General features: G+C 48.1%; 2 protein-coding genes, 1 long non-coding RNA gene and 1 pseudogene across 3 annotated transcripts; 2 read left to right on the top strand and 2 right to left on the bottom strand.

Annotated features, from left to right (window-relative positions):
- Positions 1–8,906: 8,906 nt before the first annotated feature.
- On the bottom strand, positions 8,907–12,557 carry LOC123190705 (uncharacterized). The gene is made up of 2 exons (XR_006496507.1): positions 12,367–12,557; positions 8,907–10,582 (listed from the first exon to the last, which is right to left on the bottom strand). It is a non-coding gene; the product is annotated as an uncharacterized lncRNA (long non-coding RNA).
- A 1,256-nt stretch (positions 12,558–13,813) lies between these two features.
- Positions 13,814–15,344, top strand: LOC123186308 (UDP-glycosyltransferase 87A2-like). The gene is made up of 2 exons (XM_044598091.1): positions 13,814–14,318; positions 14,415–15,344. The coding sequence occupies exons 1-2, from the start codon at positions 13,814–13,816 to the stop codon at positions 15,281–15,283; spliced, it is 1,374 nt and encodes a 457-aa protein (XP_044454026.1). The 3' UTR covers positions 15,284–15,344.
- Positions 15,345–15,353: 9 nt separating this feature from the next.
- On the bottom strand, positions 15,354–16,702 carry LOC123186309 (LEAF RUST 10 DISEASE-RESISTANCE LOCUS RECEPTOR-LIKE PROTEIN KINASE-like 2.2). Its single transcript, XM_044598092.1, has 3 exons — positions 16,663–16,702; positions 16,182–16,579; positions 15,354–16,106 (listed from the first exon to the last, which is right to left on the bottom strand). Exons 1-3 carry the CDS (start codon positions 16,700–16,702, stop codon positions 15,354–15,356), a joined length of 1,191 nt encoding a protein of 396 aa, XP_044454027.1.
- A 19,818-nt stretch (positions 16,703–36,520) lies between these two features.
- Positions 36,521–44,988, top strand: LOC123191946 (flavonoid 3',5'-hydroxylase 2-like; annotated as a pseudogene).
- Positions 44,989–60,948: the final 15,960 nt, after the last annotated feature.

The following is a 60,948-nucleotide window of genomic DNA, read 5'->3' as shown; positions in this document are numbered from 1 at the left end:
AGTCGAGCACTCGCCTAAGTTCTCTCACTAAGAGGCTTAACGGCAGTCCAGCACTCACCTAAGTTTGAAAAAATCCTACCGAGTGGAGAGCAATCCTCCCACTCGGGGGCTTAGCTGCAGTCGAGCACTCGCCTAAGTTCTCTCACTAAGAGGCTTAACGGCAGTCCAGCACTCGCTTAAGTTTGAAAAAATCCTATCGAGTGGAGAGCAATCCTCCCACTCGGGGGCTTAGCTGCAGTCGAGTACTCGCCTAAGTTCTCTCACTAAGAGGCTTAACGGTAGTCCAGCACTCGCCTAAGTTTGAAAAAATCCTACCGAGTAGGGAGCAATCCTCCCACTCGGGGGCTTAGCTGTAGTCGAGCACTCGCCTAAGTTCTCTCACTAAGAGACTTAATGGCAGTCCAGCACTCGCCTAAGTTTGAAGAAATCCTACCAAGTGGAGAGCAATCCTCCCACTCGGGGGCTTAGCTGCAGTCCAGTACTCGCCTAAGTTTGAGACCCATCCCTATCTGCAAGGGCGACGAGGTGCAGTGAGCAAAGTCCATCTGGAGGCACACACAAGCACATTCGGAGATAAACCAAATTCAAATAAATCCTAAAAGGTTCCAAGCAGCGAATCAAAAGTACTTGGGCACCAAGCCTGAAGGATTTTAACGGTTACAGAAACCACTCGACATTCCGAGGCAAATTTAAAGCGTATCCAAGTTTCATAAGATTGTTCACTCGGCCGGAGGAGGGCTGGCAGGCTCCACAAATGAGTCCAGACCGATCCCATCAGCGATCCGAGTGGCGGCAGCAATGAAAGTCTCCATGAAGGACTGGAAGTCGTGCTTTTTGGTGTTAGCAACTTTGATCGCAGCTAGCTTGTCTTCACGAGCCTCCTTGCAATGGACTCGCACCAAGGACAGCACCACATCAGCACCACACCGGGCGGAGGATTTCTTCCATTCTTGCACTCGGTCAGGGATCTCGTTCAGACGAGTCATCAGAGATTCCAGATCATTCTGAAGCATCGCCCCCGGCTAAAGCGTCGAGTCGATTCGAGAGACAACCTCCTTCAGGCGTGCGAGGTAACTTGTGGCGCTGGCGATACGGGACTCCAGTCAGAGCACGTTCATCACAGTTTCGTCGCAGACTGGGGAGGCGATAGGGTCCAAACACATCTCGACCCTTCCAGTTTCTTCGCCGAAGTCTTGGCAGAGTTCTGCAGCCAAAAGTCAGTCCATCAACTGAGCAAGACCCAATTGCAAGCATCAAAGCAGTCAGATTAAAAGAAATACCTTCCAGTAGGAGATAAAGCTTCTTGGCGAGGGTCCTCAGATAAGCTTCTGTGTCGTTCCTCTTGTGGATCGCAGACTCCAACTTTTGGTTCAGGACGACCTTGTCCTTCTTCAGGATGGTCACTTTGCTGTTAGCTTCATTAAGAAAAGATTTCAGTCTATTCACCTCTCCTTCAAGCGTTCCGACTGAAGCAAGCTTCTTGTCTGCGAGAGCGGTTTTGTCTTGGGCTGCTTTTTGCGCGGCGGCGAGGTTCGAGTCCTTCTTGTCCAGAGCCAACTTCATTTTCTCTGCAAAGAAGTAATCAAATCAAAGAAGAGATCAAAGAGATATATTGAAATTCAGTCGGCAATCAGTTACCTTCCATACCAGCGGCCTCGTCTTGAGCTTTTTTCAGATTTTGCTAAGCCAATTCCAAGTCTAAGTTGAGTTGCCTCTGCTTCTCTTCGAGTTCGGCAAACTTGGAGATAAGAGTACAAGACTTCTGCATGAGGCAAGAGACAGATCAATCGATAGGTTCAAAGGCAGTTCATTTCCGAGTGAATAAAACCTAAAGAAGTGGGCAACAAGCTGTTCAGACCCCAGTCGAGTGCCAGCAGTCGACCGCGGTCTCGGGGACTACACCCAGTGGGTGCACTTGGCGTGCCCCCACCGGTTCTGATCCGACTTGACCAGCACGCCGGAGTCGAGTGCAAAAAAAAAAGAAGAGAGAAAGAACAATTGCGCCGTCAAGAAAGAAGAACTCAGACCATAGTTGACTACCAGCAGTCGACCGTGGTCTCGGGGACTACACCCAGTGGGTGCACTTAGCGTGCCCCCACTAGTTTTGGTCCCACTCGCCCAGACCGAGTGGAAGAGCGAAACTACCAAAAACGACAGCGACACCCAGTGGGTGCTCTAACTCAACGCGAACAACAAGAGATTGTGCAGAAGAAGATTTTGCGAGAACAAAAACAGTCGAAAAGTCTACTCACCTGGACATTGGCCCGAAGGGCGGCACTAGCGTCGTAGGAAGCCTGACTGCTCTCGTGCACTATCTTCACCCGCTCCATCATCATATTAGCCTGTCGGATGGCTTCCGCAGCCGCTTCCGGCTAGTTGTCTGGGACGGGGTAGCTGGTGAAAAAGTGTGCAGACGACCCAGGTGCGGCTTCTTGAAGCTCTGTGGTGTGGAGTTGGATAGTTGAAGGAACCACAGGCGCGGTCGACCACGTGGGATGCCCAGTCGGCAAGGGTGCAGCGAACGTCACAGTGGCCCTGCCCGCGTCTTCAGCTTGACAGACGGGAGGCATTGCAGTTGGTTCTTGCTAAGCCACCCTGCCAGTTGTTACCTTCTTGCTCTTCCTAGGCTTAGGAGCCACATCTTCGTCATCGTCCGGAAGATCAATGATGTTGGGTGGAGCTACAAGACAGAACATTCGACCCCAAGTGAACCACTTGACCCTAAAAGGATCAAGAATCGAAATCATAAGAGTTTATACCTGGGTTGGAGGTTACCGCATCCTCCATTTCCTCATCCCGGTACTGGTATGAAGAGGTCCCTGACGTAGCAGCACTGCAAAGGCCTGCATTCGATCGGTTACACCCAGTTAATCAAATCCACATAAAGGACAAGTCAGATGGTTACCCGGAGATACTAGGAACAGTCACTTTGATTCGGGGCAAAGCTTTGGGCGGTTTGGAAGAGATGGCTTTCGGCACTTTCGGCGCTGGAAGCGGCGCGACCTTGGATTGCTTTGGAGCCTTCTCAGTCGGCATCGGGGAAGACGTCTTAGGGCGCTTCGAGGACTGCCCGATCGGCGTAGCCGCCAAGTCGGGAGCGCGTGCCGGGTCATGAGTGTGCTTGGACCTCCTCTCCCTGCGAAGAGGCGAGTCGACTTCTTCCTCATCAGTCGATTCATCGCTCTCCTCGTCCTCTTCGGCTTCCGAATGCTCTTCGCCGCTCTCGCCCCCGCTCCCTTCTTCCTCAACGCCTGGGTCCTGCACTCCGTTGGGCATCGAGTACATTTCGATGAGGGCCTGAAAGGATAACAATCAAAGGAAATTCAATCGACCACAAACAAAAAATCACATGGTGAATCGGAAAGATACTTGATAAAACAGAAATATACCTGCTCCAGCTGGTGCGAGTTGTCGAATGGAATCACCCTCCTGGACCCCCGAGGGTTGTCTTTGTTGCCGGTGATTCCCCTCAACCAGTTCTCCAAGATATCCTCGCTGACCTCCTCCGGGTGGATCCGAGTGGTATCCTCGAGCCCAGAGTACATCCACATTGGATGATCGCGCGCCTGAAGAGGTTGGATGCGTCGACCAAGAAAGACCTCCAGCAGATCCATCCCGGTCACTCCGTCGCGGACAAGCTGGATGACCCGTTCAACCAACACCTTGACCTGCGCCTTCTCTTCTGGAACTACCTTCAGGGGAGCAGGCTTCTCCACTCGAGCCAAGGAAAAAGGAGGAAGTCCAGTCGACTGGCCAGGGGTCGGCTGATCCTTGCAGTAGAACCAAGTCGACTGCCAGCCCCGGACCGAGTCAGGAAGGATCATGGCTGGGAAGGTACTCTTGCTCCTCATCTGGATCCCCATACCACCGCACATCTAGATCACCCGCGTCCTCTCGTCACTCGACTTGGCCTTTTTGACTGACTGGGAGCGGCAAGTGAAGATGTGTTTGAAATGCCCCCAGTGCGGTCGACAGCCCAAGAAGTTTTCGCACATGGACACGAAAGCGGCCAGATAGACTATGGTGTTCGGAGTGAAATGGTGGAGCTGAGCCCCAAAGAAGTTCAAAAAAACCCAGAAGAAAGGGTGGGGTGTCAGTGAGAATCCGCGATCTACGTGAGTGGCGAGGAGGACACACTCGCCCTCTCTAGGCTGCGGCTCGGTTTCGTCCCCCGGGAGCCGAGCCGACTTGTGAGGGATCAATCCCCCCTCCACCAGGTCGTCGAGGTCGTCCTGCGTGATTGCCGAGCGGATCCAGTCGCCCTGGATCCAGCCCGCCGGCAGGCCGGACCTCGACGAGGATCCGCCCCGGCTGGTCCGCTTGCCCTTCGCCTTCGCGATCGCCTTCTTCGCACGTTCCAGCACCGTCGTCTTCTCCTTCCCCATGGTGGCGGATCGAGCTCGAGCAGAGGTCCGGCGATGAGGCGGAAGCGAGAGTGGCGGAGGGATCGGGAGAAAGAGAACAGAGAATGGGAGCGTGCGGAGCAGAGGCCTGGCCCGAGACCTTTTATAAGGCCTTTCTCCGAGTGGCTGGCCGGTGGACCCAAGCGATCTAAACAAATCCCGCAACAGTCGCACGCGCAGTACGTGGCGAAAAAGGTGGCGCGGGGATCGAGGAGACTTGCCTAATCCGTCCCGATAACCTCGGTTCCGCCCGTCTGGCGCACTTCCCAAAATTTGAATCCCGCGAGATCCGCGGAGAGCAGAACAACCTGTCAGACTAAATACAAACACCCTCTACATCATTCGGAATTCTACCATGAAAGTTCACTCAACAACAACCAAGAATGGACCAAGGCGATTGAGAAAGGAGTCGACGTCGTCACCTCAACTCATTGTTCCAGGACAAGGCATATTCATAGCACAAAGAGTGGGTCGGAAGTGTTCTCAACCCCTTCCTCACTCAAACCCTGATCCATTCGGGGGCTAATGATGAAGCTATTTACCTAGGGTAGGGTCGCGGACCTATCCAGCATACCCTCCCCAAGGACATCTCTGCAAAGAATTAGAAGCAGTCAAAGAGAAACCGTCATCCACTCGACCGTGGAGATGCACTCACTCGACCACCTTGAAGACACCCGACCACCAGAAGATGAAGAACCCTCCACTCTGCAACGGTCAGGATTTAAACCATGGCATTATGAGCATTTATGACTCTTTACTGTAGACGTTACCAGTAACGCCTTTCCTTTATGAGCATTGAACCCTGTGTAACGGAGGGGAGCTGGGGTCCTGGCGCACTCTATATAAGCCACCCCCCTCCTCTGTGACAAGGGTTCACATCTTTTTGTAAACTCACACATACATATAATCCAGTCGACCGCCTCAAGGCACCGAGACGTAGGGCTGTTACTTCCTCCGAGAAGGGCCTGAACTCGTAAAACTCGCGTGTACAACTCCTTCATAGCTAGGATCTTGCCTCCTCATACTTACCCCCCATTCTACTGTCAGTCTCAGATCCACGACAGCCGCCGCTGGCGACTGTTAGTCGTCGTGATGCCTTTGGCCACTACCGCCATTCACCACCGCTGCAGAAGGAGTGGGAATGGGCGCCGCCGTCGCCACACCCGGCCACGACCAACAGGAGCCTTGCCGCAGCCACGTCGCATAGGCTTTGCCTGGCGGCGCCTTCGGCAGCGGTGGAGGGAGGGGAGGGGTGATGGGAGAGGGCCTCAAGTGTCGGCAGGAGGAGCCCCGGTGCGGGGCGGTGCCGCCACACGAGGGAGGAGTGGAGTCGATGGAGGGTTGATGTATGGCTCTTTTAGCACAACCTATTCCTTAGGGCATCTCCAACGTGGGCCCTCAAACCGCCCGCAACCGTCCCAAATTCGTTGTCCGGACGCGTTTTGTCATCTAACATGGGTTTGTATCCGTCCGCTTGCCGGTCTGAATGTCTTTTTTTCCCGGAAACCCAAAACAAAGACACACGGGGGGACACACATGATTCCAACAACCTTGGCCCACCCAAAACCCTTTCCCTCTCCCTTGCCCTTTGCCCCTCGAAACGGCCAGTGCCGCTCCAACGCTAGTGCCACATTCAAGCCAGCCCAGAGCAGATGTGACCTCTCACTAGAGCCGACATTGAAGCGGCACACCCGCCGAGAGCGTCGCACGTTGCACGCGCCTTTGCTTCACATTGAAATGCCATTCGTCTTCCCGCCTACCTCAATTAAACCAACGTGTCTGCCGAGAAACCAACTCCGGTGTCCTGAGCGCCACACGTCTATCCGCATGTCGGCAGACATCAAAAGACCCCGCGTCTTGGCGCTTGGCATCTGCCCGCTATTTAAACATGGCCAGGCATCGTGCAACAACCGCACCACACCTCCGCTCTCCATCTTCTCTTTGCAGCACACAAGCCATAGCCTCAAGCTCCTAAGCCCTATGGGACAGCCTCTCCGGCAAGCAGAAGAAGGAACTCCGCGGCATTGCAACCGGTTGGGTGGCCGGGAGACAGTCGTGTACAGGCTAGCTTGCCTAAAAGCTCTACGGAGCCAGCGCCACCACACTTGTCGGTCCACGGTGGCATCAGCATGGGCCATCCTCACCCGTTTAGGTTGTCCTACGCTGCCGCCCGCCAAATCTTCCACGAGCGATGACGACACCGTGTCCGGCAGGTGAAGAAAGAAACCATGTTCGCGGAGATTGACGTGGCAGCGAAGGAATTTGACTGGGGCACCGATGACGACGTTGCCAACTCCGCGTCGGCCGCGCCCCGCCGCCCAACGACAAAGTCGGTACGTCCACAACCATGCCGGTAGAGAGGAAAAGTAGACCATAGGAGGCTGCCGCCGCTTGGGTCCCAGGAAGGCCACCGCAACCATCTTGCTGGGTTACACAACCTTTGAATTGTGCGCTTTGCGGGTGCGTAGGCCACCGCGACCGTCTCCCCCCCCCTCCCCCCAAATCCAACCGTAGATCCAGTCTTCGCAGGCGGAGGCTATTTTTTTCCCTCCCACTGAAGCATTTAGCTCGAGACTCACAGTGGTCCGGTGAGGTTGCTGCTGAACATGGGGAAGACATGTCGTGGAAATGGGCACCACCGCGGCCGGTGATAGACTAGATTAGAATAGTCTAGCCTAGCCCGTTGTAGTTTAGTTGAAATATGTTCGAAGCGTAAATGCCCTCGTCCGGTCTATATGAAAATCGTTCAGTTTGCATGAATTTCATCTAGTTTGTTGAAATCCTCTTTGAAATGTATGCGGGCAGAGTTGGATGGCCGGCTCTCGTATCAGTGTCTACGGACTGAACCTCACCTATCGGTCGGATATGGTGTCCGGTTTGAGGCCAGCGTTGGATATGCCTTCAGCGTTGGATATGGTGTCCGGTTCTCCCGTGTACGACGTGCTATTTGGAGATAACTACTCCGTACGTGCAAACAGTTTGTCGGTTGGAACGCGTCCATTACCCTATAGCCCAACGGTGGAAGGTTACTGTTTAGTGAAGCCTACTCGCGACCTCTCCAGCTTCGGTGTGCGTACGTTGCTGATAACACTTGGCTGGGCCACACGTCATCCCCTAATTACTCCTAGTTAGCTAGGCACTATCTCCCTCTTTAGATGAAGGCCGTCATACTTGGCTGGGTCATCCCCATGGCACGAAAATTATTCCTTTTAACCTTGCCAATTGAGGCGTGGATGTGTAATTATCCTCAAATGAAAGAAAAAACCGTGGGTAACACGAGCGCGATGGGCGCGGGCTTTTCCTTTTCCTTTGCTGCATCTGATTACATTTTGATTCCTCTGCTGCCATTGGCTAGGTCTGCACTCTGCACCAGCACGGGTGGCGACAGCCACTAGTTAACCATGGCTAATGACAGGTGCTACAAAATGGGTCTGCGGTTGGTGAGTTTAGTGTTCCGACTGGTCTTTATCTTTTCTATCTCCATTCTGGTGATCTTGAGATGCACAAAGGATCACTTGCTCCCTCTCATCCATATTAATTGTCGTTGATGAACATTTTCTCGACCAAATAATCTCATCCTTATAGATAAAAGAAAATCATATTATCACATTGTTGTATGTTATTCTCTCCCTGGAAATAAAAGTGACTCGTATTGGGACATGGAGTATCTGAGGTCGAGCTCAAATGAGCACCGATGAGCACTGAAATCAAAAAATGAATTTTTTATGGTAAACTTTGACAAATGTTATAAGTGCTTGCAAATTTTCATTACGAGAGCACATTCATCATGCATGGAAGACGTGACAAAAAACAAAACTGATACTCCAAAAATGCTACTTCCGGAAGTATTTTGGAGCCCTGATTTTTTTTCTCACACTTTCCACGAATATGATCTTATGATAAAAAGTACCAACACTTAGAACGTTTGTTAAAGTTTTATCACAATTTTTTTACATTTTTATTTTATTTTTATTCTTCTATTTATCTGAGCACATTTGAAGAAGAGTACTTTCGCTCGTATTATCATTCGTTTGGATATATGCATGAAAGTCCACTGTGTCTACAATAACAACTCTTCCACCCATCAATGCCTAGCTACCCACCCCATGGCGGCTAAGGTTCCAACAATTAATAATTTAGGGACTGTCTATTTGACATTTGACTGATTTCCAATTGGATATCATTCAAATTTCCTGACCAATGTCCTGTTGACACATGTATGTCCAATTACCACCTATCTTTGTATGTTTGTATTTCCAAAAAACGGGTCGGGCTAAAATTGTGGCCCGGTTCTCAACTAACCGAAACAGAAACTCAACTACGTGGCTAACAAGAACTCCCTAGCACGTACCCCGGATCACAGAACACCTGACAACTAAAAGAAGAAGAAAATGCAGCAAACAGCTGGCCTTGAACTAAAACCGGGGGAATTACAGTGCAAAACTAGAGGGCAAATAGGGGAGATTGCAGTATAAGTATCACTCAAATTACAGTGCAAAAAACCAGTCAAAATTATAATTAAACTCTTGGGTATATACAGAGGAAATTACAGAGCAAACAGGGGGGGGGGGGGGGGTTACAATGCAAGTAAAACTAATGCAAATAGGGCACATTACAGTGTAAACTAATGCAAATTACACTAAAAACATAAGAAATTACAGTGCAAACCTGACATAAATTACAGAGTAATCAAGGCATACAATCAAGAAAGCACAGGAATTACAGTGAAAATGGGAGATTACAGTGCAAAAAGCACATGAATTACAAAGCAATTATACAGTTTACTTTAGGGAAATTACACTGGCATATTATAGTGAAAATACCATGCATATTACATTGTACATTGAGGGAAATTACAGTGTAAATACTATATTTCTGTCAAAAAAAGTGTAAATACTATAGGGAAATCACAGTGTAAATACCATGCATATTACAGTGTGCATTCAGTGTGCATTCAGGGAAATTACAGTGTAAATACTATATGGAAATTACAGTGTACATAGAGGGAAATTAGAGTGTAATTGCCATGGATATTACAGTGCACATTGAGGGAAATTACAGCGTAATTACCATGGATTACGGAGTACATTGAGGGAAATTACAGTGTACTTACTTACAGACTACTTTCGGTGAAATTACAATGAAAAGTACAGAATGACTACACTATAATTGCCATGGTTACTGCAGAGTACAGTGCAAAACTGAGGAAAATTATAGAGTAAAGCTACTATAGTCAAAAGGCATGAATTACAAAGCAAAGCTAGACAATTATAGTGCACGCCTAGGTCTAAACAATTATAACCCCCAAATTAGCACTGCTACCTAAAACCTGACCCTACCAGATGGTAGCTGCAACTGCAGGGGATGTGCAAGAAGACTCAACACAGAGACACGCCTATCTCGGGAAAAAACACAAACTCTAACCCTACCAGAGGACCAACACATCAATCGAAAAAATTTATAAATGAGTAACCAAACCACGGTTACAACGAGAGGATCAAAACGAGAACACCCAAAACCTAGCAGCGCGAGCACACGGGATCCACAAATATTAACAACTGACGTGAGCATATGGGATCCACATGAAACTACACGAGCCACGAAGCAGAACCAACCGCTAAATACTCAAACAGCAACAAAATCTCCAACACAAACCCACAAACACACTAGTACAAACAATCCCCAGACCTAGATCTGGAAGTTACACGACCACAACCATGGCAAATCGCACGCGAGAAGATAGAGAGACAAGAAGAACTAACCAGGAAGGCAGGGAATCGAAGAGGAAACAAGCTCCAGTAGAGAGGGATCTCGGAAACGCCAGGAACCCGATGGAATCGCCTCGACTCCTCCGCCGCTCGAGCACCTCCTCTGCCCCTCTGCCCTTTCGAAATAGTACGTACCACCCAAATGAAATGAGGAAAGTGTCAAAAGGAAGAAAAGGAAAAGGAAACGACACACACGGGGGAGACAGTAATGGGCAGATCATAAATAAGTGTTGACACCTGTATATCCCAATACCATCAACAATTTTATGTTTGCATTTCTAAAAAAACAGATCGGGCAGCTAAAAATCTGACCCAGTTCTAACTTAACCAAAACAAAACCATGCAACTATCACAAAACCCTCTTGAACCTGTCGCCCACGCTCCTTTTCCCTTTCCTGGACCACAAAGCACCTGACAAAGAAAAAGAACAAAATCAGGAAACAACTGGCGATTCCCAGGACCCTCGTTCAACTTGCATCCCAATCATAATACAGTGCAAAATGAAAGCTGAAAATTACAGGGCAAAACCGAAGGGAATAAATTGTAACTCTGGGGTAGAATTACAGTGTGAGAATCAAACAAATTATAGTGTGAGAATTAGACGAATTACAGTGTAAAAATCAGTCATAACACAGTGAAACTCTGAGGCAAACAAAGAAAAATCACAGGAATTACAGTGTAAAAAGCGCAGAAATTTACAGTGTACAATTCAGAGCTAAATTACAATGTAATTTTGAGAGATATTATAGCATAAATCTGGAGTATATTACAATGTAATTCAGTGATATATTACACTGCAAGTCTTGGGAATATTACAAATAAATTAAGAGGTATTACATTGTAATTCAAAGAGTTAATCCACTATAATTCAAGCAAAAGCTGAAAAGAATAAGTACAGAAAATACAAGCAAACTCAGATGAAGTCATGAATACAGAGACGAACCTATTAGCATAAAAGAACACAAGTCCTATCAGAAGAAGGCATGCATAAAAACAATTCAAACCAGAGCTTGTTACAGTGCTAGTACACACGGGGCGGTGAAGGAATGAATAATCACACTAGGGAATTCCAATGAAAATAACCTAGGAACTACACAGAATAATCACACTAGTCAGAGATAAAATCCACTGTAATTATTCAAGCAAATCTGAACAAGAATGAAGCTCAAATATCAAGAAATACAGAGGCTAAACATGGAAATTACACTGAAATTCTAGGAAAAATTACACTGTAATTCTGGGGGAAGATTACACTGCCCTTACATAATGAAGCATGAGGGTTACACTGTAATTCTGGTAAAAGTTACACTGTAAATACAAAAGTGAAGCACCGGGATTATACCAAAAAGATTCTAGGCTAAATTACACTGCAATTTTAGGGTAAACTACACCGCAATTACAAAAAAGAAACATGGACATTACACTGAAATTGTGGGCTAAATTACCCTGTAATTCTGAGGGTATAATACACTATAATTATGGGCTAAATTACACTGTAATTCATGTGCTTACACTCTAATACATCAGCACTACAGAGCTAGCACACAAAAATTCAGTGAGATGATCTAACATTGACAAAATAATGAAAACTACAATGCTAATACACAGGGGAACACCTACACGGCTAGAACACATGGGGATTAAAGTGAAATAAAACCATGGAAATGCAGCAGAACAACATACTAACCATGGAAAGCAAAGCTAACTCACTAAATACGATGCACTGAGAAGACCCTAAACAAGGGAAACTAACACCTACATCTAACCTACCAAAAGCCATACATCTACAACAAAAACTCAAGAGGGTTCAGGAACAACAAGAGCAAAAAGACCAATACAGAGACCACCTACTAGCGCAAATCACCAACCCTAACCACAAAAACACCCATCTCATGACCTAGATCTAAACCAACCTACAAAATCGAGCCACCCACCAGCGCCTACACCAATTGACTAGTACTAATAGAAGAAATCATACATCACAGGCGAGTACAGGGGGAGAAATGCCGGACTACTCATGCCACGAATCAGAACCAACCGCTAAAACTACAAAGAGCAAAAAAAAACACAAACAAAACGGCAGCAACATACACCTACGATGAATCCTAACAAAAGACTCACCCAGATCTGGAAGCTACACAGGTATAAACAAGCAAAAATCAGATGGGGGAGGGAGAAAGACGAGAATAACCAACCGCGGCAACCGTGGATCGAAGAGAAAGGGAGGGGAAATCAAGCTCGAGCGGTGGGGAAACTCGGAATCGACATGAACAGACAAAATCGCGTCCTCTACTCCGCTGCACGAGCGCCTGTTCCTCCTTCTCGCTCTCTGCTCCCAGATGAAAAGGGGAAACTACACCGCGCCCGACAAAGAAAACCTGGCGGTGCCAGGCCGGCGCGGCAGTAACGGGCTGGGACAAAAACAAAACCGCGCCCGACAAAGAAAACCAATCCGAAAAACAGATGTGCTAGCGCGAATCTCCGCGCGAGAACGGATGGACAAAGATTTGAGTGAAAATGAATTGAAAAACACTCGACTATAAAATAGCAAATCCGATAATTTATACTCCAGCTTCATTTGATCAGCCAATTATCGATGATTAATTTTAGGACGCCGATATCCACCACACGTGTGGCATAATAGGCATTCGCCAACACACCGTGTGTGGCATGAGCAAGGGGCAGCCCACACGGACTGTGTGTGGGCGCACAGTAAAATTGCTCACACGTGTGGGCGCAGCTACTTCGTGCCACACACCCAACAAGTACTACTCATCCCCACCCCGCACGTATGGCATGAAGCAAAAATGGCCACACGTCCTGGCGCAGCTACATTAGGTACCCACGGGATGATGATTTAGTTGCCATCCGGGATGACAGATGTAGTTATTCGGGATGGCAAATATGGTTGTAAAAGCATGACAATTCTCTCTGTTTTGGTTAACTATAGTTGCCATGTCTAATTTATGGTAGTTGCCGCATGCAATCAAACCATAGTTGTCGTGTGTGAGTAACTACTTGCTACATATGGTCAAACAATAGTTGCCATGTGTGTTTACCTAGTTGCCACGTGTGGTTAATCACAGTTGCCATGTATGTTTATCTGATTGCCACGTACGCGCAACTGCAGTTGCCGTCTAGCAAACGAATCATAGTTGCCATGTGTGTTTACCTAGTTGCCATGTACGCGCAACTGCAGTTGCCATCCAACACGTACGACTGTCGTGTGGGTGAAAAACAGTTCGCCCACACAAGCGTGGTCTAGGTGGTGGCTGTGTGGGCAGAAACTAGTTCGCCAACACAGCGCAGCTGGCAACCACGTGCTGTGGGGCGTGTGGGCGACCTCTCCAACGCCCACACACCGGCCTTGTCCTACGTGGCATGCGAAAACTGCCTCGGTGTGTCAAGATTCGTGCAAACTTAACTGGACGGTGATCCAGACGTGTGGGCGAGTTGCAATGTTGCCACACGTGTGGGCGTTAATATTTTCGTAATTTTATGGTGCAACAACAAACTTACTGCAGAGTACGTAGTACTTTATGGCCCAACAGCGTATACTCCAAGAAAAGCCATCCAAATTGAACGCACGGGACAGTGATCGTGCACCTACAAAACAAAGAGACGCGCCCAGATCAAATAATCATGGCGGATGCCGCTCTCGCCGATCACCCACCATGCCACGTCGTGGCACTGCCGTATCCCGGCCGCGGCCACGTCAACGCGATGCTGAGCCTGTGCCGCCTGCTCGCCGCACGCGGCGTCGCCACCACGGTCATCCTCACCGAGGAGTGGGTTGGTCTGGTTGGCGCAGCAGAGCCGCCCCTACCGGCGCGCGTCCGCTTGACCGCCATCCCCAACGTCATCCCCTCGGAGCACGGCCGCGCCGCCGACTACCCTGGCTTCTCCGACGCCGTTAACACCAGGATGGAGGCCCCCGTGGAGCGGCTCCTCGAGCTCGAGGGGATGCTGCAATCACCGGAGATGGCGGCCGTCGTGGTCGTGGCCGACTTGTTGTTGCAGTGGGTGGTGCCCATGGCGTTGAGAAGGGGCGTGAAGGCCTGCACGTTCTGCCCCTTCTCCGCCACCAACTTCGCCGCCATGTACCACTTCGAGCGCCTCATGGCGGGCAGCAGCTTGGCCGTCGAGGGTGAGAGCGCCAACTCACACAACTTTCCCCTATTATTACTAGTGATGAAGTGATGATCTATTTGGTGTGATTTCGTGTTGCTCAATTGTACTGCAGATCCGATGTGGGATCAGCCCATCCCTGGTCATGCTTGCTTAACAATGCGCGAGGTTCAGCCGATCTTGTCCGGCGAGGCCAGTCGAGGGCGATTCAAGGCGAGAATTCGCAGTGCCCGGGCAGGTCAGTGCGTGCTCTTCTCCTCGTTTTACGAGCTCGAAGCCGGCGTCATGGACTCGCTCGTCTCCGACCCTTCGTCGCCCCGCGTGTACTCGATTGGCCCCTGCATCCCTTACACCACACTTGAAGAAGAACCGCGAGACGAGCACTCCTACTGGGCTTGGCTGGACACGCAGCCTGCAGGCTCCGTGCTGTACGTGTCGCTGGGAAGCTTCCACTCGCTGCCACCCTCCCAGCTCGCCGAGCTCGCCATGGGGCTCGCCGCGAGCAACGTCAAGTTCCTGTGGGCGCTCCACGACCAAGCGCGCTCTCAGGTGCAGCCGCTGCTGGACGGCAACGGCAACGACAACGGGGTGCTCGTGCCGTGGTGCGACCAGCTCAAGGTGCTGTGCCATCCTTCCGTTGGGGGTTTCCTGACGCACTGCGGCATGAACTCCGTGCTGGAGGCGGTGTTTGCCGGCGTTCCGATGCTCACCCTTCCCATAGGCATGGACCAGCCGACCAACAGCCGCCTGGTCGTCGACGTGTGGAAGATTGGGTACAGTCTTAAAGAGAGGATGCAGCCGGACGGCATCCTCACGAGGAAGGCGATTGCCCGGGCCGTCGAGACGCTGATGAGCTCCTCTGATCTGCCACAGAGCGATGGGGTGAGGAGCAGAGCGCTTATGTGGAGGGACGCCTCTCGCAGTGCCATCCAAGAGGGTGGATCTTCGTCCACTGACCTCAACTCTTTCTTAAGCTGTATATGATTTAACTTAAGCTGTAGTACAATGGAGTATATTTTTCCATACAGTTGTTGTTCACATAAACGTAACGAAGCTACCTGCCGGTGAAAGCTGAAGAACCGTGGGATTCCGTGGTGGTGTCATCGGACAGCGTCGCGCCGGCGCTGTATGCCGCGAGGTGCGCGAACGGGTTGCCCGGCGTGGCGATCTGCTCCTCCCCCTCCAGCATCCGCACGACGTTGCCCATGGATGGCCTGTCCTCCGGCCGGTACTGCACGCACCACAGCGCCACCTTGCACATCCTCGCCGCCTTCTCCGTGGCGTCCATGTCCCCGGCGGCCATCGCGCGTGCCAGCACATCGTCCATCTCGCCGGCCTCGAACCGGTGCCACACCCACCGCGGGTACCACTCCTGGCTCTCGCGGCTGTGCAGCCCGAGCTCCAGGTTCCGCCGCCGCCCCAGCATCTCGAACAGCAGCATCCCGTAGCTGTACACGTCGCACTTGTGCGTGACCGGCAGCGGCATCCACAGCTCCGGCGCCGCGTACCCGGGCGTGCCCCGCGCGCCCGTGATGGTCAGGTGGGTGTCCTCCCTGTCGCACAGCTTGGCGAGCCCGAAGTCGGACACCTTGGGCGCCATGTCGGCGCCGAGCAGCACGTTCTCCGGCTTGATGTCGTAGTGGATGATCCGGTGCTGGCACTCCTCGTGCAGGTACCGCACCGCCTTGGCCGTCCCGACGGCGATCTCGTGGAGCTTCTCGAACCCGATGGCGCGGCCCTCCGGCGCCGGCGTGCCGAACAGGTGCCGGTCCAGCGAGCCATTCTCCATGTACTCGTACACGAGCGCCTTCACGGCGGCGTCGAAGCAGAAGCCGTAGAGGCGGACGAGGTTGATGTGGTAGGTCCTCCCGATGGTGCCCACCTCCGCCATGAACTGCTCCTCCGCGCGCCTCCCGAGCGTGCTGTTCAGCACCTTCACGGCCACGGGCGCGCCGTTGGGGAACCTGCCCCTGTACACGACGCCGAAGCCGCCGGAGCCGAGCTTGTGCGCGAAGCCCTGGGTGAAGCTCCGCAGGATGGGCCGCTCGTTCTGGACGCCCTCGATGAAAAAGCTCATGTTCCCCATCTCAACCTCGGCGGCTTCGTCCACGACCCTCGGCGTGTGCCCCTCGTCACGGTAGGCGATGGATGGGTGCCGGCGATCACCCATGCCTTCGTGCTGCATCTGCAAATACCTTTCCATGTTGTATTTGGCCCTTGCGCATTGGTATATCGCAACTATGGCGACCACTATTATTATGCCAGCCGTGATCACTGAAACTGCAAAATGTTAACCAAAACTTTCAGGGTTCGGCAATTTGGGAATCGAAAGTTCAACCACATATGCATGCCATCATACTTACTGATTGCTAAGGCTAGAGTAGCACCACTGCTGAGCGCCATGTTTGATCACTCGACCAGGGTAGAGTAATTAACTTCAACGCAAGACAGGAAAGAATGATGGTTGGAGCTGATCAAATGTCCGGGGACGAATTCCAAACTGCTTTCCTCTTACATATACCGTTCCTGTTCCATTGGGCATTTTTATTGGTCTCCCATTGTCAACCGCATGGATGATCTTGAAAGTGTGGAGCCAGTACCCAATAGTAACTCCTGCAGGGATTAAACAATCGTCTATGCCCATTTCGTTCTATATGGTTTGGTCAAAGAATTTGGATCAGTCTAGGTGGTGAGAACGACGATTACTAACCCGTTGGCTACCTCTTATGATAAGGGCGACTGCATTAGTTTTAATTTGTTAGCGAGGGTGAAAGCTAATACCTCCCCCATATCCCTCTTCTCCGGTTATCCCTTCTCCAAAACACACAGCTTTCCCGGTGTCCATGTCGACGTCAGGTTGTGTTTTTGGGCCTAGTTTCTCTTATAAGCCAGGACACTCGCCATTTTATGTTTTTCTGTATCTTATTAATAAAACTAGATGATACCTCACGCGTTGCTGTGTGAATTTTATAGAGAAGAATTGATGCAAACTAAAACCACTCAAGTAAAATATATATTCCTTCTTAACCATGTATTATGAAAATACATGTATAGGATCATCAACGGTACTAATGACATTGATCTGGATTACAATTGTACGTGATAAATATAATTATAACTTATTCTTAATTTGAGCCACAATATTACTAATTTTATGTAGATGGTGGTGTCATACATGCTGTTAAAAAATCAACATTATTAATAAGGTTGTACTTGTGTAATAAGGTTAGCCGAGATGAGCAGACTTTTGGCTCATTTTATTTGGATAAGAGAATTGATAGTACTTATACATTTTTATTGTGATTATCCTCTCGACCTTGTTTCTTGTTCATTCTAACATTGTTGTTTATGTCATCTCACAAACTAAGATGAATTTTTTTGGCTGTAAGATCTAGCTCTTTTCCACCGTGGCATGTAAATATTGCATTGGTGATTTATTCAATGGTTAATTGGAAATATTGTTACCAGTTCATACCTCTCTCTGTTGGTAGTTTCATCTTCTCCGAATTCAATGCTTCTTTTAGCCGAAGTATAAAGAGTACTTGTGAACAAAAATCAGCATTTGAATTCATGTTGAGTCGATCTAAACTAGTCGACATATATAGATAGTTACAAACTTAATACCTATTCTATTTTTTCTTTGTGTCAACAATTATGGGTTGGTGAGAGGGGGGGGGGGGGTATAGCATTGTTAGAGCCCGCTAGTCTTTGGATCATTGGGCTGCAGCAAAAGTTTGGTCAGAGGTGTTTAGATACAACCTTTAACTTCTATTTTTCTTGTAGATCGCAAACTTCTGGTTTCTTATTGCTGTAGATCAATAGGTAATTAGTTCTTTGCTTGGAGATGGCTGGAAGTATTTCATGGCTCAAGTTAGCTTTTTTCTAGTAAATTATAGTTGAAATTGGGCCAAGAATATACTTTCTGAGTGAATAGAAATTTCCTAACCTTTTTTCAGGGCAACATCTGTTCATTGTCCATTGAGAATCCAAATATAGCATTCAGTCTTCCTGTGGAAGGGTATGTATCTTGAAGATCATACTCTAGCCAGCGCCAAACAACCTCATTTTGTGTAATATAGCGACATTCTAGATCATTTATCTATTTGATTGATTATTTCACATGATATATCATATGTTCCAGCATTAGACTGCTTAAGATCTGGCACAATCAAATCCTTTTTATCATATACTTACGAAGATATTTGTACAAACCATTGTGATTGACCTTCTCTGTATTTGAGCTTGGTGACATAAACTTAAACCCGAGTAGGTGTCATGTAGGTGGGGTATGACGTATGGGAATAAAGAGGACTTGATACTTAATGCTATGGTTGGGTTTCACGACCTTAATGATCTTCAGTAGTTGCGGATGCTTGCTAGAGTTCCAATCATAAGTGCATATGATCCAAGCAGAGAAAGTATGTTAGCTCATGCCTCTCCCTCATATAAAATTAGAAGAATGATTACCGGTACTTATTATCGATTGCCTAGGGACAAATAACTTTCTTGTTGACATAAACACTTTTACTAAACACCTAACTTTTATTATCTTGCAAAGTATTTCTAGTTTTGTTCTTGCAAAGTAGTTCTAGCATCACTCCTACAAACTATTTTCATACTTGTTTCCGGTAAAGCAAACGTCAAGTGTGCGTACAGTTGTATCGGTGGTCGATAGAACTTGAGGAAATATTTGTTCTTCCTTTAGCTCCTCGTTGGGTTTGACACTCTTATTTATCGAAGAAGGCTACAAACGACCCCCTATACTTGTGGGTTATCATAATGCACATCACTATAAGCCTTGCAAGCAATGTGACTAATGAGTTAGTTGCGGGATGATGCATTACGGAACGAGTAAAAAGACTTGCCGGTAACGAGCTTGAACTAGGTATGAGGATACCGACAATCAAATCTCGGGCAAGTAACATACCGATGACAAAGGGAATAACGTATGTTGTTATTAGTTTTTTTTAAAATGTATGTTGTTATTGCGGTTTCACCGATAAAGATCTTCGTAGAATATGTAGGAATCAATATGAGCATCCAGGTTCCACTATTGGTTATTGACCGGAAATGTGTCTCGATCATGTCTACATAGTTCTCGAACCCGTAGGGTCCGCACGCTTAACATTCGATGACGATTTGTATTATGAGTTATGTGTTTTGGTGACCGAAGTTTGTTCGGAGTCCAGGATGAGATCACGGACATGACGAGGAGTCTCGAAATGGTCAAGAGGTAAAGATTCATATATTGGAAGGTACTATTCGGACATCGGAATGGTCTCGAGTGGTTCGGGTATTTTACCGGAGTACCGGGGGTTACCGAAACCCCCCGGGGGAAGTATTGGGCCTCATGGGCCATGGGAGAGGGGACAAGCCACAAGGGGCGCCCCCCCATGGGAGTCCGAATTGGACTAGGGGAGGGGGCGGCGCACCCCTTTCCCTCTCCCTCTCCTTCTTTTCCCCCCTCCGGTGAGAAAGGAAAGGGGGGGAATCCTACTAGGAGTGGAGTCCTAGTAGGACTCCCTCCATGGCGCCCCCATCCTGGTCGGCCGCCTCCTCCTCCCCTCCTTTATATACGGGGCAGGGGGCACCCCATAGCACATCAATTATTCTCTTAGCCGTGTGCGGTGCCCCCTCCACAGTTTACTCCTCTGGTCATATATAGCGTCGTAGTGCTTAGGCGAAGCCCTGCGCGGATCACATCACCATCACCGTCACCACGCCGTCGTGCTGACGGAACTCTCCCTCGACCCTCTGTTGGATCAAGAGTTCGAGGGACGTCATCGAGCTGAACGTGTGCTGAACTCGGAGGTGTCGTACGTTCGGTACTAGATCGGTTGGATCGTGAAGACGTTCGACTATATCAACCGCGTTAACCTAACGCTTTTGCTTTCGGTCTATGAGGATATGTGGACACACTCTCCCCCTCTCGTTACTATGCATTTTCTAGATAGATCTTGCATGATCGTAGGAATTTTTTTAAAATTGCATGCTACGTTTCCCAACAAGTTGTTCCCTTTTTTAAAAAAAAGAAATGGATGAGGATGAGATAGAGAGAGGGGGCGGAGGAGGAGGAACTCACTGAATATGTCAAATACCAATTCAACTATTCTAGAAAAAACAAATCCAACTCAACTTTAGGTTGGTAGAGGGATGAAATTTGGGTGGTATGAGAAGTTCAGATGAAGGGTTATATATCTGGTTCTAAAATGAAAGGACGGAGATCGATCCATCGATGAGTTGTCGGTTATCAATGGCTCCCGTTACGTGGTGGTCAAACAAGGCGTATTGTCTGCTATTTTAGATAAAAGACACTTTTATATATGCGTTGTTTATTCCAGAATTGTGAGCTTTACCGTTGCGAGCTACTAGTAGTTGGAATTTGGAACTGGCCAAGTCAACTAGCTAGTAGAGGTAGCTTGTGCATCTCATCCAGACACATTATAGACAAAAAAACAAGATAGCCTTATCTTTGACAGAACATTTCATCGTTAATTAAGGATCTAACTATGGCTGTGAAGTTATGACCTAACTAGCTGCATCTTCAGGAAATTTCGACGCCAGCACATTGTATCAGTTAGTTGGGCAGCGATTTTGCATGAACCTCTCAGCAACTGACAAATCAGTTTACAAGCGAAACTATTCATTATCGCTCCCACATTTCCATTTTACAATCATGTCATTTTTTTTAGTCACATTAATTACTTGCCACGGTTAACGAGATGATATGTGCTTTGTCACACTGCTATTAAGTTGAGAAGAAAACATATGCATACGTGACGATAGCAAAAACACAGAAATTAAGTGGCATATCTGGCCATTAGTGGATCTATTTAGATCCAGTCTTCGGTTGTGTGCAATTAATGATTCTTCCAATCTATGCTTCTCTTCATCGATGGCGGATGTTGTTCTGGTGCGCTGGTCCTATAGGGCCTTGGCACAACGACTTACCGACTGTCTACTACAATAACGTTTGCCCGGCTTCTGCGAGGAAGGGGCGATGACGGCGACACGCTTTCGGTTCGCTCAAGTGCTTGTAGTCGTCGCTAGGTGGTCCACGGACCTGGTTGTAATTTTTATACTTCCACTGGTAGAAAAAGGGCCTGTTGTCCCGGTTCGTAAGGGCCTTTAGTCCCGGTTCCTGAACCGGGACTAAAGTGTCGGTACTAATGCCCTGTCCCTTTAGTCCCGGTTCAATCCAGAACCGGGACTGATGGGCCTCCACGTGGCCTGTGCGCGAAGCCCAGGCAGGAGACCCTTTGGTCCCAGTTGGTGGCACCAACCGGGACCAATAGGCATCCACGTGTCAGCATTTCTGTGGCTGGGGTTTTTGTTTTTTTTAAGGGGGGGGGGGGGGTTGGGGGTTTTGGGGGGTTAATTTAGGTGTTTCATATATTGTGTTAGCTAGCTATAATTAATAGAGAGAAGTGTCCTCTCTTATGTCCGTGCTTGGTCGACGCTACGTACTATACATACGTATAGAGAGGACTAGACACGCTAGCTAGCTAGTAAGCAAACGAAGGAAACAGAAGATCGTCATGAACATATATGCATACAGAGAGAAGTGATATCGACCACCTCTCCTTCTCCGAGAGATTGGTCGAACAACAAGTTCTCGTATATCTATCCGACACTACCGGCTACATATATACAATAATTATCTTTTACAAATATAATCATACGGACTCATGGTCCACATAGTATTCTCCGTCTTCAGCGATCACGTGGTCAAGAAAGAATGCCACCAATTCCTCTTGAATTGCTCTCATGCGAGCTGGTGCTAGGAGTTCATCCCGCTTCCGAAACATCTAATTTGAAGAAGGGGGTCAATACATATATATATGAATGAATGAAACTCAATACAAATGATGGTAATAAAATAAAATTGTGAATGTTGTTATTTACGTACTTCATATTGTTCGTCAGAGTACCCGCTCCGCTCACAGGTCGTGTGGCAGATGGACTCGCAGACGTAGTATCCACAGAAATCATTCCCTTGTTCCTGCCACAACCACTTTACAAGAAATAGAGGTCAATCAAACTGATAAGCAAGAATGCTAAATGGTATTGATGAAACTAGCGCTTGAATCACTAGGAGATGCGCGGAACATGCTACTATAGTACTTACTTTCGGGTGTCTAAATTCCAGCTCTTTCGGCAGTCCCGGAACTTTTTTGGTGAATTTTCTCCAAACCCTGGCGGACAAAGAAAACAATTACTTGATATCAGGAAATGAACAAAGTTGCTGATATGGTGGATAATGATCAATTTAACTTACTTCTTGAGGATTTCAGTCATGTCCGCATACTCCTGGGGATCTTTTCGTTTAGAGTCCAAGACGGTTACTACTCCCTGCTCAAGCCTAATCTCTAGGAGAATATAGTGGAAACTGCACATGCATGCATAACTCATCAATTACATTACTATAACCTGGACTAATATATAAGGAAAACCGAATATGCACAAGACAGTAACACTCACTTGAAGTTGTAAGGAAAGAGTATTATATCTTTGTTTTCATTTTTTTGAATGATCGTAGCAAGTTGGCCTCGGTATCTCCGGGACGATGTTCAACCTCAGTTGCATCTATGAGATATGTGTTAACGAACCCAATATCACCGATTTGTCTTTTCTTCAATTCGGCGATCTTCATTCTGCATAATATAGTGAGGATAATTATAAATACATGCAATGAAAGAGATGAGCTATATAGAGAGACTTAATGACAGAAGTAGTAGTACTTATAGACAGTAGCAGGTGATCGTTGTTTTATCGAGGGCCAATTGATTAAAAAACTGATAGAACTCCTCAAATGGAATAGACAACAGTTCAATTCCAACGAGGTCATGCTCCGGTTTAACTCTCGCATACAAAGTACTCCTCCCCCCAGACTCTCTGCAGATTTTCAAGTACCAATCATGTAATCTTCGCATCATCATTGTTAAAGATTTTTCATCTTTGACGAGAGGCTTCCCGTACTCGTATCTTTGTATCTGCACCTCCATGGGATCATAATGTACATCGTCGGGCAGGTAATCGTCAACATTGCCATAACCAGGCACCATCCTCGGATCGACGATGTCGCTAGGCACCTTGAGGGGGGGGGGGCACGATTGCTTCGCTTGTTCGCCGAGCTGGGCAATTTGTTTCCCAGCTGCTCGTCGTTCTTTCAGCCTTTGATCACTGACTGTACTTCCCGACCGCTCCGCTTCGGCCCATGTCTTTGCAATAATGCGCTCATAGTTGCCTTTTGGCGGAGACTTGGGTGGTTTTGCCAGGGCAGCCAGAGTGCGCTTCACTTTCACCGGATCTACCTTCTCCTCCGGAGGTGGATGTCTCTTTGCTCTCAACCCTTGAAACCAGTCATCCACTTCGGTTCGCGCGATCTTTGCGTTCTCCTCCGGGGTCCTCTCGTATGGTAACTTCTGTGGACTCTTCAGAGAAGGACTGAATCTGTATGTCCTTCCGCCTCTGGTTGTACTACTAGACGCCGGTCGAGCAGACGAAGCGGTTGTCTTCTTTACTTGCTTACGAGGCGGAGGAGAAGGACTACGACGCGCCGGAGCAGCTGCTGGAGCGGCGGCGGGTCTCTTCCGCCCTTGCTGATGAGGCGGAGAAGGAGGAGGCTGGCTGCTCGGGCGCGCCGGCGCAGGCGGAGTGCCGCCACGCGCCGGAGAAGGAGCCGGCCGAGGGCCCTGATCGTCACTCGCCGGACGAGGAGGCGGTGGAGGAGGCGGAGTGCCCTGACTCGCCGGAGGAGGAGGAGGAGGCGGAGGCGTCCAGTTCGGAAGGTTGATGAGCTCCTTCCGCCATAGGCATGGAGTCTTCAGAGCAGACCCCAGCCGAGTCTCCCCTTCACCGGTAGGGTGGTCAAGCTGGAGGTCCTCAAATCCCTCCGTTATATCATCCACCATCACCCTAGCATATCCTTCTGGAATCGGCCGACAGTGAAAAGTTGTGCCGGGTTCAGTAGGATAAACAGAGCCAATAGCCGCCTTGACCTTCAAATTCATCCATTGCGTCATAAGGTGGCAATTTTGAGACTCCGTGATAGCATCCACGGGATAGCTGGCAGGAGCCATCAAGGCATGCTCCGGCTGAAGCAGCTCGGTGGAAGCCATGCTGCTTCTGCGCTGAGATGGCGGGGTAGCTTCGGGGGAAGCTTCGGCAGTACATTTGCTGCGATTTGCTTCTCATTCCTCTATCGCGTCTACCCTTGCTTGCAGCGCCTGCATTTGGGTCTGCTGCACTTTTTTCCTCCTCTCATGGGATTTGTAACCGCCTGCGTCCGGAAACCCAACCTTCCACGGAATGGAGCCTGGCGTGCCTCGTGTCCGTCCAGGGTGCTCAGGATTCCCGAGGGCCATTGTGAGCTCGTCGTTCTCTCTGTCTGGAAAGAACTTCCCTTGCTGCGCTGCTTCGATATACTGCTTAAGCTTCCTGACTGGTATGTCCATTTGATCGTTCATCCAAATGCACTTCCCTGTTACAGGGTCCAAGGTTCCGCCAGCCCCGAAGAACCAAGTCCGGCAACGGTCTGGCCAGCTAATTGTCTCTGGTTCGATCCCTTTATCAACCAGATCATTCTTAGTTTTGGCCCACTTAGGTCGGGCTACGAGGTAGCCACTTGACCCCGTGCGATGGTGAAGCATCTTCTTCGCAGCATTTTGCTTGTTTGTCGCCGACATCTTCTTACTCTTTTCCGATGTCTTGTGGGCCACAAATGCGGGCCAGTGATCTCTGATCTTCTCATATCTGCCCTTGAATTCTGGTGTCTCATTATTTTCGACAAACTTATTCAGCTCTTTCTTCCACCTCCTGAATAGTTCTGCCATCCTCTTAAGAGCAAAAGACTTGATTAATTGCTCTTTAACTGGGTTCTCTGGATTATCCTCTGGCGGTAGGGTGAAATTTGACTTCAGCTCAGTCCAAAGATCATTTTTCTGCATATCATTGACATAAGACACCTCAGGGTCTTCTGTAGCCGGCTTAAACCATTGCTGGATGCTTATCGGGATCTTGTCCCTAACCAGAACCCCGCACTGAGCAACAAATGCGCTCTTTGTCCGGAGGGGTTCAATCGGTTGGCCGTCGGGCGCGATTGCTATGATCTCAAACTTTTCATCCGAGCTCAACTTTTTCTTCGGGCCTCGTCTCTTTATCGAAGTTGTGCTCGATCTGGAGGGCTAGAAAAAAAAACAAAGACTTAATTAATATGTGTACATACCAAAACAATGAATGCATCAATCAGCTAGTCAGCACAGGCTTAACTAATATATATACCTGGCCGGACACGGTTCGGTCACCGGAGCCGTCATCATGGTCTCCTTCTTGCACCGGCATTGGGTCACCGGAGCTGTCCTCATGTTCTTCTTCTTGCACCGGCATTAGGTCACCGTAGCCAGCTTCTTCACCCTCTCCTTCCAAACCATCGGTGTCGTTGAGAAACAACGAGACGGCATCACTTCCTTCTGCGATTATGTCCCTCAACAACGCTTTATTTGCTTCGTCTCGGGCGGTGTCCATAGTTTCTACAAATATTTACAACATGGCAATTATTATTCAAACATGACAGATGGATATATTAGTGCCAAACGTAGAACTAGCTACCTAATCATAGTAAGGAATCATATATATTAATTAGTGGCCTCGACCCCCCCCCTCCCACGTGTTGAAGCTATCAGGAGGGGGTATATATCGACAACGACGACACTACATCTATATGTCCCTCGACGACCCTCGTTCCCGATAAAAAAAGAGGAAGAAGAAGAAAAAAAAGAGGAGAAGAAAGAATAGAGGAGAAGAAACTCCTCTATTCTTTCTTCTCCTCTTTTTTTCTTCTTCCTCTTCTTTTTTTATCCTCTTCTTCCTCTCATGTTCGAGAGGATCGCCGAGGGGTCGGAAGGTTGCCTAGTGTCAAAGGATTCAAGAAAACCATGTCTTCATCATTAGCCGAAAGTAACATGTGCATGATGGTACGAAGCTCTCCAAAGTTATTTTGGAACGGAGTCCCAGATAAGATAATTTGCTTTTTGGTACAAAGTTCAGCAACACCTTCCAAATATCGTTATTTGGAAGGCCTTTGCTGAAATTCATACAAAAAGGCAAATTATCCTATCCGGGACACCATCCCAAAATAACTTTGGAGGACTTCGTCATGCCCTGGTTACTTCCGGCTAATGATGAAGCCATGGATTTCTTCAATACATTGACACTAGGAAACCTCTCTCGACCCCTCGGCGATCCTCGACCCCTCGAACCCTCGACGACCCTGGAACCCTCGACCCTCGATCCCTCGACCCTATAGATCCCTCGAAGAAAGGAATAGCTAGAGGAGAAGATCGAAGAAAAAAAGAAGAAAAAAAGAGGAGAAGAAGAAAGGAATAGTGGAGAAGAAGAGAAAATAGAATATTCTATTTTCTCTTCTTCTCCACTATTCCTTTCTTCTTCTCCTCTTCTTTTCCTTCTTTTTTCTTCTTCTTATTTATTTCTCATCTTCTTTTCCTCTCCTCTTCTTCTTTCTTTCCTCTTCTTATTTTCTTCTTTCCTATCCTCAACGACCCTGGAACCCTCGACCCCTAGACGACCCTGGAACCCTCGACCCTCGATCCCTCGACCCTATAGAACCCTCGAAGAAAGGAATAGCTAGAGGAGAAGATCGAAGAAAAAAAGAAAAAAAAGAGGAGAAGAAGAAAGGAATAGTGGAGAAGAAGAGAAAATAGAATATTCTATTTTCTCTTCTTCTCCACTATTCCTTTCTTCTTCTCCTCTTCTTTTCCTTTTTTTTCTTCTTCTTATTTATTTCTCCTCTTCTTTTCCTCTCCTCTTCTTCTTTCTTTCCTCTTCTTATTTTCTTCGTTCCTATCCTCGACGACCCTGGAACCCTCGACCCCTAAACGACCCTGGAACCCTCAACCCTCGATCCCTCGACCCTATAGAACCCTCAAACCCTCGACCCTGAAACCCTCGACCCTTGACCCCTTAACGACCCTCGACCCTCTACCCTAGTTCCCGACCCTCGACCCTCTACCCTAGTTCCCAACCCTCGACCCCTCGGTGATCCTCGACACCCTCGTTCCCGATAAAAATTAAGAAGGAGAAGAAGAAGAAAAAAGAGGAGAAGAAGAAAGGAATAGCTAGAGGAGAAGATCGAAGAAAAAAAGAAGAAAAAAAAGAGGAGAAGAAGAAAGGAATAGCGGAGAAGAAGAGAAAATAGAATATTCTATTTTCTCTTCTATTTTCTCTTCTTCTCCTCTATTCCTTTCTTCTTTTCCTCTTCTTTTTCTTTTTTCTTCTTCTTATTTATTTCTCCTCTTCTTCCTCTCCTCTTCTTCTCCTTTCTTCCTCTTCTTATTTTCCTTTTTCCTCTCATTCTTTTTCACATAAATTTTTGACATTTTTGACATATTTAGCACATTCTAAATTTTCCTAACTCTTTTACAACCACAAAAATTACTCCAACTTCATGACAGTACCCACACTCCATTTCACCAAAAACCTTCTGATCCATAGTTTAATTTTTTTAAATTTCATTCAAATGAAATTTGAACCAGATTCAAATTCCTTGCTGAAAACCTATTCTAAACCAATCAAAAAATTCTGAAATTTTGCCATCACCTTTGTCTTGCATCAGTACCTCACCACAAAAAATATCATAAATCCTAAAGATGCCCAAAGCCATCTAGCATTTGATCAAACACCCTATATATGCACTGTTCATATCTGTAAAAAAAATCAGAAATTTCAGAAAAGTTTGCTGCTGCTCCACTCCTTCTCCTCTCATCTCCTTCTCCTCTCCTTCTGCTCTTCAATGCGTTGGGGCCGGCGGCGACCATGGAGCAGGGGCAGAGAGCAAGGGCCGCACTCGATCGGGACCATGGGAAAGGGGGGGGGCTCACTTCGAGGGGGCGGCGATGGCAGGAGTCCGGCGATGAGGACGGCGGGCTCGGGGCGGCACGCGGTGACGGGGACGGCGCGCGGCCGGCGACAGGGACGAGGAGGGGTGGGCTCGGGGAGGCACGCAGCGACGGGGACGACGAGGACGGCGGGCTCGGGGATGCCGGCGATGAGGACGACGCGGGCTTGTGGAGGCGACGACGTTGGCGGCGGCGGCGTAGACGGCGAGGTGGAGCAGCCTGACGGCGTCGTCGGAGGGGGAGGGGGGAACTGGCGATGCAAACTGAAAATTTTCACAAGTATTTGTTATATAGTCCAAGCTTTAGTCCCGGTTGGTGGCGTAAACCGGGACTAATTCTCCCTTTAGTCCTGGTTGGTGCCAGCAACCGGGACCAAAGGCCTCTTTTCAGCAGCCCAAAGGGCGGGAAGCAGCGGCCTTTGGTCCCGGTTGGTGGCACCAACCGGGACTAAAGGGGGGCATTGGTCACGATTGGTGCCACAAACCGTGACCAATGCCCCCTTTAGTCCCGGTTGGTGCCACCAACCGGGACCAATGGCCTTGTGCTGCCCCGCGCCCAAAAGTTTAGTCCCACCTCGCTAGTTGAGAGGGCTCGGGAGTGGTTTATAAGCGCTGCTGCACCCACCCTCCCGAGCTCCTCTCAACTGCAGGCTTTCGGGCCTAATCTGTCACTGCAATGCCTGTGGGCCTACTGGGCCTGCTGCGGGCCTGAATCCTGGCCCATGGTAGGGTTTCTAGTCGCATTCAGGCCGTGGTGGCCCAGTAGGTGGCATTTTTTTTGTTTTTTTATTGCTTTATTTATTTTCTTTTGTTTTTTGCTTTATTTTTTAATTCTTTATGCTTTTAGTTTTAGAAAAATTATAAACTTTTTGTTAATGCCATTAGTTTTCAAATTTGAAAATAATTTTTTAGTTTTTTTTTGTTTTCTTTGTTGCTTTATTTATTTTATTTTGTGATTAAATTTACAATAAAAATAGTTTTTTCCTGTTTTTTTGATTTGTTTTTTGCATTATTTATTTTCTTTTGTTTTTTGCTTTAATTTTTAATTCTATTTGCTTTTAGGTTAGCAAAATTATAAACTTTCTGTTAGTGCCATTAGTTTTAGAAAAATTATAAACTTTCTGTTAGTGCCATTAGTTTTCAAATTTGAAAACACTTTTTTAGTTTTTTTGTTTTTTTGTTGCTTTATTTATTTTATTTTGTGATTAACTTTACTATAAAAATAGTTTTTTCCTTTTTTTGATTTGTTTTTTTGCATTATTTATTTTCTTTTGTTTTTTGCTTCAATTTTTAATTCTGTTTGCTTTTAGGTTAGCAAAATTATAAACTTTCTGTTAGTGCCATTAGTTTTAGAAAGTTGAAAGTTGAAAGTTGGCATGGGCCAGGGACTAATGGTCATGGTATTACGAGGGCCGAACCATAAGACATGAAAGCATTTCAAATGAACTCTGAAAAAGTTGAAAGTTGGGATGGTATCATAATTTCACCCACATAGCATGTGCATGTACAAAACGGACAATGGTAGCATGTTCGTGTGTTACAAAGTTGCGGGAGAAAGTCTTCACTTTTTCTTCGCTTGTGTCATTTGCTTATTGCGCCGTAACCATGGATAATCTTCATTGTTTATCAGGATGCTTGGGTCAGCCTTGACATTGAAGGGAGGAATTTCATGAAACTTTTCATAATCTTCAGACATGTCTGTCTTGCCGTCCACTCCCAGGATGTCCCTTTTTCCTGAAAGAACTATGTGGCGCTTTGGCTCATCGTATGATGTATTCGCTTCCTTATCTTTTCTTTTTCTCGGTTTGCTAGACATGTCCTTCACATAGATAACCTGTGCCACATCATTGGCTAGGACGAACGGTTCGTCAGTGTACCCAAGATTTTTCAGATCCACTGTTGTCATTCCGTACTGTGGGTCTACCTGTACCCCGCCGCCTAACGGATTGACCCATTTGCACTTAAACAAAGGGACCTTAAAATCAGGTCCGTAGTCAAGTTCCCATATGTCCACTATGTAACCATAATATGTATCCTTTCTGCTCTCGGTTGCTGCATCAAAGCGGACACCGCTGTTTTGGTTGGTGCTCTTTTGATCTTGGGCGATCGTGTAAAATGTATTCCCATTTATCTCGTATCCTTTGTAAGTCAATACAGTCAAAGATGGTCCCCTGGACAACAAGTACAACTCATCACAAACAGTGTTGTCACCTCTGAGACGTGTTTCCAACCAACTGCTGAAAGTCCTGATGTGTTCACATGTAATCCAGTCGTCGCACTGCTCCGGGTGTTTGGAGCGCAGACTGTTCTTGTGTTCATCGACATACGGGGTCACCAAGGTAGAGTTCTGTAGAACTGTGTAGTTTGCTTGAGACCAAGAATATCCGTCCCTGCATATTATTGAGTCTCTTCCAAGAGTGTCTTTTCCAGTCAGTCTCTCCTCATACCGCGATTTAGGGAGACCTATCTTGTTAAGGCCAGGAATGAAGTCAACACAAAACCCGATAACATCCTCTGTTTGATGGCCCATGGAGATGCTTCCTTCTGGCCTAGCGCGATTACGGACATATTTCTTTAGGACTCCCATGAACCTCTCAAAGGGGAACATATTGTGTAGAAATACGGGCCCCAGGATGACAATCTCGTCGACTAGATGAAGTAGGACATGCGTCATGATATTGAAGAAGGATGGTGGGAACACCAGCTCGAAACTGACAAGACATTGCGCCACATCACTCCTTAGCCTTGGTACAATTTCTGGATCGATCACCTTCTGAGAGATTGCATTGAGGAATGCACATAGCTTCACAATGGCTAATCGGACGTTTTCCGATAGAAGCCCCCTCAATGCAACCGGAAGCAGTTGCATCATAATCACGTGGCAGTCATGAGACTTTAGGTTCTGAAACTTTTTCTCTGGCATATTTATTATTCCCTTTATATTCGACGAGAAGCCAGTCGTGACCTTTATACTGAGCAGGCATTCAAAGAAGATTTCTTTCTCTTCTTTCGTAAGAGCGTAGCTGGCAGGACCTTTATACTGCTTCGGAGGCATGCCGTCTTTTTTCGTGCAAACGTTGCAGGTCCTCCCGTGCCTCAGGTGTATCTTTTGTCTTTCCATACACGCCCAAGAAGCCTAGCAGGTTCACGCAAAGGTTCTTCATCATGTGCATCACGTCGATTGAGGAGCGGACCTCTAGGTCTTTCCAGTAGGGTAGGTCCCAAAATATAGATTTCTTCTTCCACATGGGTGCGTGTCCCTCAGCGTCATTCAGAACAGCTAGTCCACCGGGACCCTTTCCAAAGATTACTAGTGTAAATCATTGATCATAGCAAGCGCGTGATCACCGGTGCGCATGGCGGGCTTCTTCCGGTGATCTGCCTCGCCTTTGAAATGCTTGCCTTTCTTTCGACATTGATGGTTGGTCGGAAGAAATCGACGATGGCCCAGGTACACATTCTTCCTGTATTTGTCCAGGTATATACTTCAGTGTCATCTAAACAGTGCGTGCATGCGTGATATCCTTTGTTTGTCTGTCCTGAAAGGTTACTGAGAGCGGGCCAATCGTTGATGGTCACGAACAGTAACGCCTTAAGGTTAAATTCCTCCTGTCTACGCTCATCCCACGTACGTACACCATTTTCATTCCACAGCTGTAAAAGTTCTTCAACTAATGGCCTTAGGTACACATCAATTTCGTTGATGGGTTGCTTAGGGCCTTGGATGAGAACTGGCATCATAATGAACTTTCGCTTCATGCATATCCAAGGAGGAAGGTTATACATACATAGAGTCACGGGCCAGGTGCTGTGATTGCTGCTCTGCTTCCCGAAAGGATTAATGCCATCCGCGCTTAAAGCAAACCATACATTCCTTGGGTCCTTTGCAAACTCATCCCATTACTTTCTCTCGATTTTTCTCCACTGCGACCCGTCAGCAGGTGCTCTCAACTTCCCATCTTTCTTTTGGTTCTCACTGTGCCATCGCATCAACTTGGCATGCTCTTCGTTTTTGAACAGACGTTTCAACCGTGGTGTTATAGGAGCATACCACATCACCTTCGCAGGAACCCTCTTCCTGGGGGGCTCGCCATCAACATCACCAGGGTCATCTCGTCTGATCTTATACCGCAATGCACCGCATACCGGGCATGCGTTTAGAACCTTGTATGCACCGCGGTAGAGGATGCAGTCATTAGGGAATGCATGTATCTTCTCCACCTCCAATCCTAGAGGGCATACGACCTTCTTTGCTGCGTATGTACTGTCGGGCAATTCATTATCCTTTGGAAGCTTCTTCTTCAATATTTTCAGTAGCTTCTCAAATCCTTTGTCAGCCACATCATTCTCTGCCTTCCACTGCAGCAATTCCAGTACGGTACCGAGCTTTGTGTTGCCATCTTCGCTATTGGGGTATAACCCTTTTTTGTGATCCTCTAACATGCGATCGAACTTCAGCTTCTCCTTTTGACTAATGCATTGCGTCCTTGCATCGACAATGACCCGGCGGTGATCATCATCATCGGGCACATCGTCTGATTCCTCTTGATCTTCAGCAGCTTCACCCGTTGCAGCATCATTGGGCACATCATCTGGTTCCTCTTGATCTTCACCAGCTCCCCCCGTTGTAGCATCACCGTATTCAGGGGGCACATAGTTGTCATCGTAGTCTTCTTCTTCGCCGTCTTCCATCATAACCCCTATTTCTCCGTGCCTCGTCCAAACATTATAGGTGGCATGAAACCCTTGTAAAGCAGGTGGGAGTGAAGGATTTTCCGGTTAGAGTAAGACCTCGTATTCCCACATTCAGTGCATGGACAACACATAAAACCATTCTGCTTGTTTGCCTCAGCCGCATCGAGAAACTCATGCACGCCCTTAATGTACTCATGGGTGTGTCTGTCACCGTACATCCATTGCCGGTTCATCTGCGTGCATTATATATAATTAAGTGTCCAAAATAATAGAAGTTCATCATCACATTAAAATCAAAGTGCACACATAGTTCTCATCTAACAACATATAGCTCTCCAGAGCATCTAATTAATTAAACCATACATTGAAACTATGTAAAACATTTCAATGCAAAAACAAATGCAATCATAAACGCAACCAAGATAACAATTGATCCAACGACATAATGATACCAAGCCTCGGTATGAATGGCATATTTTCTAATCTTTCTAATCTTCAAGCGCATTACATCCATCTTGATCTTGTGATCATCGACGACATCCGCAACATGCAATTCCAATATCATCTTCTCCTCCTCAATTTTTTTTATTTTTTCCTTCGACAAATTGTTTTCTTCTTCAACTAAATTTAACCTCCCGACAATAGGGTCGGTTGGCATTTCCGATTCACATACATCCTAGATAAATAAAATCTATGTCACGTTGGTCGGCATAATTTTCATAAACAATAAATGAACCAATAGTTATAAAGATAATATACATACCACATCCGAATCATAGACAGGACAAGGGCCAATGGGGGCGGATACCAAAACCATCGCACTATATAAGATGCAATAATAAATGTAAGAAAATGATACAAGTATCTATCTAAACATACAAGTAAGAATATTTTTCCTTTCAGAAAGAAGATAAGAACAAGAGGCTCACCACGGTGGTGTCGGTGATGAGATCGGAGCGGGTGATCGACGGCGGTGAAGACGGGGACGGGGCGTGACGGACCGCTAAATCTAGACAAATCTCGAGGAAAATGGAGCTTGGAGGTCGAGCTTCGAGAGGAGAAAGCTTAAGTAGTGTGGCTCGGGCATTCCATCGAACACCTCATGTGCATAGGAGGTGAGCTAGAGCACCACAAAGCCCTCTCCCCCTCGGCCAGAGAAAAACAGAGCACTGGGGTGCTCTGCTCGCGAGTGAGGGGTATATATAGGCACCTCATTGGTCCCGGTTGGTGACATGAGCCGGGACTAAAGGGGAGCCTTTGGTCCCGGTTCAAGCCACCAACCGGGACCAATGGTGGTGGGCCAGGAGCGAGGCCCATTGGTCCCGGTTCATCCCACCAACCGGGACCAAAAGGTCCAGATGAACCGGGACCAATGGCCCATGTGGCCCGGCCGGCCCCCTGGGCTCACGAACCGGGACCAATGCCCATATTGGTCCCGGTTCTGGACTGAAACGGGACTAATGGGCTGACCCGGCCTGGACCAAAGCCCTGTTTTCTACTAGTGTTCTAGTGTTTTATGTACTGTGTCAATGATAAATAGATTGGAAGTTTCTCTCGAAACAAAAGGATTTTGATTGAGCTTGGAGGATATCCAGAGCTAACGATGGTAAGGTGTTCAAATCAGACAATCATGTGAACTAGAAAACTGAAGGTCAGCACTCTTCCAGATGAGAGGGGGGGGGGGGGGGGAGGGGGTTGGTGTTGAATAGTTTTCTCGGGCCGTTTTGATTCATATGATTTGTAAAATACATGAATATCAGAAACACAGAAATTAAGTGGCATGTTATCCTCAACACTACATAATTAGTTTCATTTAGCAGAAGGGTTTCCCTGTGATTTTCATTAAGAAAACCATAGTAGTCTACAAAATTAGTGTGGATGTTTGATTGTGCACATGAAACCTCCTAAGATAGCATTTTAACACGGTTGGGCCACGAAATATGAACTACAGTGCAGGTTGAAACAAATCGTAATGTCCAAGATCGACTACATCAAGCGAACAGAAAGCCAGAAACGCCCAGGTCGTGAGATAACTAAGATTATACTAAGTTTTATTGTCCTAAAAAAGTGGCTAGTCAAATTTTCAACCTAGAAACATGGCATGCCTATGCACCAAATCGGAGAGAGTACCAAAAGAGAGCAAAAGGACCAGTTTTCATGAACCTCCTATGCTATACGTGGGTTCGTGTGTGTTCATTCATGAACCTCCTTAAGCATTGCAACATAGGTTAAGTTTTAGAAACATCATCGATCTTGTAATCCATCAAATCCCAATTAAGAGAGAGTCAAAGGAAAGAGCTCCATGGGAGCTCATTGAGAGCTCGTGTGTGGAGAGTGGGGGACTAAGGAGAGAGGGGGGAAGGAGAAAGGGGCTGGGGCGGCGTCCTTCTGTAATCGCGGGCAGGGCGGAGGCCATGCGCGACAAGGTGCACGCACGTTACCGACGTGGGGCTGAGTGGTGGTGGCGCGAGGTGGGAGTCGGGAGGGAAAGAGTGCAGTGTGGTTGCGGGCTAGGTTTAGAAGAGGATGGGATCCGAGAAAAGGACGTGAACGATCAACCCTCATTCGACGGCCGCGCGCCCGATAGGCTAAGCAGTTTTCACATATAATAAACTTTCTCGTCCAACTTTAATCCAATATACTTGGCTTTTTACGAAACTAAGCCAAAAGCCTAAAAAAAACTGATTTTGGGGTGTTGGACTTAACTTATTTTCACCCCCGGCTCCTTCACGATGGAAATGAGCTGGGGGTAGGGCAGCTTCCGACAGCAGCTACTTAAATATCCACTTGCCACTGAAGTTGACAGTAATTGCAAGAAAAATGCCATCACGCCTACGCACTGTAATCTAGCATCTCCATTCGCCCAGAAAAAAGGGAAATGCCCGCCCCAGCGCCGCGAGAGACAAAGCAGCGTTGCTAGGGATTCCGCCTCTGCCACTTAAACTGTTGTCTCTGGTCACCGCCAGGCCTTCGTTGCTCCCCCTTGTTCCTTTCCCGACACGTAGCCACCGACCTGTGCCGCTTGCCCGTAGAGTTCCCTCCCTCCCCCCAACAACCGACGATGTCGGCGACCCGCGGCGCTCGATCAATGGACAGAAGCACGCGGCAAGTCGTGGTGACCAATGGCGCACCGTGGGTCGTTTATTTTTGACCAATCACTGACCAGGTCGTCCGTCCGAGCGTATGAGGGTGTGTGAGGCGCCTGGCTATAGATACTCTTAGGCTCTGGCTGGAATGAGGGTAAATTTCGTGTGCTCAATAATATTTCTTGGCTCAAACTTGAACTAAATACCGGTGGTCACAACAAAATTTTACCGGGCTTCAAACAGGCCCTTAGTCGAGTATCATGTCTTATCTACAAGACGATTATTGTAGAGCCATAGAGGAACCACAGAATGATTATATACGTATCAAATTATCGGTTGGTAGAACTGCAAGTCAAAGCGAAACGGTAGGAACTATCTGTACAAGATGATTATATATGTGCAAAGTCAGAAGATTGAAGTGAACAAGATAACCAACTCTTTACTCGGGGTGACCTGGCCTATATAATGTGACCCGCCGTGCTCCTACGTAGCACTGAGACTTGCACCACCCGTAGTACGCACGCCATGCAGCTCGCCGCGGTGTACACGGACCCTTGGGTGCTCTCCGCCACCGCCCTCTTCGTCCTCGTCCACCTCCTGCTCCGGCACTTCCGCTCCGGCGGCCGCCGCCTCCCGCCGGGACCGCGCGGCTTCCCGATACTCGGCGCGCTGCCGCTCGTCGGCCCGACCCCGCACACCGGGCTGGCGGCGCTGGCCCGGAAGCACGGCCCGGTCATGTACCTCAAGATGGGCACCTGCGGCGTCGTGGTGGCGTCGTCCCCCGCGGCGGCGCGACAGTTCCTCAAGGTGCAGGACGCGCGCTTCGCCGACCGCCCCGCCGTCGCCAGCGCCGTGGACATCACGTACGGCTTCCAGACCATCGCGTTCGGCATGCAGGGGCCCCGGTGGAAGCAGATGCGCAAGCTGTCGACCGTGCACCTGCTCGGGGCGCAGGCCATGGCGGAGTGGGCGTCCGTTCGCCGGGACGAGGCCGGCCGCCTGCTGCGCGACGTGGTCGGGGCCTCCGTGGCCGGCGAGCTGGTCTCCGTGCCGGACGTGCTGGTGCGCGCGTTCGCCAACATCGTCGGGCAGATCACGCTGAGCAAGAGGCTGTTCGACACCCAGGGCGACGAGGCCAACAGGTACTGGATCTCAGAATGCAATGCAATGCATGGTTACTCTTACTCACTCACACGATCGACACGGATGTTGTAAGGAAAGGAACTTGATGCTTACCTTAAAATGTTTTGCGCGCGCAGATACAAGGAGATGATCACGTTGGTGCAGAGCGGGTCGGGGCTGTTCAACATCAGCGACTTCGTGCCGGCCCTGTCACGCTTCGACCTGCAGGGCGTGCAGGCGAAGCTGCGGAAGATCCACCTCCGCTTCGACGACATGATCACCAGCCTCCTGGACGAGCACTCGGCGACGGCCAAGCAGCGGCAGGGCCGGCCGGACTTCATCGACAAGCTCCGAGCCAGCATGGCCGACAGCAAGGACAGCAACGACGCCGACACGATCTCCGAAGTCAACGTCAAGGGATTCGTATTTGTAAGCGCCAACTTCTTAGTAACCTTTTCCGTTCCGTTAATTTGTCCAGGAGGATCAATCTCTAGTCGTAGTACAAGCGAAGAATAAAATATGGGTGATCGAATTGCATGCAGGACATGTTCACCGCCGGCACGGACACGGCGTCGATCATCGCGGAGTGGGCGATGGCGGAGATGATCAAGAACCCGTCCATCATGGCGCGCGCGCAGGAGGAGATGGACCGCGTGGTCGGCCGCGGCCGCCGCCTCGAGGAGTCGGACGTCGCCGGCCTCCCCTACCTGCAGGCCGTATGCAAGGAGGCGATGCGGCTCCACCCCTCGACGCCGCTCAGCATCCCGCACTTCTCCGGCGAGGAGTGCGAGGTGGACGGGTACCACATCCCGAAGAACACGCAGCTGCTCGTCAATATCTGGGCCATCGGCCGGGACGCGGCGACGTGGGAGGAGCCGCTGGAGTTCCGGCCGGAGCGGTTCCTGTCCGGGCCGACGGCGAACTTTGGACGTGCTGGGGAACCACTTCGAGCTCATCCCCTTCGGCGCCGGCCGGAGGATCTGCGTGGGGAAGCTGGCCGGCATGGTGTTCGTGCAGTACTTTCTGCTTCCTGGAAAAGAGCTTATCAATGGCTTGGTGTTCCTTAATGATGACAGTTGGTGTGTGAAGATGGCTAAGTACATTTGTGTTGGAGGAGTTGCTAATGTGTATGTGGAGTATCATGGAGAGGAAGATAGCAATGACAACAGCAGTGGGAGTGATTTTGAGGATGAAATCATGGAACAGAGTGATGATGATGAACTAGATGCAGTTATAACTGCTGAAGAACCAGATGCAGTTATAACTGCTGATGAACCAGATGCAGTAACTGGTGTTGAACCTGCAGAGTCTGACACTAATGTGCTCATACCTGATGAAACTGGTGTGATCACTCAAAGAATTTGCAGCCCCTTGAAGCAGAGAAGAAGCAATGCCATAGAAGTAGATGTGGATGAAATGACAGGCATGGAAGGAGTTTTTTCTCAGGTTTTGGATCCAAGTCAACCTGCATCAGACTGTGCTTCTGAACCTCAGGCTTCAGGGCATGTCAATAACCAAATGGTGATAGCTGCAAATGTTGACAGTGGCAATCAAAATTCAGACTCAGACAGTGACACTGAATACATTGGACATACTGATGATAGTAGGGAGGATTCAGAAGTTGTGGAGCTCAGGAGACATGCTAGGAAATTTAAGAAAAGGATGAGAGACTCCAAGAGCTGGATAGGTAGGGATGCTACAGGGATAGTGCCAATTGAATTGATTGCCAACATGGAGGAGCAAATTGAAAGAGAAGAAATGGATTGGAACTATGATTCATCTGATGAGGACTACAGCTATGATGAAGATTCAGATGGTCATATAAGGAAGAGGAAGAGTACATTCCCAAGATACAACCCTGAAAGTGAAGTACCACATTTTGCTTTGACCATGGTTTTTAGAAGAAAGAATCAGCTGTGCAAAGCTTTGAGAAGATATGGACTAGTAACAAAGAGGAGCATAAAGTTCATGAAATCTGAGTGTGACAGAGTAAGGGCAAAGTGTGGATGGCCTGACTGCCCATGGCTGATATATGCAGCCAAGAGATCAAGGACTTCAAGATTCCAAGTCATAACCTATAATGATGATCACCAATGTGCACAGAACAGATGCAACAAGTTGGTTACTGCAAAGGTGATTGCACAGAGGTATGAGCACTTCATATTGGCAAATCCTATGTGGAAAATTGAGAGCATGAAAGCAACTATTTTGCAAGATATGTTTGCTGATGTCTCCACTTCAAAGTGCAAGCATGCAAAAAGAATTGCCATGGACAAATTATTGTGTGGAATGAACAATGAATACACTAGAGTGTTTGACTACCAACTTGAGCTGCTAAGGAGCAACCCTGGAAGCACAGTTGCTGTTTGCATGGATCCAACCAACATGGAGGAAAGTGTATTCCAGAGCTTCTACGTGTGCTTTAATGCAATGAAGCAAGGATTCAAGGCTGGTTGCAGAAAAGTAATAGGCCTTGATGGTTGTTTCTTCAAAGGTGCAGTGAAGGGTGAGCTATTATGTGCCATAGGTAGAGATGCAAATAATCAAATGTATCCACTAGCCTGGGCTGTAGTTGAGAATGAAACTAATATCACATGGAAGTGGTTTGTTGGGCTGCTCATTAAGGACTTGGAAATAAACAATAATGGAGCTGGCTGGGTTATTATTTCTGATCAGCAGAAGGGCTTGATAAATGCAGTGAATGATTACCTTCCTGCTGCAGAGCATAGGATGTGTGCTAGGCACATTTATGCTAATTGGAGGAAGAAACATAGAGATCATGAGTGGCAAAAGAAATTCTGGGCAGTTGCTAAGGCTTCCAACAGGCAAGATTTCAACTATTATAAGGCCAAGCTTGCACAGGTCACTCCTGAAGGGGCTAAAGACATCATGAGGACTGAGCCAGTGCACTGGGCAAGGGCTTTTTTCTCAGTTGGTTCAAATTGTGAGTCAGTTGACAACACCCTTTGTGAGTCATTCAACCATGCTATAGTTGATGCTAGGTTTTATCCTATTATTTCTATGAATGAAAAAATTAGGAAGAAAGTACTTGTGAGAATTCAGGAACAAAGAGAGAAAGGTGCCAATTTTAGAGGAAAAATATGCCATGCTGTTTTTAAGAAGCTCAAGAAAAGTATTGCTAGAACACAATATCTTGAAGTGCTCTGGAATGGAGAAAATGGATTTGAAGTGAAGCAAGTGAATGGAAGAGGAAGGCAGTACACTGTGGACCTGGAAAAGTGGACATGCTCTTGTGGGTACTTCCAGCTGGCAGGGCTTCCTTGCCATCATGCAATTAGTGCCATCTACAAGTGCAACAAAAATATTGAAGATTTTATTGCTCCTTGCTACTTTGTTGAAGTGTTCAACAAAATCTATGAGCATTGCTTGGAGCCAGTGGAGGGTGAAGAGATGTGGCCAGTGTCACCCAATCCTAGGCCAGTGCCTCCTGAATATGTTAGGTTGCCAGGAAAAGAGAAGAAAAAAGGAAGGCCTAAAAACAATGATAGAAGAAGAGAAGAAACTGAGCAACCTAAGGGAAAGAAAATGAGCAAGCATGGCACAATTATCAAATGCTCATTGTGTGGTAACCCTGGACACAACAAATCAGGATGTAAACAGAACCCAGAGAGAGGCAAGAAAAAGAATGCACATCTTGCTAGAACTAGCAAGAAAAAGAACCCAACTGAGGTATTTGTTGTTGTCATGTACTTAGTGCATATTGCATATTTATCCTGCTTATTAGTCTTCTGTTGGAACTTATTGCATATATATCCTTAATTTGTAGCAAGCCAAAGGAAGTGCATTTGCCTCTGCCTCTGCATCTGCTCCACCAACAGCAACAAGTTCAGTACCAGCAGGTCCTTCTACTGGGACCAACAGGTTTAAGCCTCCAAGAAAGAGAACTGTAACTGCTGAAGCTGGATCATCTACTGCCCCTACAGCATCTACTTCCACAAGGACAGGATCTGGAGCTAAGAGGGGAAGAAGGCCTGCATCATCAGTGCCAAGCTTCAGATATTTCACTTGCAGTGGAAACTATTAGTTGTAGTTGAAGAAGGGTTGCATCTAGTTCTTTTGTTCAAGTTGCAATGTTCCAAAACATTTCTGATGTAATGTTGCAAACTTATCTTTTGTTCATGGCTCAAACTAGGGGTCATGTATGTGTGGGAGTGACTTGTTTCAAACTCACTTTATGTGCAATTAACTTGGTCTGGATGATCTTTCTATTATCAGTTGCATTTCCTTGTTATTTAACTGCTAGCAGTGTTTCTAAATGCCATCCTGACAATGCTATCTAGTGCTTTGTCTTCCAATCTGGATCATATATGCATTGGAATTATCTTATAACTTGCATCATCTATGCATTATCTTACAAACTGCATCATCTTCCACTTTACTGCATTATCTTACAAACTGCATCATCTTCCACTTCACTGCCAGCAAAGATTGCAAACATATATGCATTTCAGAGGTACAAAATGATGGCATAACACAACTTGCACTTCCACTTTCATTGATTCCAAACAGTGGCAAATGCATACAACTTCCAATTTAAACAAAGCATACAACTTGCATCTTCAGTGCCCAAAAGATCAGTTCATTCTAAAACCCTAAAGCATTACTAGATTGCATAAAAATAACACTTGCAAATCTTATTGCAGTAGCATCTTCCCTGCAACTAAACCAACCACAAAGACAACAAACAGCATGACAACATTCTGATATTTCCCCTTTAGTGCATTTATCTCTGCATTTTTCTGCTTCAACTGATCTTGCAGAGACATAGCCATTCCCATTCCTCCTGCTTCAGCTTCAGGCAGAGCCACAACTGCAGTGGGATCTTCAATCACAGCAGCACTTCCTTGACCTCTCAGCATGCGCACTTCATCTCGCAAATCACCAATCAAATCACTCCAAAACTTGGGAAGAGGATCATCATGCCATTCCACGAATCCACAACCACCATGCTGTTCAATTGTACCAACAGAAATCAATGAGAGGGGAGAAAAACAAATGAACAGAAAATAAACACCAACTTGAAGCTCACCATGGCATCAACGCAGGCGTAGTACCTTCTGCCTGGGTTCTGACGGCTCCACGAGATCCACCTTGGCGCCTTCCGATGGGGGTTGCACCAGCACAGCTTCGCTGGCTCGTATGCCATCGGGTTCTCGCGGTACGGCACCGGCGACTTCGATTCCTCCCCTCTCCTTCCGGCGGCTCGACGAAAGCCGGGAGCACTCGAACCACCCGAAGACCACGACATTGCCCTCAACGCAGCCGCCGCCGCCGCCCCCTGCGCAATCGCCTCCTCCGCCGCACCCCTCAAGGAATCGCCGCCGCCGCCTAACCCTAGTTTCTCCCCCCCCAAATCCCCAATCCATTTGCTGTTCACCCCCCGCGCGTTCCAGTTATAACCTGGCCCACCTAACTAGCAATCCTAGCCACGTCAGCGTTTTTTGGGCTAAAACGACACTAAAGTTTGATTTGGACCGGGATTAGTTAGTTTGGGGTCCGAACGACAGGGATTTCGACTTCAGGGTTTGATTCGCCGGACGTATATGAATTCAAGGTTTTAAATGGACTTTTTTCAGAAGCTGGACATGGAGGAGCAGTTCGGACTCACGATGCCCAAGGCCGTGCCGCTGCAGGCCTTTGTCACGCCACGGTTGGCGCCGGCCGCCTACGCGTGACGGGCGCGTCCGGTCCCGTGTGCACGTCTGCGCGGATGAGATGCGGCCATGCGGATTCTGTATGGATCGATTGTCCACTTTTTTATCGTATTTGTATTGAATGTACATGAAATGCCAAGAGGTGGATCAATGAAAATAAGTTATGCTGCCTTTTTCTACTTCGTCGTTCCTAGCTTCGGCTGCTTTGCTATGTTCTTCTCTTGTCCATCAATGAAAATCAGCTATGCTGCTTTTTCGTCAAATTTTTTTGCGCATCTCATGTACATTATACAATCTAAAAAAATTTAATCAACACAAAAATAATCGTGCATATTTTCTAAGCAGGGCGAAAGGGACGCCACCACTCCAACTACTCTTCGCCGGCGAGGGAGTTGGTACCCTCCTCCTCCGCTCGCTGGTCTGGCAGCGGGAGGGGGCGAGGACACCGTTCTCTGCGCTTTGGCACGGTAGATAGGGTAGCTAGGGTTAGGTTTAGGGCTTTTCGGCAACGACACTGAGGTGGCACTGGCGTTGTCGAGGGGAATACGGATCCCTCGGCTCCTTGTCCACCATCCCGGTGGCGGTTTCGTCATCGACAGTGAGGAGAGCGTGGTGTGGCTTGATCTCTATCCCTCTGGGGTGGTACATCCTGGTCTTCGATCCCTGGGTGTTGGAGGCATGATGGTGGTGTTGCTGGCTCAGCGGGTTTTTGTTTCCTAGCTCCGTCCTCGTTCCAACGACGCCGTCGTTGCGGAGGTTGGGGAGGTTGTGGGCCTCGTGGAGGTCGTGTGTATGTGGTTCCACGTCGGCTTGGCCGGCGATGGGATTCTCAGATAGATGGCTTCGATTCCGGCGTCGACGACTGCTTCTTTCGGATGCTTGGCAGTGATGACCACCCATCTGCGTGAGACTACAAAGTTTGTTGGAATCTGGCAGTGGGGTTGCCGTAGCGGTTGGGGCGGTGAGCCACCGGCTCATCCAGGAAGAAGGGGTCGGGAAGCTTCTTAGGGATCTAGTTGTAATTTTCTTCTTTTTCGGGGTTGCCTTGAAATGTCGGTTGGTTATTAGATCTGAGGGTATATTTCACAAAAAAAAATGCAGACAACAATATTGACAAGATTTTTTTTAAAGGGGTTGTTAGATGCTGAAACTTGTGCTAGTCAGAATCTAAGATTTTTGAGGGTTCAAATTTTGTATCAAGTAAGGTATGGAAGAAAAATACTACAGTTTGCCATCACAAATGTCATCTCTAACGCCGACCCACAAATGTCTTCGATATATGTCTGTTTTTGTGTCCGGACATGGGCGCGGACATGATGCCGGAGTGAGCCATCCAATGCTAATCACAATGTATCCGGTTGGGAGGAGAAAAAGTAAGTAAGGACCATGTATGTGGTGGGATTTGTGGTGTGATGTCTGGTGGAGAGGAGAGAAATGAGAGGGGACTATGCATTTGAAGAGAGAGAAATAGGGGACCACGTGCAGGCTTTTGGTTTGTCAAGTGGATGTCCAAACTCCGGTATAGCTCCTCCACGTTTGTCTCACTTTTGCTGAAAAACGGATGTCCGTACCACTTCACAGATCGATAATGGTCTTTATTGAATTGCAAAAGTGAACAAAAATGTTCGAACAAACATGTACCGGTATTTTGCAGGTTTTCCTTGGAGATGCCCTTAGACCATAAAGATTAAACCCTCGCATCCAAGAATAGCTACTTGTTAACATTTGGGCCATCAGCCGGGACCCATCGAGAGTTTCGGCTGGAGCGGTTCCTGTCAGGACCAATGAGCAACGTGCATGCGCTAGGGAACTACTTCGAGCTCATCCCTTTCGGCACCGGGCCGAGGATCTGCGTTGAGAAGCTGGCTGGCATGGTGCTCGTGCAGTACTTCCTGAGTATGCCGGTGCATGCGTTCGAGTGGCGGTTGCCGGAAGTCGAGAAGCTGGACATGGAGGAGTTGCTCAGCCTGACCATACCCAAGGTTGTGCCACGACGGGCCATTGTCACCGCACGGTTGGCGCCAGCCGCGTACGTACGCGTGATGGCGCGTCCCATGTGCACGTTGCGGAGACCCTCTAGACTAGCCCACGGATATGGATGTGGGAGAATATGTCATTCAACCGCATCCTTTAAATATCATCTCTTCTCACGTTCGCCCAATTTAAAATTCAAATGCATAGGGCACAATCACATAATGCACGATCACAATCAAAAAGAGGGTGATGTTCGTAGTTTTCACATTCCGGGTCACAAAAATATCTTAGTCTGGCAGTACGTGCAAACAAATGAATTTTTTGCCCGCTATCCGGGCCTCCAGGCTCACTCTGTCACCGGCTCCGCCTCGCCATCCGCCTCATGCTCACCCGCTTCATTCTTCACCGTCTCCAACTTGGTCTTCAAGCGCTTCAACATCCTGAGACGGACAGCTTGCACGATTTGCATCATCATCCGACTTCTTCATCTTCAAGGTCACCATCTTCGAATCCTCCGAAGCAGCCACGATCTCAACCTTCTTCTCTTCGAGCATGGCCATCTTCTCTTCGAGCTTGAGATTCTTATCGATCGCCGTCATCAACATGTTAAACCTCTCGGCCTTTTTTTCCTCCTTGACGTTGGAGCGCTTGACACATGTCTCCTCCTTCTTCGCCAAGATGTCCTCGAACCTCTTCATCATCTTGTCTGCCGTACCTTCTATTTTCTCCTTCTCGTCCTCCCACTTCTTTCCCTGGAACTCTCTTTTAACCTTCTTGGGCGGCACTTTTGTTGGGTCGGTTGGATCACCCGCTTTTTTCTCGATGCCGATGCTAGTAGTCTTGACGGTGTTGGCAATGAATAAATTACACTTGGGTTGCCCAACACCAACAATGCATGAGGACGAAGTTCCTCTTCTCCACCTTTAAGAACGAGTTGCACGCATGGGAAGGCTATAAAGAAAAAACATTCTTGTCAAGTTGCATATCCGGCCAAATGACCAATAAATAGAGCTTATTCAGCCAACAGGTTGTATATCTGGCCAGATGGCCAACACATGGAACAACTTACTTGTTCGGTTATTTGTGCACCACTTTGCCATAGACCGGTTAGTTGTTTCAATGGTGTTCAATATTTGGACACGACCTCTTGGATGATGTACCATCAATGGTTGAGCGACTTCGTCCCACGATTGTGGATGAGTTTGTCGTGGTAGGGCTCGAAATGCTTGTGCTCATGGAACCAAATATGAACGTTGGCCCAAAATGTTGTGCCTTTTTGCTCCGTACCATTGATCGGATCGATACTAGTGGACAACCACACATCGCACAACAAATCGTCCTCCCGCATGTTCAATCTATCTCCTCTACGCCTCCATGAAGGCCTTCCTTTGGATTTGTAGAGCATGATGGCTATCCGCATCTGCGCTTCCGGGATGGCCACAATCGCCATAGGTGGAAAGGAGCAAGACGCTACCATCGCCTACAAGAGCATGAGAGAGGGGAGCGGCTTCCGATATGATTCCCTTGCGTGCATCAGATCGTCAGCGTAATATCCAATGTGCGACAGGTCCTACGAAGGAGAAGTCGTCCAGGTAGCTTTGCATAGTAGCGGCCCTTTTACGTTGGCATGACGGGTCCTCATAGATGAGAGAGGCCCAATGGGGTGCTGCGTGGATACTAGAAGATCTGATTTGTCGGTAAGTACATCCAATGATTGACGACCTCTAATCACTGAGAGGGCTCCTAGGTATCTCTAGTCGTTGTCTTCATGATCTTACCAACTTCCATTGCTATGTTTTACTTGTAGACTCAAAGATGGTGGTTCGCTACTAGGTGATACATCTCCAACGTATCTATAATTTTTTATTGTTCCATTATTTATATTATCTGTTTTGGATGTTTAATGGGCTTTAATATGCTCTTTTATAATATTTTTGGGACTAACCTATTAACCGGAGGCTCAGTTCCAATTCCTGTTTTTTTGCCTATTTTAGAGTTTTGCAGAAAAGGAATACCAAATGGAGTCCAAACGGAATGAAACCTTCGTGATGATCTTTCTTGGACCAAAAGCAAACCAGAAGACTTGGAGTTGAAGTCTGGAACTCCGCAAGGCAGCCACGAGGCAGGAGGGTGCGCCCAGGGGGGTAGGCGTGCCCCCACCCTTGTGAGCCCCACGGAGCTCCACCGACGTACTTCTTTCGCCTATATATACCCTTATACCCTAAAAATATCAGGGGGGCCACGAAACCACTTTTCCACCACCGCAACCTTCTGTACCCGTGAGATTTCATCTTGGGGCCTTTTCTGGAGATCTGCCGGAGGGGGAATCGATTGCGGAGGGCTTCTACATCAACACCATAGCCTCTCTGATGAAGCGTGAGTAGTTTACCACAGACCTTCGGGTCTATAGTTATTAGCTAGATGACTTCTTTTCTCTCTTTGATTCTCAATACAAAGTTCTCCTCGATGTTCTTGAAGATCTATTCGATATAATACTCTTTTGCGGTGTGTTTGCCAAGATTTGATGAATTGTGGATTTATGAACAGGTTTATCTATGAATATTATTTGGTTCTTCTCTGAATTCTTATATGCATGATTTGATATCTTTGCAAGTCTCTTCGAATTATCGATTTAGTTTGGCCTACTAGATTGATCTTTCTTGCAATGGGAGAAGTGCTTAGTTTTGGGTTTAATCTTGTGGTGTCCTTTCCCAGTGACAGTAGGGGCAGCAAGGCACGTATTGTATTGTTGCCATCGAGGATAAAAAGATGGGGTTTATATCATATTGCTTGAGTTTATCCCTCTACATCATGTCATCTTGCTTAAAGCGTTACTCTGTTCTTATGAACTTAATACTCTAGATGCATGCTGGATAGCGGTCGATATGTGGAGTAATAGTAGTAGATGCAGAATCGTTTTAGTCTACTTGACACGGACGTGGTGCCTATATTCATGATTATTGCCTTAGATATCTTCATAACCATGCACTTTTCTATCAATTGCTCGGTAGTAATTTGTTCACCACCGTCATTCATGCTATCTTGAGAGAAGCCACTAGTGAAATTTATGGCCCCCGGGTCTATTTTACATCATATTAGTTTCCCGTTAACTTGCCAATTTATATTTCCGTTCTTTTATTTTGCAATTTTTACTTTCCAATCTATACAACAAAAATACCAAAAATATTTACTTTACTATCTTTATTACATCTCACTTTTGCGAGTGACCGTGAAGGGATTGACAACCCCTTTATCGCGTTGGTTGCAAGGTTCTTGATATTTTGTGCAGGTACTAGGTGACTTGTGCGTTGTCTCCTACTGGATTGATACCTTGGTTCTCAAAAACTGAGGGAAATACTTACGCTACTTTGCTGCATCACTCTTTCCTTTTCAAGGGAAAACCAACGCATGCTCAAGAGGTAGCAAGAAGGATTTCTGACGCCGTTGCCAGGGAGATCTACACCAAGTCAAGACATACCAAGTACCCATCATAAACTCTTCCCCCTCGCATTACATTATTTGCCATTTGCCTCTCATTTTCCTCTCCCCCACTTCTAAAATGATTTTCGAAAACCTTTGCCTTTTCTTTGCCCTTCTTCCGTTCGACTCTTTCCGCTTGCCTCTTGTGTGTTCGTTCTTAGTGCGATTTGTTGTTATCATGTCTGAAACTGGGGAGGTTATCATTGAAAAAGATAGTAGTAACGATGGGGGAAACTTTGATGCTTTTGATCCTCATGAAGAACCTACTATTTTACACACTAAAAAGTTTCGGATTGGTAGTGGTAATATTATTGGAAAATGAGTTATTCAAGATTTCTTTACTTGTGCCGGTGCTTTGCCCACTATGGGTGGGTCCATTCTTCATAGAACTAGTAGTCTTGCGGATGCCATATCTAACTAGGGCGCCGCGTTCCGGAGGAGCCGATCCGATACCATCGAACGGGACGAGGAGGAGGAGAGGGCGGATCCAGCTCTTGGTCTGGACCCGACCGATGTTGAAGGCCTGGCCTGGCGCGACCAGAATCGGGCCAAGGCGGAGCTGGAGGCTGCGTCGACCCAAGCGTGGGTTGACGTTGCAGCGACGTGGGTGCGAGCCGGTGAGGAGACAGCGTGGCCGGAGATGCCGGCAGGGTTGGTGGTTGCGGCGATGGTTTTTGTGCCATCGTTGGAGGGGGAGCACGGTCGGAGCGTCCGTGCAGATGTGATGGACCTCGACCGGGAGGTCGTGGTCATTGGGGACCGACGTGGCCGAGCGGGCAGGGGTCGATGGAGCGGCGGCGACGCTGTCTTGGAGGAGGTGCCGCGGATGGTGCCGGAGGGAGCACCCTAGGCGTCGACGAGCGAGGCACCATTGGTGGTGGAGTCACGGGCCGCTTCGGCCACCGAGCCGGAGATGGTGCCGGAGAGGGTGCCGGAGAAGGCGCCGGCCGCAGGGGCGCGGCCAGCGGGGAACAAGCCCTGGTGCTCATGTCAGGGGGTCGCCGGGCCGCCGGGTCACAGCCGACGTGGAGCGGGACCAGCGATGTCTTCTTCGGGCTTCCGACCCAGGAGGAGGCGGCGATGGCCGCCGTCACCCGGCGTCTATGAGGGCAGACAGACCGGATCCAGGCCTTTGCCTAGGCCGAGGTGGAGGCAACGCAGGAGCTGGAGCGCGCCGTGTTTGTATGTTTTCCGTTGTGTTCTGCTTTGTGGGGGCGCGCCAGCGCACCCACTGGGTGTAGCCCCCGAGATTCGGGCCAACTACATAGCAGTTGGGTCGAATCTTAACTTGCTGTCTTGTATTAATCGTTGCTTTCTGCAGCAACTAGACTCCTACCGAGTCGGCGTCTTCAACCGGCTCCTTGAGACGCACCGGCGTCTCAAGGAACGCCTCGCTGCCAAGGAGGAGGAGCTCCGTGCCGCGGCAGGTACTTTTCTTGCGTACTCTTTTTAGTGGGGGGGGGGGGCGCTAGCGCACCCACTAGATGTAACCCCCGAGATTCGGGCCAATTGCCTAGCAGTTGGGTTGAATCTTAAAATAGTGCTTTGTTTCGGAATCTTTCTTCTGCAGCCGAGGTGCTATCTTGGAGGACCCGGCTAATTCGGGCTGGCTTCCACTACGACCGGCTTGTTGCTGACGCCGGTCGGCTTGGAGCCGAGGTGGAGAGGGCGAGGGCGGAGGCGACGGGAGCCCGGAGGGTGCTCGACGAAGCTAGCCAGCTGCGTGAGCAGCTGGCGGGCGACAAGGGCCGTCTCGAGGCCGAGGTGGAGTGCCTCAAGGCAGAGGCCACCAAGGTCATGGAGGCACAGCGGGCCCTCGCCGAAGCGGACCAGCAACGCGGCAAGCTGGCCGACGACAAGGGGCAGCTTCAGGCCGAGGTGGAGCGCCTGAAGGCGCTGGTGGCCACGTCGGAGGAGACCTGGAAGGCGGAGACCCGACGCCGCGAGGAGGCCGTGAAGGCAGACGAGGACAAGGACGCCGAGCTGAAGGCGGCCCTTGCCAAGGTCGCCGATCTGGAGAAGGCGCTGCAGGAGCATGACCGCACCATTGCCCGGGAGCGGCATGGTACATTGCTCGAGGCGCGGCACCTGGAAGAGTCCTTCTCCAGTAAGTGCTTTTCTTGGATTCTGCCGGGTTGTGGACCCGGCTCCTTGTCCTTGGTGACTTTCTTCTGACTTGCTTTTCTTCTCGATAGGGGCCTTCCCGAAGACATGCCAGCTGGCGGAGGAGGCGGTCCGTTTTCGGCGCGACCCACAGGGGATCGTCGGCTCCGGGACTGACCCGCAGGTGCCCTGGATCTTCTCGGAGATCGTGACCACCGTCGAGGCTCGTCTGCGAGTCCTGGGTGATCAGATGGGGCGGCTCTCTGAGGCCGGCGCGGCGATGACGGCGGCCCTCTGGCTGGGTTCCGTCGCGCCAACCAACTTTACGCGGCTGGCGTGGCGGTTGGAGGCGGGGTCGGATCGGCTCCATGACTGGCGCGTTTCCGCCGTCCGTACTGGTGCCGATATGGCGCTCCAGTTTGCGATGTCTTGGCATCCGGACTTGTCGCTGGACGCGTTGATGGGCCAGCGAGCCGGCTCAGAGAGCCAGCTGCACACGGAGGCCGGCCGGATAGCCGCTCGGGCCAGCTACATCACCGGGTTTGCCTTTCATGACGAGTTCTGGCCGGAGCGGTTGAAGGATGGCGGAGTCGTGCCTGCCGACGACTACAGCCTGCTTCTGGACGACCCGGAGGGCAGCTCCGAGGAGACGGGCGTCGGGGAGGAGGACACCGGCACTTCAGCGGACCCGGGAGTGGCCTCTTGAGCACAGCGTTGGTTTTCCCTTGAAGAGGAAAGGGTGATGCAGCAAAGTAGCGTAAGTATTTCCCTCAGTTTTTGAGAACCAAGGTATCAATCCAGTAGGAGACAATGCTCAAGTCCCACGCACGTACACAAACAAATAAGAACCTTGCAACCAACGCGATAAAGGAGTTGTCAATCCCTTCACGGCCACTTGTAAAAGTGAGATCTGATAGAGACGATAAGATAATATTTTTGGTATTTTTATGATAAAGACTAAAAGTAAAGAAAACAAAATAAACGGCGACAAAAATAGCTAGTTGACGGGAGATTAATATGATGGAAAATAGACCCGGGGGACATAGGTTTCACTAGTGGCTTCTCTCAAGATAGCAGAAGTATTACGGTGGGTGAACAAATTACTGTCGAGCAATTGATAGAATTGAGCATAGTTATGAAAATATCTAGGTGTAACGCCCTCGATGCGGCTATATCTCCCACGTGTCGAAGCACGACTTAGAGGCATAACCACATTGAAAGCAATGTCGCAAGTGAGGTAATCTTCACACAACCCATGTAATACATAAGGGAAAGAGATACATAGTTGGCTTACAATCGCCACTTCACACAAATACATGAATAAAGCATTACATCATCCAAATACAATCAGGGCCCGACTACGGAGCCAAAATAAAAGAAGAACCCCAAATGCGACAAGGTCCCCGATCGACCCCAACTGGGCTCCACTACTGATCAACTAGAACGAAACCACACAAAGGACAAGATCTTCATTGAGCTCCTCCTGAGCTTGGTTGCGTCACCTGCACGGTTCAACGGCACCTGCAAGCTGGTTTTGAAAGTATCTGTGAGCCACAGGGACTCGGCAATCTCGCACCCTCGCGATCAAGACTATTTAAGCTTATGGGTAAGGTAAAAGGTATGAGGTGGAGCTGCAACAAGCGACTAGCATATATGGTGGCTAACATACGCAAAAGAGAGCGAGAAGAGAAGGCAAAGCACGATCGATAAACTATGATCAAGAAGTGATCCTAAAACAACCTACGTCAAGCATAACTCCAACACCATGTTCACTTCCCGGACTCCGCCGGAAAGAGACCATCGCGGTTACACACGCAGTAGACTCATTTTAATTAAGTTAAGGTTCAAGTTATCTACAACCGGATATTAACAAATTCCCATCTGCCCATAACCGCGGGCACGGCTTTCGAAAGTTCAAATCCCTGCAGGGGTGTCCCAACTTAGCCCATGACAAGCTCTCACGGTCAACGAAGGAATAGACCTCCTCCCGAGACGTTCCGATCAGACTCGGTATCCCGGTACTCCAAGACATCCTCGACAATGGTAAAACAAATCCAGCAAGACCGCCCGATGCGCCGACATCCTGATAGGAGCTGCACATATCTCGTTCTCAGGGCAACACCGGATGAACACTACGTACAGCTAAAACCAGCCCTCAAGTTTCCCCGAGGTGGCGCCGTAAGTGGCTCTAGTTTGGACCAACACTTAGACAAGCACTGGCCCGGGGGGTTAAAATGAAGATGACCCTCTGGATGCGCAACTCCCAAGGGGAAAAAAGGCTAGGTGGCAAATGGTAAAACCAAGGTTGGGCCTTGCTGGAGGAGTTTTATTCAAAGCGAACTGTCAAGGGGTTCCCATTATAACCCAACCGCGTAAGGAACGCAAAATCCGGGAACATAACACCGATATGACGGAAACTAGGGCGGCAAGAGTGGAACAAAACACCAGGCATAAGGCCGAGCCTTCTACCCTTTACCAAGTATATAGATGCATTAATTAAATAATATATAGTGTGATATCCCAACAAGTAAAACAATGTTCCAACAAGGAACGATCTCCATGTTCCAACAAGGAACAAACTTCAATCTTCACCTGCAACTAACAACGCTATAAGAGGGGCTGAGCAAAGCGGTAACATAGCCAAACAACGGTTTGCTAGGACAAGGTGGGGTAGAAGCTTGGTTTAACAATATGGGAGGCATGATAAGCAAGTGGTAGGTATCGCAGCATAGGCATAGCAAAAGAGCGAGCAACTAGCAAGCAAAGATAGAAGTGATTTCGAGGGTATGATCATCTTGCCTGAGATCCCGCAAGGAAGAAGAACGAGTCCAAGAAGAAGATAAATGGACGTAGACGAACGGATCCTCACAAACGCGATGTTATCGGGACCAAACCGAAGAAGCAAACACCGGAAAAGAAGCACACAACATAGTAAACAACCAACACATGAACATGGTATGATACGCGGGATGCGGTATGCGATGCATATGCATGATTTGACAAGGAATGCATGAACCTGGCCTCAACTTGGAAATCCAAGTGTGCTGCTGGAAAGATGAGATGAAATCGCTTGAAAACGATATAAAGAACGCCGGAATCGGAGTTACGGTTTGAAAATGGCAAGCAAATTCAAATATGGCACCGGTCTGCGATATACAACAAGTAGCCATCTAAATGCAATGAGATGAACAAGCTACAGTACCCAAACATGACAACAAAATACATGGCAGGGATTCATTCATGATGCTTAACAAAATATGAACACTGAGCTACGGCCAATTCATCCATTAACAGGTTCAAACAAGCATGGAAAAAATGCATATGGTAAACAGATTTCAGACTTAGTGAAATTAACACTTGTCTGGAATTTCAGATCAGATAGCCCACTTTGGAGCAGCAAAACTATATGCTACAGGATCTGAACATGGCAAAGTAACGCATGGCATGGAGCTACTCAAAGAGCTTAACAAAAGTCCCTTAGTGACCTTGAGCCAAAAGGGATCAGAAAATACAATTGCAAGCATGTGAACATGGCAAAAACATAATCAGTTCCCAGACTTAGTGAAAACTGGAACATACTGAAACAGATATCAAGTAGACATGTTTACGAGCTCGATGCACTCACTACAGATCATGTCATGATAATCTAAGCATACACCCATCGAGAATACACAAAATTCAAGCTCGACATGGAAAGAACAATAGCATAGCATGCATGGATCAACTACAACATCATCGGCAAAATTGCTAACAAGTAGACAATCTGCCCAGATTCACGAAATGACAAAAGTAGAGCTCGATTGACTCAGGCTAGGGTGCTCCATAATTGCAAACAAAGACATGGATGGATAGAGAACTACAAGATTAACAAAACATCGTTACTGATCATCCTCAAAAGAGGCACGGATCACTAGGAAACAACATGAACATATGGCATAATGAGATAAACAGACCAAGGACTTAGTGGAAATGCTAAGTCCCTGAAATCAGCATTACCAAGTGCACCACTTTGCAAGCTCGTGCTAGTCACCACACACATCACAAAAATACGTGGGTTGCACCTCTGAAAAGATGGCAAAACATCTAACAAAACACATGTAGAGCTCATGGGCATATCATGCACACAATAATCATGGCAAAAATGACAAATATCTAAATGGAGCAGCAGATCTGACAATTATCTCAAGTAGCATTCTTCTAACAGCATTTCGGGCATCAAGATAAACTCAAATGAAAATGATGCAATGAGATGAAATGATGTACTCCCTGAGACGAACATTTTGATATGCTATATGCATGAATCGGAGCTACGGATGCAAAGTTACGACACAATGAACATGGGCATATAAATCTGGAAATCTCGGAGACTTAGTAGAAGTTGGACCTCTCCGAGAAAGTCAACGGGACGGAGCGGTGCGGGATGGTTCGGATCCAGAACGAAGGGGCGGCGTTTGGTTCATCTCCCGGTGGATCCGGTCCACCTTCTTCTCCGGTGAGGTACGGACTCCGGCGAGGCGGGCTTGAACTCCGGCGAGGCGGGCTTGAACTCCGGCGATCACCGGAATGCAAAGGAGCGGCGGGTCCGGCGGGGCTTGGCTCCCCGGGTCCGGATCTGTCCAAGACGGCGGCGCTCGGGCCCCGTGGACGAGCAGCGGCGAGAGGCGGAGCTCCGGCGGGCAGCGTCACGATGGTGGTCGCCGGAGCAGTTGCTCCACGGCGGAACGGCGAGGAGGCGGACGGGCGGCGCGGATCTCCGGGTGGTGGCTTGCACCGGCGACATGGGGCGGAGGAGACGCGCGGAGAAGGACGGCGAGGTGGCGGCCATGGCGTCGCGACGGGGACGGCTCGTCGGTGCGGTGGCGGGCGGCTCCGGTGTCGGGGAAGGCGGCGCGGCGCGCGGGCAGGAGAAGCTCGGGCGAAGGCGGAAGCGTCTCCTGGGCGGCGGAGCGAGATGGGCCTGCGCGGGCCGGCCTCGGGCCCCGCGGGCCGCGGCGGAGAGAGAGGGCTGGCCGGGTGAGGTGGCAGGCGCCGATTGGCCTGGAGTGGCGGCGGGGATGACGTGGCGTCCTCTGATTGGTGGAGGTGAGGTGGCCGGCGGAGCGGACATGTCCGGGCGGTGGGCAGTTTTTGTCCGGTGGCGCGAGGGGAAGAAGCTAGGGTTTGATCTGCGCGGATTTTCGGGGGGAGACACAAATATATAGGTAGAGGGAGCTAGGAGAGTCCAAATGAGGTGCGGTTTTCGGCCACGCGATCGTGATCGAACGACCGAGATGATGGAGGAGGTTTAGGTGGATTTTGGGCCACTTTGGAAGGGTGTTGGGCTGCAACACACATGAGGCCTTTTCGGTCCCTCGGTTAACCGTTGGAGTATCAAACAAAGTCCAAATGGTACGAAACTTGACAGGCGGTCTACCGGTAGTAAACCAAGGCCGCTTGGCAAGTCTCGGTCCAATCCGGAAATGTTTAATCCCCACACACGAAAGAAAGGTAGAAAGGGCCACCGGAGGAGAACGAAGCGCCGGAATGCAAAACAGACAACGGGGAAAATGCTCGGATGCATGAGACGAACACGTATGCATCTGAAATGCACATGATGACATGATATGAAATGCATAAAACGCGAGCAATGACAATGCAACAACATCGAATAACTGCACGACACCTGGCACATCGGTCTCGGGGCGTTACACATGATCATGTATATAGGTATCACTCCGTGACAAGTAGACCGAAACGATTCTGCATCTACTACTATTACTCCACACATCGACCGCTATCCAGCATGCATCTAGAGTATTAAGTTCATAAGAACAGAGTAACGCATTAGGCAAGATGACATGATGTAGAGGGATAAACTCAAGCAATATGATATAAACCCCATCTTTTTATCCTCGATGGCAACAATACAATACGCGTCGTTTCCCCTTCTGTCACTGGGACCAAACACCACAAGATTGAACCCAAAGCTAAGAACTTCTCCCATTGCAAGAAAGATCAATCTAGTAGGCCAAAACAAACTGATAATTCGAAGAGACTTGCAAAGATAACAAATCATACATAAAAGAATTTAGAGGAGATTCAAATATTGTTCATAGATAATCTTGATCATAAACCCACAATTCATCGGATCTCGAAAACACAGCGCAAAAGAAGATTACATCGAATAGATTATCTCCAAGAAGATCGAGGAGAAATTTGTATTGAGATCCAAAGAGAGAGAAGAAGCCATCTAGCTAATAACTATGGACCCGAAGGTCTGAGGTAAACAACTCACACATCATTGGAGAGGCTATGGTGTTGATTTAGAAGCCCTCCATGATCAATGACCCCTCCGGCGGTGCACCGGAAAAGGCCCCAAGATGGGATCTCACGGGTACAGAAGGTTGCGGTGGTGGAAATAGGGTTTCGTGGTGCTCATGGATGTTTTTGGGGTCCGTAGGTATATATAGGAGGAAGAAGTAGGTCGGTGGAGCTACGAGGGGCCCACGAGGGTGGGGGGCTCGCCCAGGGGTGTTGGGGAACGTAGTAATTTCAAAAAAATTCCTACGCACACGCAAGATCATGGTGATGCATAGCAACCAGAAGGGAGAGTGTGTCCACGTACCCTCGTAGACCGAAAGCAGAAGCGTTATGACAACGCGGTTGATGTAGTCGTACGTCTTCACGATCCGACCGATCCAAGTACCGAACGTACGGCACCTTCGAGTTCAGCACACGTTCAGCTCGATGACGTCCCACGAACTCTGATCCAGCAGAGTTTTGCGGGAGAGTTCCGTCAGCGCGACGGCGTGATGACGGTGTTGATGACGCTACCGACACAAGGCTTCGCCTAAGCACCGCTACGATATTACCAAGGTGGAATATGGTGGAGGGGGGCACCGCACACGACTGGGAGAGATCAACAGATCAACTTGTGTGTTCTAGGGTGCCCCTGCCCCCGTATATAAAGGAGCAAGGGGGGAAGGCCGGCCGGCCCTGTAGGGCCCGCCAGGAGGAGGAGTCCTCCTCCTAGTAGGAGTAGGACTCCCCTCTTTCCTACTACTAGGAGGGGGAAAGGAGGGGGGAGAGGGAGAAGGAAAGGGGGGCTTCGGCCCCCCTCTCCTAGTCCAATTCGAACAAGAGGGGGAGGGCGCGCGCCCTGCCCTAGGCCAGCCCTCTCTCTCTCTCCACTAAGGCCCATAAGGCCTACTATTTCTCCCGGGGGTGCGGTAACCCTCCGGCACTCCGGTTTTCTCCGAAACCACCCGGAACACTTCCGGTGTCCGAATATAGTCGTCCAATATATCAATCTTTACGTCTCGACCATTTAGAGACTTCTCGTCATATCCGTGATCATATCCGGGACTACGAACTACCTTCGGTACATCAAAACACATAAACTCATAATACCGATCGTCACCGAACGTTAAGCGTGCGAACCCTACGGGTTCGAGAACTATGTAGACATGACCAAGACACGTTTCCGGTCAATAACCAATAGCGGAACCTGGATGCTCATAGTGGCTCCTACATATTCTACGAAGATCTTTATCGACCAAACCACATAACAACATACGTTGTTCCCTTTGTCATCGGTATGTTACTTGCCCGAGATTCGATCGTAGTATCTCAATACCTAGTTCAATATCATTACCGGCAAGTCTCTTTACTTGTTCCGTAATGCATCATCCCGCAACTAACTCATTAGTCACATTGCTTGCAAGGCTTATAGTGATGTGCATTACCAAGAGGGCCCAGAGATACCTCTCCGACAATCGGAGTGACAAATCCTAATCTCGATCTATGCCAACTCAACAAACACCATCGGAGACACCTGTAGAGCACCTTTGTAATCACCCAGTTACGTTGTGACGTTTGGTAGCACACAAAGTGTTCCTCCGGTATTCGGGAGTTGCATAATCTCATAGTCATAGGAACATGTATAAGTCATGAAGAAAGCAATAGCAACATACTAAACGATCAGGTGCTAAGCTAACGGAATGGGTCAAGTCAATCACATCATTCTCTAATGATGTGATCCCGTTCATCAAATGACAACTCATGTCTATGGTTAGGAAACATAACCATCTTTGATTCAATGAGCTAGTCAAGTAGAGGCATACTAGTGACACTCTGTATGTCTATGTATTCACACATGTACTAAGTTTCCGGTTAATACAATTCTAGCATAAATAATAAAAATTTATCATGAAATAAGGAAATAAATAATAGCTTTATTATTGCCTCTAGGGCATATTTCCTTCAGTCTCCCACTTGCACTAGAGTCAATAATCTAGTTCACATTGCCATGTGATTTAACACTAATAGTTCACATCACCATGTGATTAACACCCATAGTTCAGATCGTCATGTGACCAATACCCAAAGGGTTTACTAGAGTCAATAATCTAGTTCACATCGCTATGTGATTAACACCCATAGAGTACTAAGGTGTGATCATGTTTTGCTTGTGAGAGAAGTTTAGTCAACGGGTCTGCCACATTCAGAGCCGTATGCATTTTGCTAATATTCTATGTCTACAATGCTCTGCACGGAGCTACTCTAGCTAAATGCTCCCACTTTCAATATGTATCTGGATTGTGACTTAAAGTCATCCAGATTGGTGTCAAAGCTTGCATCGACGTAACCCTTTATGACGAACCTTTTGTCACCTCCATAATCGAGAAACATATCCTTATTCCACTAAGGATAATTTTGACCGTTGTCTAGTGATCTACTCCTAGATCACTATTGTACTCCCTTGCCAAACTCAGTGTAGGGTATACAATAGATCTGGTACATAGCATGGCATACTTTATAGAACCTATGGCTGAGGCATAGGGAATGACTTTCATTCTCTCTCTATCTTCTGCCGTGTTCGGGTTTTGAGTCTTTACTCAACTTCACACGTTGTAACAGAGGTAAGAACTCTTTCTTTGGTTGTTCCATTTTTGAACTACTTCAAAATCTTGTCAAGGTATGTACGCATTGAAAAAACTTATCAAGCATCTTGATCTATCTCTATAGATCTTGATGCTCAATATGTAAGTAGCTTCACCAAGGTCTTTCTTTGAAAAAACTCCTTTCAAACACTCCTTTATGCTTTCCAGAAATTCTACATCATTTTCGATCAACAATATGGCATTCACATATACTTATCCGAAAGGCTGTAGTGCTCCCACTCACTTTCTTGTAAATACAGGCTTCACTACAAGTCTGTATAAAACTATATGCTTCGATCAACTCATCAAAGCGTATATTCCAACTCCGAGATGCTTGCACCAGTCCATAGATGGATCTCTAGAGCTTGCACACTTTGTTAGCACCTTTAGGATTGACAAAACCTTTTGGTTGCGTCACATACAACTCTTCTTTAAGAAATCCATTAAGAAATGCAGGTTTGATATCCATTTGCCAAATTTCATAAAATGCGGCAATTGCTAACATGATTCAGACAGACTTTTAAGCATCGTTACAAGTGAGAAAATCTCATTGTATTCAACATCTTGAACTTGTCGAAAACATTTTTGCGACAATTCGAGCTTTGTAGATAGTAACACTACTATCAGTGTCTGTCTTCCTCTTGAAGATCCATTCATTATCAATGGCTTGTCGATCATCGGGCAATTCCACCAAAGTCCATACATTGTTTTCATACATGGATCCTATCTCAGATTTCATGGCCTCAAGCCATTTTGCGGAATCTGGGCTCATCATCGCTTCCTCATAGTTCGTAGGTTTTGTCATGGTCAAGTAACATGACCTCCAGAACAGGATTACCATACCACTCTGGTGTGGATCTCACTCTGGTTGACCTACGAGGTTCAGCAGTAACTTGATCTGAAGTTTCATGATCGCTATCATTAGCTTCCTCACTAATTGGTGTAGGAATCGCTGGAACTAATTTCTGTGATGAACTACTTTCCAATTCGGGAGAAGGTACAATTACCTCATCAAGTTCTACTTTCCTCCCACTCACTTCTTTCGAGAGAAACTCCTTCCCTAGAAAGGATCCATTCTTAGCAACGAATATCTTGCCTTCGGTTGTGATAGAAGGTGTACCCAACAGTTTCTTTTGGGTGACCTATGATGATTTACTTCTCCGATTCGGGTTCGAGCTTATCATGTTGAAACTTTTTCACATAAGCATCGCAGTCCCAAACTTTAAGAAACGACAGCTTAGTTTTCTCGCCAAACCATAGTTCATACGGTGTCATCTCCACGGATTAGATGGTGCCCTATTTAACGTGAATGTAGTTGTCTCTAATGCATAACCCCAAAACCATAGTGGTAGATCGGTAAGAGACATCATAGATCGCACCATATCTAGTAAAGTACGGTTACGATGTTCGGACACACCATTACACTGTGGTGTTCCAGGTGGCGTGAGTAGTGAAACTGTTGCACATTGTTTTAACTGAAGGCCAAACTCGTTAACTCAAATATTTTACCTCTGCGATCATATCGTAGAAACTTTTTATTTTCTTCGATGATTCTCCACTTCACTATGAAATTCTTTGAACTTTTCAAATGTTTCAGACTTGTGTTTCATCAACTAGATATACCCATATCTGCTCAAATCATCTGTGAAGGTCAGAAAATAATGATACCCGCCACGAG

Source organism: Triticum aestivum, chromosome 2A (assembly GCF_018294505.1).
Source record: "Triticum aestivum cultivar Chinese Spring chromosome 2A, IWGSC CS RefSeq v2.1, whole genome shotgun sequence".
NCBI classification, from domain to species: domain Eukaryota; kingdom Viridiplantae; phylum Streptophyta; class Magnoliopsida; order Poales; family Poaceae; genus Triticum; species Triticum aestivum.
This window is presented reverse-complemented; position numbering and strand designations above follow the sequence as displayed.

Excerpts from the sequence above, each read along its gene's own strand:
- LOC123186308 (XM_044598091.1), top strand. The coding sequence starts at position 13,814 with ATGGCGGATGCCGCTCTCGCCGATCACCCACCATGCCACGTCGTGGCA. Across the intron at positions 14,319-14,414 it reads CAGCAGCTTGGCCGTCGAGG|ATCCGATGTGGGATCAGCCC; the intron begins GTGAGAGCGCCA and ends ATTGTACTGCAG.
- LOC123186309 (XM_044598092.1), bottom strand. The coding sequence starts at position 16,702 with ATGGCGCTCAGCAGTGGTGCTACTCTAGCCTTAGCAATCA. Across the intron at positions 16,580-16,662 it reads TACTCTAGCCTTAGCAATCA|TTTCAGTGATCACGGCTGGC; the intron begins GTAAGTATGATG and ends AACATTTTGCAG. Across the intron at positions 16,107-16,181 it reads AGGAGCAGTTCATGGCGGAG|GCGCTCGTGTACGAGTACAT; the intron begins GTGGGCACCATC and ends GCCGCCGTGAAG.